The 72,089-nt window shown below is 37.4% G+C and overlaps 3 protein-coding genes across 4 annotated transcripts; 1 reads left to right on the forward strand and 2 right to left on the reverse strand.

Moving 5' to 3' along the window:
* Positions 1–16,654: 16,654 nt before the first annotated feature.
* LOC121262077 lies at positions 16,655–18,182 on the reverse strand. The gene is made up of 3 exons (XM_041164508.1): positions 17,835–18,182; positions 17,418–17,616; positions 16,655–16,776 (listed from the first exon to the last, which is right to left on the reverse strand). Exons 1-3 carry the CDS (start codon positions 18,180–18,182, stop codon positions 16,655–16,657), a joined length of 669 nt encoding a protein of 222 aa, XP_041020442.1.
* A 7,577-nt stretch (positions 18,183–25,759) lies between these two features.
* On the forward strand, positions 25,760–27,564 carry LOC121262292 (transcription factor MYB15-like). Its single transcript, XM_041164695.1, has 4 exons — positions 25,760–26,028; positions 26,657–26,786; positions 26,946–27,184; positions 27,269–27,564. Exons 1-4 carry the CDS (start codon positions 25,896–25,898, stop codon positions 27,364–27,366), a joined length of 600 nt encoding a protein of 199 aa, XP_041020629.1. The 5' UTR covers positions 25,760–25,895; the 3' UTR covers positions 27,367–27,564.
* A 30,889-nt stretch (positions 27,565–58,453) lies between these two features.
* On the reverse strand, positions 58,454–72,066 carry LOC121263441. 2 transcript variants are annotated; one of them, XM_041166330.1, is made up of 8 exons: positions 71,922–72,066; positions 69,881–70,274; positions 63,997–64,140; positions 63,268–63,335; positions 63,125–63,175; positions 62,961–63,020; positions 61,835–62,281; positions 58,454–58,792 (listed from the first exon to the last, which is right to left on the reverse strand). In XM_041166330.1, the coding sequence occupies exons 2-8, from the start codon at positions 70,008–70,010 to the stop codon at positions 58,787–58,789; spliced, it is 906 nt and encodes a 301-aa protein (XP_041022264.1). In that variant the 5' UTR covers positions 70,011–70,274; positions 71,922–72,066; the 3' UTR covers positions 58,454–58,786. The 2 variants fall into 2 exon arrangements, with proteins under 2 accessions (XP_041022264.1, XP_041022263.1); XM_041166329.1 differs by having other exon boundaries at positions 58,454–58,805.
* Between the last annotated feature and the right edge of the window lie 23 nt (positions 72,067–72,089).

Below are 72,089 nucleotides of genomic sequence, written 5' to 3' on the forward strand. Positions count from 1 at the left end.
TTCTCTTCTTCTCCTCCCACAAAGATTCTTCTAGAATCTTGGTTAGTGTGTGTGCCCCTTTCCCATGCAAACCCTTCATCTTCCTCATCATCACCTTCTTCTAGAAAAGCCCCATTTCTAGTGCATGCATGACACTTGGCAAGGTGTTGGCTGGTCTCCCCAAGGTAGGCGTGAAGCCCTTTGGCCAAAACCCTAAGGCCTCCTAGGAACTTGTGCGTGTTGCTTTTGACATCTCCCATGTGCTTCTGCCCCCTGTCCCACTTTTGTAGCTAGGTTCGTTGAACCTAAGGGATGGACTTGCATGCGTGCCATGTGGCATGTGAGTGGGTGAGTGGGGCTTGTGCTCTATGTGTGTCAATCCCTCCATTCTCCTCTCTTTCTTTGGCTTCTTCTAGAAGCCTTCATACATGGTTGCCAAGTGGCAATGTGGTGCTTACCAAGAGTATCTCTTTCCTAGGTTTCAAATGATGGGATTCCTAGGGAAAGAACAAAGCAACCCTTCTTCTTCCAAGTAGGCACCACATTACCCTAAACCCTAGTTAGGGTTTGCCTCATTCCCAAATTGCCCCTCAATGGCCAATTACCACCTAGTCCCTTTGGACCTCTATTAGGCTTGGATGCCTAGGATATTAGGCCCAAGCGATTGCTTCACTATCCTAGCACCCTTCTTACATAGTTAAATCATTGGGCCAAAAATCTAATCAAGCTAAAATTAAAATAAAATAACAAGTGAAGATTTTGGCAAAAATTGGGTCGTCATAAGAGTCATCTCATGTCTCTCCCGTAGATGGTGAAGGTCAGTCCGCAAATCGAGATGTGGGCAAGTCTCATCTGAACCGGAGTTTTGAGGACAAGGGGAGGATGTGAGAAGCCCACCAGTGCAAGGGGACAGACCACCACTGAAGTTGAGTATAAAGAAAGAGGAAGAACCACTCCTTTGGTTTGGTGAAAAATAGTTACGAGTACTACAAAGTGCAGCTAGTCCAACAAGTGGGCGAGCACGCATCTTGCAAAATGCTTTCCAAGAGGTGGAGATGAATGTCTCGTCGTGTTGTAGGCGAGCTAGAAAATTTCATACTATGAAGGCAAGGATGAGGAGCTGAAGCGGTCAGTGACTATGATGAGACAAGAGTTACTAGCCTAAGGTGAGCAACAGTTACCCACACAAGGCAAGCAGAGGTCAAGGAAAGACTAGAGTAGGTATGGGAGCTTTCCAGGACAACATTGAAGTGCTAAGACAAGTGGTAGTGTCATATACAGAAGCCCACACTCCATCCGAAGTGTTACATCTAGAGTGAGACTACAGAAGAAAGAATGACTCGGTAGGTCCTATCACTTGAACCCAAAGGTATGGCCCAACGCTACGTACGAGAACCTCCTTCGAGGAAGGATTGAGGATTGGGAATGTAGACCATGCCCTGACCATCTGTCTCTGTCAACCTGCAGTATGACAGTTGAGGCTAAATGAGTCCTATCCAAGCATACCTGGAATCAAAAGTATATCAGAAGGACGTCTGACAGTCCCGCCCTATAAAAGGGATTTGGACATGGAACAAAATCTCACTTTTGAGATCTTAAACAATTGAACACTTGTGGAGCCGAATTCTTCAAAGGAAGCAAGGAAGGATCTGTGCAGCGACATAGTGATCAGGACGCTGAGAGGTAGATTAGATTCTAAGAAAATACTGAAAAATGTAGGGTGAACATTTTATGTAAGAGGCATTTACATATTCTGTAATCTTTCCATTTTCTGATCATGAATAAATCTAGTTTTCATCATTATGTTTATTCTTATTTTACTCCCTAGTTTCTCAGACTTTGAATGTGTTTACTATTTTCATTAATTCATATCTTTGTGTGAGAAATCATATCTCTATCTGAGAAAATGATATCTCTGTGTGAGAAATCATACCTCTGTGTGAGAAACCATTATCTCTATGTGAAAAATAGATAACGTGTGTCGATCATCATGGGACGAGATAGAGAGCTCCTGAACAATTCATGCGAAATGTTGGCACAAGCTTTTAGAACTTCCATCTCCATAATGCCTAATAAATGGAATGAATGCATGCTTATTGTCATGTCAGGCTTGGAACTTCTATTTATATTAGTGTTAACATATTTTTATCAAAGGATAAGTGATAGGAACTTCATGAGTAGTATCTTTATATATCATCCATAATAATATATTAAGTGAATACTTAATTATATATTCACCCGATTAATATAAAAAAAATGTCTTACATGATGTGTATCGATCATTACCTAAAACATAAGCCGCGTTGTCAAGTACTACCATGGTCACTCAAAACTAGGCCTGCAACCAGAGCAGGTAAGCACGAGTTTGAGCTTGACCCGACCCGACCAGACCCGACCCGACCCGAATAATTTAAATTAACGAGCCAAGCCGATCCGAACAAAACCAAATTGGGTCGAACCTGTATGACCCGACCTTTAAAAACAACATTCATTTTACGTTTTCCTTTCGATGCTTCCAGAAACAAATTCATGAACCACGGGAGAGGAAGAGAAAAGTGATCTTGGGAATCTGGAATCGAAGGAGAAGATCTCAAGCTGCCCAGCACCAACTCGTCAATAAGAAGACTTACACTACAAAGCAACAAAACCCAGCATCATTAGCACCCGGAGAGCATCTTACCATGGAGTGGCTCGCCAGCATCTTGAGGATGTGGTCCAGCATCTAGGGCACCTCAGGATTGGTAGTGTGCATCTCTGCTACAATCTGAGAGGAGGAGAGCTTGGATCCAAGACCTGCTTTGGCCAGAATCTCGAAAATGCCGAGCTCAATGGCTGTTTGCAAGGCCATGGGCAACACAAGTGAATTTACGAGTTGCCCGGCATAGAGGAAGCTCTCATCTTCTTCTTTTTGGTCAGCATCAAGATTTTTTTAAGTGGGATTCCGTCAGAGACGTCACTCATTTGTAGATCTGTAAGCCTTTTGGCGGAAAATAACCCCTTTTCTTCTCTTCTCTTCTCTTCTTTGCATAGCCTTTCGGGAAAGTACTCCAAGAATCCTTCAGTTCTCGTGAAATCACTCAAAGAATCCTCCTCAAATCTATAAGTCTGAGAGCCTATTTTCCTTTTTTACGTTTTCCTTTTTGTGAATTTCTTCTTTTTGTTCAAAATAGCAATATCGGGCAAAATAGGGAATTTGGTGCTCAATATCGGGCAAGACGGCCTGGACGAGTTCGTCGAACTCGACGGTGCCATTGTTGTTGGCGTCCATGTTGGCTATAAGGACGTGGAGCTGGTCGCCGAAGGGCTTGAGGCTGAGTGAGAGACGAAGGTTGAGTGGGCGGCTACTGGCTAAGGTTTGCGAATCATACTCTCGGACGGGTTGACACAAATTTGCAAACCCGTTATTTAGTTGGGTTGGAGACCCGCTCAAGTAACACCCGATAAAAAGTCGGGTCGGTTCGGGTCAGCCTAATCAAGTCCATCGGTGCTCGGGCCACATGCACACCCCTACTCAAAACACTTTTTGAATCAAAGTGGCCTATAAGTGTGTTGTCAAGTAAGATGGTCTCTCACATAGATTAATCTAAGTCTCCCTTCTCTCTAAACTCTCACAGACTCAGATTTAACGAAAGGGGGTGGGAGCTTCAGCTCCTCCCCCCAAGCTCCCACCCCCCCCCCCATCTCTTTTTCCTCCGCTCCCTTCTCCTCTTATTTTCTGTGTAGTGTTTTTTTTATTTTGTTTTTGTATTTTTCAGGCCAAATAAGGGAGGATTGTCGTTCGGGTCTTTCCAGCCGTTGCCTTTGAACACGCGCCCCACCGGAACGATGCCCATTACCGATCTTCAAGACCACCGAATCCAGCATCCATCAGAGTGGAGCGTAGCCCACACGCACAAGAGGAAGTTCTGGATCTCGTCTGTTCGTGGCCATCAAGCGCCACCGGGGAGCCTTCTGCCAAGGCCATGCTCGGCTTCTACGAAATCCTTGACTCCGGGACTTCCAGATTGACTATCAACTTTCCTTCCAGAGTGACCAATGTACTGCACACGCCACTGCCGACGCTATGTGCACTATTCATCCGTTTCATTTTTCAGTTTTTTTGTTTTCCTATTTTTGTTGTTTCGTTTCTTCATTTTGACCCAAGTGAGGTGTTGAGCATTTGGATCGGACGCAATCTGGGGCAAGAGCTGTTCAAGAGAGGCGGGCAATCCTACGGCCAGTGATCATACGGCCAATGCTCTTGCGTAGGTGCTGCCTGCGCAGTGGAGGTTGTTTGTCCGTGCGTGAGCTGAGTGCTTGTGCCGTCGAGGCTCGAGTTGCCGATGCTTGCGGTAGGGGTGGCATCCGGGTTCACGCCAATGCTTGTGGCTCTATAGTTGGTTATGTGTTTTTATCTATAGTTTTTTTATTATTTTAGTTAGTAATATAATATGAATAGGCTATTGGATTTGGTGTCCATAGCAGTGTCCCGTACTCTTCCTCCCTGAGAGGACAGAGGGGGCCGTGAAGTTCTGTTTTTATAGAGTATTTTCTCTGTTAAGAGAGAGTTTTTAGAAATTAAGATAATATCCACTATAAAGGAATTTGTGTGTGGAGAAGTTCTAGAGCTGATGTGTAGTTTGATTTATAGTCTGTATTTTTTATGTACTGATAAATTACAATTGTAATTTTAGATCATTAAAGAAAGGAGTCTGTTTCAAAAAAGAAAAAAAAAGTTAAGATGGTCTCTCAAACTCCATTTTGAATGAAAGTGGGCGTGTTTTCTTTGGGGCAAAGTGCAATCATGATCACGGGCATAGAGATCCCAATCTGATCTGCTGCTTTATATTACTTTTGGGCAAAATCCAATGTCGGTAAAGGTCGGGGATATGCAAAGAACTTGCTTCACCCATAAAAGAGTTTCCTGGACAGCCTTTTTTATGTCTGTTTTTACCAAAGTCAAACAGAAAATCTTTCATAGCGCACACCCAAATCAAAATTGTTGCTCTGCGTGCTTGACCAAAGCTGCAATTACCCAATAAAAATCATAGGCAGAAAAAAAAAAACAAAATGTCATTAAATGAGGAACACATTTAGGACTGGCTTCGATTCAGAAATAAAATAAAATAATTTTACGAAAATTAAAAATATTATTAATAAAAGATTATTTTTTAATATTATTATTATTTTAAAATTTAACAAAAATTAAATTAAGATTTGAAAAAATTAAATTATTTATTATATTTTATGTGAGAATTTAAAAAAAATTACAATAATGAGTTGAGATTAAACATCTTCTAAATGACCTTATTTTCCTAATTTTTCTTCCATCCGTCTTTAGAGATGGTTTGGCTGTATTGAAGATTAAATAAAATAAAGTAGCAAATAATACACGAACACGTGTTTCATTTTTAAAAAATTAGAATAGCCATGGAGTTCACGAAATGAACAGGGACTATATTTTCAGGACAAGAACCCTTTTGAATTATGAATTTATTTTGGAAATTGTTATGCAAATTAAATATCAATGTTTGTAGGTATACTGAGTCCGTGACTCTTGAGTGTCGATAAAATTTGGGCAAAATTAGGTCCACGTAAAGGTCAAGGTAGAATTAATTATATATTAAGTTCAATTTATAGTACATATGTGTCAATTTTTTTAGAGAGTCAGCGTTTGAATAACGGGTTGAAATGAAATTAATTAAAATAAAAAATAAAAAATTATTATAATATTATTATTATAATATTTAAAAAAATTAAATTATTTTATATATTTTATATAAAAATTTTAAAAAATTATAATAATAAAATAAAATAAGATAAGATAGGATAAAATTTTAAATTTTTTTTTTATCACAATAGTAGAGATTCCATCAATTTCGTTGTCGAAATGACGTGGTCCATACCAGTGTGTCGTGTGATGGGACGTAACAGTTCTAAAAGAATCCCATTTTTCCACTGGAAAAAAAAGAAAAGAAAAGAAAGAACTTCTGACTTATCAAATTTAAAACCTTTTCTGCGGGGAATTCGTTTACGTCTCTATTTTCTCTTTATTTTTATACAGATTAATTATCATTCTTTTGATTATTATTACTAGTTTTATTTCACACGAGATTAAATAATTAAAATAATCTATTATTTTTCATTAATTTATCAATTCTTCTTATTCTAAATCAGAGCATTATGGTTAAAATTAAACGAACATGAATAAAAAATTTCAATTCTCTAATTAGTTGAATAGAGGATACTAAATTTTTTGTTTTTGTTGCCGTCTTCTAGAGATAGACAAGGATATCAATAGAGGATTCAACTAAAGGTTTTGTTATACATAAGTCATTATTCACTCTCATATTTTACATCTGATAGTTTTTTTATTTCATAAAATTTAAGATGTGAGATGATAAATAGTGACTAATACGAATAATTATTATTCAATCAAACCTCGCAAGTGGTTATATTCTCAAGGATTGATTTTTTTTGCAAGAAGTCTACTATTTTATAGATGAAACTAGAAAACTAATACATCATAAGTAGGTTGATTGAAACTTAATTATACAGAGGTGGATCTTTTCTACTATAAAAGGACAACAAAGAAGGGGGAATTTAGATTAAAATGAAATTGCTGTGAGCTTGCATCGTCGCTGCCCATTGCGTCAAGTTATGCACGAGTCGATTCAATGAATGATATATTTTCTTAACTTTTCACTTTTTGAAATAAGTGAGATGATGTTTGATGTCGCCCGTGATTGGAATTATAGTCCAATCTCATATAACAACAAGGTTAGATATTGTATCTATGATAGTGTTTGAATCCCTTTCTAATAGTATTTTTTATGACCTAATTTTTTTGCTTCAGTAACTGCCAATAGTCAAGGATTGAATTTAAGTTAAACCAAGATGTACTTAAATATAAATATAACTTTTACATTGTCCAACAAAAAACTGATACAGATGAGTAATGATAGGCTAGCATTATTCTTTTCATCGTAAATAAAACAATCTCGCCCACTTACAATTAGAAGATCTTAATTTAGTTCTTTCAAATAATAGTGGCTGCCAGCCCGGGATTTCATCAACCACCAATTGCCAGCGCCTTGAGACGATCATTGGTTGCCAAAAATGCAGCAACACTAAGGACATGTTTAGATAATAAAAATAATTCAAAATTTTGTAAATAATAATAAAATCACTTAAATGAAGATATTTTATTAAAATTTAGAAAATGAAAAAGAAAAATTGAATAAAATATTTTTTAAAACAAGTGTTGTACTCAAGTTTGTGAAACTGAATAGATATAGTTAAAACTTGTTTAAATATAATTTTTATTTAGAAATTTGTAAAAGTTGTATTAGTTTTTTTGTTTGAATAATCATTAAGTAATAATTAGATAAAAAATCTAAAATTTAAAATAAACACTACAACAAATTTTAGTTTTAGGGACGAACTAAATTTCGTCTCTAAAAGTAATTATTAGAGACGAAATTTAATTTTTTTTTCTCAAAACATGGATTACTTTATAAACCTGTTCGAGCGGCTAAATATCCATTCGAACTGGATCTTCTATGATGAATTAGATCGTCTCAAAAAGTCAAAAATGTTCTAACGGCAAAAAATCTTTTCGAACAGGGAATTAATGTCTATTCGAATTGTGTATAATCTATTTGAATAATAATTTTGGTGGGAAAGTAATTTATTTTGTTGGGAAAAGTTTGAAACCATTCAAATTGCAATTTTTTTATTCGAACGGGAGAGATTTGGTGGGAAAATCTTGCAGGAAGGTTGCAAAACCGTTTGAACACGTTCGAGAATATTAAAGTAATAAATACTTTTTCCATTAATTTGTTATCATTTTCAAAATATAAAAAATGTGTATATATTTGTAACACCCACTTCTCGTAGATTAGGAATGTCACGTGTTTTTTATAAAATAAACTCGACAAGAGATTTCATATTTAATAATATGAAATTAGCATTTATTCCATAAACGATTTGTCTAATAAAATGTTTTCAAAAAAACTTATATGAATAAATTGCATAAATTTATGTCATAATTATTCTATAAGTCTGAAACTAAATCAACTACTCCTTCTAATCCTGGCCTACCTGCTCATGTTCATCATCCTCACATGGGTGTTTGAAAACATGAAATAAACTAAAATGAGTCGAAGACTCATCAAGAAATCCATTACAATATAAACATAATAAACATAACGTTTTCATAAAAGTTTTCGTGCTGAAAGCTTAAAATTCATGAATGTTCATACTGATGTTTATGCAATGCATGATTGATTTATCTTAATTAACTGACTTATTTGACTGGCCAGCACACTTAACCTTGTGTGCGAGATTATGTACCGGCCCCACGTCCTGCAGCCGCGAGGGGAGCCTCTGATAGTATTCTGGCATACTATGGTGGACCACGCTTAAGTCCGTGACTTGCATATCCACCCTAAAACTGTATTGGTACAATGTATCTGAATGATCATCTGATTAACTGATATGATCTTATCTTGCACTTGACCTTAAGACAGCTTATGTGTTTTATGCATATGAGATGCATGACATAATACATACATAATTAGAATTTATGAATTTGAACATGATGCAGAATGATATGATCGTATGCTATGCCGAATGACATGTTTGCATAATTATGACATGTGAGATACATAAAGATTAGCTTTCAAGAATTGGCTTAAATAATAATTTATCCAAGCTAACATGTGATGATCCTAATTTCTGATCAAATTACTTACCTCACTGCACTTCTTCTTGAATCTCACTTTGTAGCTCGTCACCTATATGCAGTATTAACTATCATTAAATTTGTCTAAGAACAACATGTACTAATATCCTACTTAATTAATTAAATTCATAATCTAGAAGATTGTCAAATAAATCTTTTGTTTAACACTATGACCAATAAATCCTGATATTTTAAATTACTTAAATACCAATACCAATATAATAATAATCTTATTAAAATTAATAAATCTAAAATAATAATAATAATAATAATAATAATTGATATGACCCCGCGGGAATGAAATCCCTTGAACCCACAATCAATTTGAAAACTCCCCAAGAAAGCCAAAAATCAAGTCAAGGATGGAGAATCTAGACCCGATGATAACCCGTTTCAAGAATTTAGATTATATTAAAATCTAGACCCGTTGAAGAACCCGTCTCAAGAACCCAGATTACAAAGGAGGAATGCCACAAAGGTTGTGATTTACCGTTGATAAGTTCAATAGTTCAATCAAGAACAAGAGGAGAAAACTCAACTCACAAATAAAATTCAATATTGTCTAATCTCTCAAATGAGGCTACAAAAAGTTTTTAAAACCAAACTTAATCAAAACCCTAGCCAAAATAAAGCCCCTTTTACCCAAAATTACCCTTGATGAACAGTGTCGGCTACAGTACCCGTGGCTACAGTAACCCCTACAATAAATTGATGAAACCCTAGTTCCTAAAATGTAACTTTCCAAATAAGCCCTTGGCCAAAATACAAGGCCTTCCAAAAATATAGTTCATAAGAAATAAGACATGTGAGCTAAGCATCTTCAAGCCCACTTATTTTAAACTAATAAAATAAATCATTTAACCAAATTAGAAGCCTCCAATAACAATAGGCCGTTTCTCTAAGTCATGTCTTCCACAGCTTGAATAAAGTGGATCAAAGCTGGTTCTCCTTCTTCAAGCCCATCTTGAGTGTTGGGCTCTTGCTAGCTTCATCCCAAGTGGATTGCACCAATCCGTGCATTGATTCCTTGATCTTCTTGGCCCTTGATCTTGTAATTGGCCCATCTGGAATTTGCAAATGATCTTTAAGACTAGGCCCACCTTGGTTCCCATCATTCCCCTTCTCCTCAAAAGGATTTGACCTCGAATCTCCACCTGGATCAAAAGGAAAAATGTTAGTAACATTGAAAATAGCAAAAACATGATACTTACCTACTTCATATGTATTTTCATTAATTTTCTCAAGAAATTGAAAATGTTCATCCAAGCTACTCCTATCATCAACAAGCAAGGCCATTAAAGGTAATGGAGTAAGTGGATTAAAACCATAAACAACCTGAAATGGAGAATAAGAAATAGTAGTATGCAAGATTTTATATGCACACTCTAATAAGGGCAAATGATACTCCTGCAAACGTCCATGTAGCAATTCAATAAATGGCAAATGATACTCCCACAAACGTTCATGAAACACGCCTAAATTTTTTCTTACACCACTCCAATTATATGCAAACTCAATGAATGGCAAGTAATACTTCCACAAATGTTCATGCAACACGTTAATGAATGACAAATGATATTTTCACAAATGTTCATGCAATACGTCAGTGAATGGCAAATGATACTCCCACAAACGTTCATACAACATATTGAAAGTCTTCCTTACACCAAAGTTACCCAACAAACCACCATGTCTATCACACACAAGCAACTTAAGCATAAAACTAGTTGGCACACAAAATCTATTCCCTATAAACAAGTACCAATTTAATTTATAGAACTTACTAAACGATACTTTTTCACATGTTCCATACACACTAGCAAAGTCATCATCATTAGCATGCAATTCCTTATTATATTCAAGTCTCAACAATTTTGCATCTAAAATGAAGATAAAGACGTACCTTTTTGCTAAAGCATCAACCACAAAATTTTGCATACCTTGTGTGTATTTGAATACATGAGGAAAAGTCTCAACACAGTCCTCCCACTTAGCATGCATTATAGTCAACGACATACCTTGTCCCTTCAAGTGTGTAAAAAACTCATGTTCTTCAATGAAAGGTCGGTTAGGAATTGTCGCACCTGGCACAAAATCAATGTAATGCTTTATCTCCCTAATAGGTGACAATCCACAAAATACGCCGCTAGGAATCATGACCTCATATCCCTGCAACAAAGAAACAACAACACTAGGCAAAGAGTTGTTAAATTTGTTAGTATAAAAGTTTGCCTTAGCATAAAAACTCACTTTTGTCTCTCTATTTCTCTTTGCAATCTCTCTTTCTTTTTCCTTTTGTGGCACCATTCTCTTTTCTTGACTCTCAGCCACCTCTATATTTTCTTTTTCACTCTCTCTTTCTCTTGATGTTTCGGCCTCATTCTCTCTTTTCATCTCACTATATTTTTCATTTTCACTCTCTTTTTTTCTTTCACTCTCCTCCTTTTTTGAACTCTCGGCCTCACAATTGTTTTCCAACTCATTCTCTATTTTTCTTGAGGTTTCAGCCTCACCCTCATCTTTTCCCTTAGGTAGTTCGGTCTTTCCCTTTGTTACAGCTTGATCATTTTTGTCCCACTTTTGTTTCCGAGGAGTACTAGAAACAAAAGTATACCTTGATGTACCCTTTATTTTCAACTTCCTCTCCACCTTCATAGCCATGTGTACCATGTCCTCTACCTCCACATAATGTTGCAACTCAACTACATTGGCTATCTCCCTATTCAACCCACTCAAAAATTTTGTCATCGTGGCCTCCCGATCCTCCACTACGTTAGCCCGAATCATAGCCACCTTCATCTCCTTATAGTAATCCTCTACACTCCTAGACCCCTGTGTAAGATTTTGTAATTTTTGGTGGAGGTCTCTATAGTAGTGGCTAGGTACAAATCTCCGCCTCATGATAGCTTTCAACTCTCTCCAAGTTTCTACAGGCCTCTCAAGATTCCTCCTCCTATTGGTCACTAATTGATCTCACCAAATACTGGCATAATCAGTGAACTCAATTACGGCCAACTTCACCTTCTTCTCCTCGGAGTAATTATGACAATCAAACACAAACTCTATTCTTTTCTCCCACTCTAAATAAACTTCAGGGTCAGTTCTACCTTGAAATGATGATATTTTCATTTTGATGCTCCCAAGGTTCTTATCTACTCCATCTCGACCCCTCGGCTTTGCCCTAAGTCCCTTTCCACGCCTAACTCCTCTATGTCTACCCAATCCAACTTCATATGTTAAGTCTTCCTCATCCTCACCATCTCCCTCATTCTCATACTCATTTTCAACTCTACACTCACGTCGCCTCCTATCTGTCCCATATTGAAGATTTCTAATCGCTACTTCTTGACGATCCATCCTATCTCTCACTTCACCCAACACAAAGTTCAACCGCTCAAACTGCTGTTGCATGGCTTGCAACACATAGGATGAGTTATCTGCTCTCCCCTTGGTGATGCGTTACTCCGCGGAGACATTATAAGGTGCTGCACAAAAGAATGTTAGTGGCAAAAAGAAAACCTCACACACTCCCTTACGTGTTTACACTCAAATAATGGCACTCCACTCGTGTTTCACTCTTAATTGACTTTTTCCAGATAAATATAGTCTCACACTCTCTTGCCTTTTACCTCAAGAGTTTTCCCGCTCAAGTTCTTTAAGAACTAGTTGAACTAAATCAAGACAATACAACCTTATATTCTTCCAACCAGTAATATAGATCCAAGAAACAAGGAAGGAATAAAACAACACGGGACTCAAGGAATTTATATGAGGGAAAGAGTAATTATAGAACAAGATACCAACTACAAATATGTATTCAACCCCTTTGAGGATAAAACTCAATCAACAAATGTTTTTCTTTGTATTTGTTGTAACTATGTAGCAATCTTTAAATATGCTACCTCTCTTTATCTTCTTCTCATTCTTCTTCTTCTTCTTCTTCTTTTTTTTTTTTTTCGAATTTTCTTTTCTTTTCTTTTCTTTTCCTTTCCTTTCTTTTCTTTTCTTTTCTCTTCTTTTGTTTTCTTTTCCTTTCCTTTCTTTTCTTTTCTTTTCTCTTCTTTTCTTTTCCTTTCCTTTCTTTTCTTTTCTTTTCTTTTTTTCTAATTCAATCACAAACAGAAATACTCAATTGTAAAAATCAAGCAATTGAATTGAAGCACACAAGAATTGACAACGAAATAGAAGATAATCAATGGAACGAGATTCCAAGCAATTGACAAACTCAGATATGCATTAAACCCTAGAATTTTGAAACCCTAGGTGATGCAAATTTCAGCCAAACCCAAAACCCTTAGAATTTTGGCAGCCTACTTTTCGTTTCTGCAATTTTTTTTTTTTTGGCAACTCTAGAACAATGTAGCCCTAGAATTAAATTTAAGGATGCAAGAAATTAAAAGATAGAATCAGACCTGATTGGAAACCTTGCTCTGAATACCAATGATATGAACCCGCGGGAATGAAATCCCTTGAACCCATAATCAATTTGAAAACTCCCCAAGAAAGCCAAAAATCAAGTCAAGGATGGAGAATCTAGACCCGATGAGAACCCGTTTCAAGAACCTAGATTATATTAAAATCTAGACCCGTTGAAGAATCCGTCACAAGAACCCAGATTACAAAGGAGGAACGCCACAAAGGTTGTGATTTACCTTTGATAAGTTCAAGAGTTCAATCAAGAACAAGAGGAGAAAACTCAACTCACAAATAAAATTCAATATTGTCTAATCTCTCAAATGAGGCTACAAAGAGTTTTTAAACCCAAACCTAATCAAAACCCTAGCCAAAATAAAGCCCCTTTTACCCAAAATTACCCTTGATGAACAGTACCGGCTACAGTACCCGCGGCTACAGTAACCCCTACAATAAATTGATGAAACCCTAGTTCCTAAAATGTAACTTTCCAAATAAGCCCTTGGCCAAAATACAAGACCTTCCCAAAAACATAGTTCATAAGAAATAAGACATGTGAGTTAAGCATCTTCAAGCCCACTTATTTTAAATTAATAAAATAAATCATTTAACCAAATTAGAAGCCTCCAATAACAATAGGCCGTATCTCTAAGTCATGTCTTCCACAGCTTGAATAAAGTGGATCAAAGCTGGTTCTCCTTCTTCAAGCCCATCTTGAGTGTTGGGCTCTTGCTAGCTTCATCCCAAGTGGATTGCACCAATCCGTGCATTGATTCCTTGATCTTCTTGGCCCTTGATCTTGTAATTGGCCCATCTGGAATTTGCAAATGATCTTTAAGACTAGGCCCACCTTGGTTCCCATCAATAATAATAATAATAATAATAATATGAAAAATATATAAAACTTATATTATGGCCTAATCTTAGGATTGAGTTGTTACAATATTATATATTATGATTTACTATAAATCAAAATATTTATGAATTTATAAATTATTTTTATGTAATTAATTTAAAAATCTTTTAGTGATTTCTTTTATGTTAAATAATATTTTTAGTTAAATAAATATTATCATCTATACACCATATAATATAAATTAATAATTAATCTAGAAAAGACAAAAAATATTTAATTCATAATTAAATCAAATTTACAAAACACTAAATACTGCTCATACCAAAAATAGAAAAACCAATATTGGTTGCCAGCTCGGTATTTCATCCATCATCAATTGCCAGCACCTTAAGACGATCATTGGTGGCAAAAAATGCAGCAACACTAAGGATATGTTTAGATAATTAAAATATTTTAAAATTTTGTAAATAATAATAAAATGACTTAAATGAAGATATTTTATTAAATTTTACAAAATGAGAAATAAAAGTTGAATAAAATATTTTTTAAAACAAGTTTTGTACTCAAGTTTGTGAAAGTGAATAGATATAGTTAAAACTTGTTTAAATATAATTTTTGTTTGGAAATTTGTAAAAGTTGTATTAGTTTTTTTTGTTTGAGTAGTGATTAAGTAATAATTAGATGAAAAATCTAAAATTTAAAATAGATACTACAACAAGTTTTAGTTTTAGGGACGAACTAAATCTTGTCCCTAAACAGGGAATTAATGTTTGTTCGTTTTTGTGTATAATCTGTTCAAACGACGAGGAAGTAATTTATTCTGTCGGGAAAAGTTCAAAACCATTCGAACTGCAATTTGTTTATTTGAACGGGAGAGATTTGGTGGGAAAATCTTGCGGGAAGGTTGCAAGAACGTTCGAAAATATTAAAGTAATAAATACTTTTGCCATTAATTTGCTATCATTTTCAAAATATAAAAAATGTGTATATATTTGTAACACCCACTTCCTGTAGGATAGGAGTGTCATGTGTTTTTTATAAAATAAACCCGGTGAGAGATATCATATTTAATAACATGAAGTTAGCATTTATTTCATAAATGATTTGTCTAATAAAATGTCTTCAAAAAAACTTAAATGAATAAATTGCATAAATTTATGTCATAATTATTCTAGAAGTTTGAAACTAAATCAGCTGCTCCTTCTAATCCTGGCCTAACTGCTCGTGTTCATCATCCTCACCTGGGTGTTTGAAAACATGAAATAAACTAAAATGAATCGAAAACTCGTCAAAAAATCCATCACAATGTAAACATAATAAACATAACGTTTTCACAAAAGTTTTCATGCTGAAAGCTTAAAATTCATAACTATTCATACTGATGTTTATGCTATGCATGATTAATTTATTTGAATTAACTGACTGATCTGATTGGCCAACATACTTAACCTTATATGCGAGATTGTGCACCAGCCCCATGTCCCGCGGCCACGAGGGGAGCCGCTGATAGTATTCTGGCATGCTATGGTGGATCACGCTTAAGTCTGTGGCTTACACATCCACCCTAAAACTGTATTGGTACAATACATCTTAATGATCATCTGATTAACTAATCTAATCTTATCTTACACTTGAATTTAAGATAGCTTACATGTCTTATGCATATGAGATGCATGACATTATACATACATAATTATAATTTCTGAATTTTAACATGATACAGAATGATATGATCGTATCATATGTTGGATGACATGTTTGGATAATTATGACATATGAGGTACTTTTTTTTTTAAAAAAAAAAAAAAAGAGCGGAAAGTCACATGTCCAATAGTGACCTCCTCCCATATTTATTAAAAAGAGCCATCACTTATGGCGGATGAATACTGTGGTAACAAGACAAGGTCCATGGGTAACCCTAAAAAACCACAACCAAGACAACAACCAACTATAACAGGCCTATGGACACAAAAGGACAAAGAACAACCACCACAAAGAAACCAGACCTAGCATCGTAAAAAGGGAAGGCCCAAAGAATCCGAACGAATCAGGCCTCGAAGAATCCGAGGCATATTATAATTATTAGAAAAAGCCAATTCATTACATGATGCCCCTTCCTTGGCTAACCAATCCACCACCCTATTACCTTCACGAAAAACATGCTGGAAATGACAATGAATTGTGCTGGATAAATCAAAAATTTCCTCCCAGAAATCCTCTAGGTACCACACACCACATCTCCATCTAAGCCACCAAGAGATAGCCACCATAAAATCCATTTCAACTATCACATTCAATATGTTCAACTATTTACAAATTCTTAGCCCTTGAAGGAGTGCCATGAGTTCCGCTTTGTTATTAGAACCAAAACCAATATGAGATGCGTAAGCTTGGACAAGCCCACTTGAATCATCCCGAATAACCTCACCCATGCCACAAGAACCTGGATTACCAATACTACTACTATCTGTGTTCAATTTATACCACCTCAACGGCAGTTTAAACCACTTTGCAGCGTGGAACTTTCGGAACCACCGGATTTATCCTCAGGGCCTCAAGGATCATGCCATCTCTACGTGACAGACTCTTGAATTGCTTAGCCACCGAACAGAGAGATCCAAACCACACACAAATAGAATGAAGAACAAAGTTATGAGTTTCCAGAATACCTTCCATCCGAGCTAGACACCTCCTCCTCCATAAACGCCAAGTAACAATAACTGCGATGATGCCAACAATAAAGCCCACTTGCGAAGAGGAGTTAGCACACCTAAACCAACTCCTAGCTTTCTATTTTCAAGATCTACCAAGAGGGATACCAAAAAGATTGCCAAAAAAGGACCAAACTCTTTGTGAAAATTCACCCTAAAAAAAGGACATGATTTATGTCTTCAATATGACCATTATAACAATAATCACATTTGGAAGCAAGAGGAATACCAATACGACATAATCTATCATCCACACTCAAGGTCATATGCCATGCCCTCCAAAATTGAATAGACATTTTTAGTGGAAGACTATTATGCCAAATCCACGCAGATTTTGTAGAGAAAATATCTGTATTCGTAGGAGTCCAAATTAGAATATCCTTCCCATAATTCGGCCCCGATAAAGCGATTACAATCTCATCCACCTTATCTTGCCCTACTAAATTCTCCAAGAACTCCACATCCCAACTATCTGACAACCTGCAATCTTTAATTTTCAACAGGGGTGAACCCACTACAGGCATATCATTAATCAGGGGGCCACTATCCCTCCAATTATCATACCAAAAAAAGATCTCTCACTCTCTAAGCTTCCACTTAGAATTATTTAACAACAACGGAATACAATTAGCAACCATTCTCCAAAATCTAGATCCTTTATTATTATCTATGAGAGATCATGGCTTCAATTCAACATATTTTGCTTTGAAAAAATTAGCCCATAAAGAATTACCTTGAATAAGGTACCAAGCAAAACGCATATGTAAGGCTTTTTGAGTGTCTTGAAGACTTCGTACACCAAGCCCCCCTTCTTCTGCAGGTTTACAAATATGATTCCACGACACCCATTTCTTTTTCTCACGCCCATTGGCTTCCCCCCAAAAGAAAGAGCTCATCAATTTCATAATCTTGGAAATAGTAACTTGAGGGACCTGTAAAACAGCAAATAGGTGAATAGTCATACTGGATATGACATGCCTCAAAAGAACAAGTTTTCCTCCCGTATAGAGTAGTCTCATCTTCGAGCCACTGATCTTTTGTCTCACTTTATTCACCATGTCTTCTAAATGAGCCTGTTTCAATCTCCCCCGAGTTATCGGCATACCTAGATATTAGAAAGGGAAATTCCCCTCCACAAATCCAGTCTGACGTAAGAGCCGCTGCTTGTGCCTATTAGGAATTTTATCTGAACAATACAAAGCAGATTTTTGAACATTGATAGTTTGTCCTTACCACCTCTCAGAATTTGTTGCAGGACCCGCACCGACCTCTGACTTCCATTAGAAAAAATCATGACATCATCAGCATACATCAAATAGGAGACAATAGGTGCACCTTGTGCTTGAGAGAAAAGGCCAAACTGACTCTCTCGCATGCTCCTACGGATCAATTTGGAAAGGACCTCTTGTTGAATGATAAACAAATACGGAGACAGAGGATCACCTTGACGAAGACCTCGATCGCCCGAAAAGAAACCCTTAACAGTACCATTCATCATGACCGAATACCAAGGGCTAGAAATACATGAATAAATCAAATCACAAAATTGAGAGGAAAAACCAAACCTTCTTAAGAACGCAATCAACAACCCCCAATCCACCCGATCATAAGCTTTCACCATATCCACTTCCAACATGAGATTACCCCCGTGGATCCGTTTATTAATAGAATGCACCAATTCTTGGGTGAGACTAATATTCTAAAAAATGCTCCTTCCAGGAATAAAGGCTCCTTGCTCCGAAGAAATTAGGCGAGGCAATAAACCTGTTAATCGAGAGACAATAATCTTGGAGCAAATTTTATAAAACACAGAACAAAGACTGATAGGACGGAACTTATCAAAACTTGTGGGCGACTCCATCTTTGTTATAGGAACCAAATATGAGGCAGTAAAAAATTTAGGAAGGTGCTTAACCGTAAAGAATTCCAAAACTGCCTTCCACACATCAACTTTAACCACCTCCCAACTGCTTTTATAAAAACCCAAGCCAAACCCATCAGGACCCGAAGTACTGTGATTCATAATGGTTGACAAGGCCTTAAAAACTTCCTCTACCGTTGGCGGGTGAAGTAGGGTGATATTTTCCTCCTCTAGTATGACCGGATCAATGATCCCTTCCAAACTAGGTTGCTCAACAGGTGGATCCCCTTGAAGTGAAGCTTGAAAAACCTTCACCGCCCCTTGGTGTATGCTTTCCGGACTCTCATGGAGCACCCCATTCGATCTCATTTCCATCACTCTTTTCCTTCTCTTGTTAGCAAGACAAGTATGGAAAAACTTTGAGTTACGATCGCCCTTCACCTTCCATTTTAACTTAGCCATTTGTGCCAATCTCATCTCTTCTCGATGCCTCCAACCAGCCAGAGCCGAGACTGCCTCATGTAGCTTCTCTCCAAATTAACCTCCCAATTTGTTTGAAGTTGTTGTTCAATCACCTCAACCTGTTTTTTAAGGGCATCAATACGACCCAAAGTGTGGCCAGATACCCTTTTGTTCCATTCCCGAAGCATCACCTTTGTTTGTTTTAATTTCCTGCTTAAAATCTGTAATGGAGAACCTTCCACCCATAAATTTCAAGCAAACCAAACACAATCCAAGAAACCAAGATGATCCACCCACATTTGTTGGAAACGAAACGGAGCCGGCCCATATGAGAAAGGATCTTTTTTGAGCTCAATGAACATGGGGGCATGATTCGAAGTGGAGCGCGACAAATAAGAACAAATAGCATTAAGAAATAAATTAGTGAAAGAACTATCCGTTAGAGCGCGATCAAGCCATGCCCATGAGTGGACCAAACCCAACTGCCTATTACACCAAGAGAACACACTCCCTTTCGTAGCCACCTCCATATGACCCCGTTGATGAATCCAATCATTCAAATCATCCATAGCAACATGAGGCCGAGGTCTACCTCTTCTCCTTTTTGAGTCGTTCCGGATGATATTAAAATCTCCCACAAAAACACAAGGTTTAGACCTCAAATTATTAATGCTAAGATCTTCCCACAGGTAATGCCTTTCTGCCCAGGAACATTTAGTATAAATCACAGACAGCAAAAACTTCTCTGCACCATCACCTACAATAATTGAAATAAATTGTATTCCCAACCTGGCAACTTGCACCTTATAACTACTACTCTAGAATAGAAAAAATATAAATAAATAGAAAAATATAATTCATAATTAAATCGAATTTACAAAACACCATATACTATTCATACCAAAAATAGAAAAAATCTAAATAAAAGATAGAAACAACTATGATTCGAGCTCTCTGTACATATCCTCGACTGCAGCTAATTGTCTTTCTACCTGTGTCAGTCGAGTATTGATCATGACCTGAGTCACATTAATGGCATGAATCTCTGTACGTAACTCAGAGATGCTAGCATTAATCTTTATATGTAACTCATAGATGCTAGCATTAATCTCTATACGCAACTCAAACATGGCAGTATGCACTGCATTGATCATCGTTGATGTGTGTCCACCGATCTTTGCACGCAGCATGTCAGGCATCTCCTCACGAGTAGATGTGCGTGGTGCCTCTGCTTGTGTAGATGCCTCACCAACCGATACTACAGGATCTCCAGACTGTGCATCTCTCTGAATATCAACCCGGTCAGCAACATGTCCACAAAAACGAAGTCTTAAGTGTCTCGTGCTCCGTGACAGGTGATGCTGTTGATTGGTCCCATCGGCTCTCGTGAACGCTCGGAAACATCTGGCATGACTTCCAAATATAGCAAAAATTGAGTGATCAAGATTCTGAATGACAGTATATATGTCATAATGTACCCAGCCTTTGATTGATTCCTCTCTAATACATACTCCACGAGGTCGATAGGAATACCATGAGCAACTTGTATCATAAATTTCGCTCGATCCATGCCAATCTCGGTCTTGTGCTGTCAAAGGTCAATATTGTTGACGATTATCATATTTATGATCTTGAAGAAAGAAGATAAATTTGTTTGCCTGATGCTCTTCATCTTATCATACGCAGGAGCATCTGGACCAATAATCAAGTCTCTCACCTCATTATTAGCGAGGGTATCGACCTTGTCTATGTAAACTGCTACTTCGTCTTGAGTTGTCTCTGCATCACCCGAAGGATCAGATTCTCTAGGCAGCACGTTCGGATAGGCATCTCACAGTCTAAGAATGCCGAGTTATTCAATGAGTCCATCTGCTAAAAATGTAACTAGAGTTCCTCGGACAGAGATCCTATATGCCCTTCCGTCGTCTGGGCTGGCACCACCGATCTATTTATAGAACTTAGCAACGATGTCAATATAGGATACGAGCTTCCATGCTTCTTCTCTCTAATCTAGGATTGGTGCCCAATCACGATCGCTGAATACAGATTGAAGGGAATGACCCTCCCATATAAGAGTCATGAAATCAGACAGTTTTACCTGCTGCTCCAGTAAAACAGTCTACTCTCGAACTGTTTGTATGGAATGTTCGCCTAATCTGCCACGTTTACGGCTCCTATAAAACATTATTATCAACATGAAATTTAAAAAATAAAATATATATTCAACATTAGTGATAAAATGTAATATTTTTAAATATTCACAAAATTATATACTAATAGCAATTTAATAAATTAATTGATAGAACAACAAAATGCGATGAAAATAAATTAATAAGTTAATATAAATTAATTTATTTAGATGATCCAGAGTACAGGAATCCATGGCGGGAAGTGGAGAAGTTTGCACTAAGAAATGTATATGTTATATTCTAGAGTCATATGAACTACATGAAAAAGTTGATAGTCCAGCAAATGAAGAAGCATATTAAGAAAATAAATCAGATATCAATCTATTTATTGATCTAAGCCAATATGACATGGTCTTATTGGGTAGAGAAGATATTCAACCCGAAGCAATAGAAGGTAAAATGTTGGAAAAACATGAATCAACTGAAGTGTCTAGTGAGGATGAGGGCAACTGGTCTAGCAAAACTGATAGTGAATCAATTTCAAACAGATATTTGTATAAGTATCATTCTTATAAATATCTGTAACGTTTGTTCGAATAATAATTTATTACAATTTCAAACATATATACCTCCTAAATGCAAAGCAGCACGTGCACCATCCCCATCTATTACCGACTCCCTGTGTGGTTCACCTATCATCAATAGTGGGTCAACATCACCAAATCCAAAATAAGATATTTTATCAAATTAAATACCACATTTAATACTCGATTTAAGTAATATATATCTATAAAATAAAATAATTTAATTAAAATATATGTTTTAATTACTATATATATAACTGTTGTAACCCAGTGCTGAGGTCGGGGTATTACGAGGGGTGTCTGCATAAAGAAAGTAAGGAAATTGGGTAAAATTAAAATTGATATTCCCGATGATCACACCGGTCGCTCTAGGGATTCAACAACTTGGCTTGGTTCTTGTTGGTATCCTTACTCGCAAATATACACCGATGACTACATCCTTCAAAGCTAAAGTTTTCCTAGATGTGAAAGACCACATAAAAAATCATTGCTTGGTAATAAGCTGCATCCCAAGAAACTAAATGTTAATTTAAAATTATTTTGTATTTATACTAATTGTTTATAATTTTTGAAAGGATGAGTTTGAACTTAATTTTGGCCGACGAGAGGATCGACTAACAGTTGGGGAGCTGATGTCGAATGCATTTCGGGAGTGCAAAGGTCGATGTCATACACACTATTAGAAGTTTAGTACTACAATAGAAGCGCACCAAAAATCCATTTCAAGCAATGTCACCAAACGAGTGAGAGAAAGTTTGTAATATGTTTGAACATCTTGCTTATCAAGTAACTTTACTGCTATCTTTTTTTAATAGTATATGATAGTGTATTAAATATATAGACATAATATTTTTTAGCAACGGAGTACTGTGACGAAACAAATAGATCAAATTTAGCGATACATCATCATGTGGGTTCTTGATTTTTTCATCATTTATCTAAAAAAATTGTAAGTTATGCTAGTCCCTATTAAATATTAATATACTTTTTTTTTTTTTTCTGAAGTTCTAATATAGATTTTCCTTTTGCAACAAGAAGAAAGACTTGTTGTCTATGATCTGACCCAATTGTATGCTAAAGCACATAAAAATCGTGATGGTGTTTGGACCAGTCCCGAAACAGAGACAAATTATGTAAGTTTCTTTAATTCTATTGTCTAATAATATTTTTGTTACTTATACTAACTTTAATATTTTTTTTTGTAGGACAATATGATATCCTTAAAGAAACTGCTACGGATTCAACTGATAAATCATCTGTCAATGATGCTCGAATCTTTTCTCAAGTCTTTGGATCACGTTCTGGATATTTGAGGGTTTAGAATGTTGCGTGAAGCCATCTTCAACATCATTATCCTCTTCTCAAGTCAGATTGAATGACAAAAGTAATGAATTAGAGGAAGCAAGATTTGAGATAGAACAACTAAGGTCCAAAGAAAAAGAGTTGCTGATCCGATTAGATCAAACAGTAGATTTAGAGGCGAGATTAAAAGAGAACATGTAGAAGAGACTGGAGATGAATAATAAAAAATTGTTTGAATAGTGACAATTAATGATATCCCAAAACTCTATGCCACCACCGCAATCTTAAAACCTATTTTTTCAATTTTCTTTTTATTATTTTGTTCTAAACATTGACATTTGAGTAATTATGATGTTTAAATTCTATTTGCTCCATATTTATATTATTATTATGGAATTTTTATTAATTCATTTTTGTATGATGAGCATCGTTCGAACGGGAAATACACATTTCGAATGGTAAATTACAATTAATAAATCCATTCAAGCAGAAATAACCCATTCGAACGATAACTGAGAAATATAGTCTGTTTGAACTGACATAATTTTTGTACATATAATGATTGTTCAAACAAATAAAATATTTGTTTGAACAACAGTAATATGACAAAGCTCATTAGAACAGACAGAATTTCCGATCATATGATGTCTGTTTGAATAATAAAATTTATGTTCGAGCAAAAGTAATATGAAAATTTTGGTGTTTGAACAAATATAATCTGTTCGAATGGGTTGTCCATTTAAGCAGGATCAAATTATTCAATTGTTCAAATTATTCGAACGAGTTTTTGAGAAGAAAATAGTTTGTCTACAAGAAAAAAAAAAAAAAAAAAAACCTATTCGAATGCTTTCGAATGGTTCTACCCAATTTCGTCCCTAAAACTAATTTTTTGAGACGTCTCTAAAAACCTTTTGAGACAAGTTTTTCGAGATAAAATAAAGACGAAATATTTTCATTTTCAAAAATTTTTTACAATGAAATTTAATTTTTTTGAGACAAAATGATTCGTCCCAAAAAATTCAATCTCTTATAGTGATATATATATCTATTGGGTTTGAATGATATATGAGAATAAAGTTATGAGATATTTTGAAAATTTTAGAAATATCTGGTGTTTTCCAAACATGCCCTAACTATATAAAAGAAAATAGTGTTTCTTCTTTTCGCCCTCTGATTGTAGGCGCTACAGTAGTACTAGGACTCTAATGAGCCGAGTCATGGCTTCCTTGACAAGTTACTGTATATTTGCTTTATGATTTATTAGGCATTGAAGTGTTATCTTCCAAGTAAACATTGTTGGACTTCTAATGGACACTTGTCGGCACACATTGGTGTTAAGATGGTTAATTTTTGCAAGTTCTCGTAATGATGAGACCGTTTAGACCGTTTTGAGGGAATGCTTGGAGAATATATAATGGGATGAGAATTTTGTAAATTGTATTAAAATAGTTTGTGAATAGTAGTAAGATAATTTAAGTTAAGTATTTATTAGATTTTGGAAACTAAGAAAAAAAAGTGAATAAAAGATATTATAAATTTTAAAAAATTGTTATAATATTATTTTTATTTTAGGATTTGAAAAAGTTAAATTATTTTTTATTTTTATTTAAAAATTTAGAAACGTTGTAATGACTAGTTTGAAATTGTTTGTGTTTTAATAATGTTTGTGAAGGAAATGAGATTAGATAAAATGAAACGAGATGGGATGAGAGATGTTACCGGACATCTCGTAAGAGATCTCATATGAGCTTTAAATAGTAGTAGTGATATAGTTTATAAATAGTAATAAAATAATAATAAATAGTTAATGAATGGTAATGCAATAGTCAGAAAATATCTTAATTATATTGTCAAACATACCCTAACATATAATATTATTTTTATTTTGGCATTTGAAAATTTAAAATTTTTTTTTATTTGAAAATTTGAAAAAATTATAATGATTAATTTGAAAAAATCATAATGATTAGTTTGAAACTGTTTGTATTTGAATAATGTCTGGTAAGAAAATGAGATGAGATGGAAAGAAAATAAGATGATGTTTGGTAACATATGATCTCCTAAGAGATCTTAAATTAATGATCTGTAAATAGTAGCGAAGTAGTTTATGAATAGTAATAAAATAATAATAAATAGTAATAAATAATTTATAAATATAATAAAATAATTTAAAAATAATTTAAAACAATTATGTTGTCAAACATATCTTAACATATATAGAGGAGCGACATGACGATAAAAATGATCAAAATCGAAAACCAAGTGGGTACTTATTTTTTCAAAATTAAAATATATATTTATAAAACAAATCTAATTAAAATTCCCCATCTCTCTAAAATAACAAAATACAAATTTGACATATATGCATGCCGACAGCCATCAAGATCAATCGATCGAAGGACAGCTAAAAAGCTATGCAATCGAAGCCATTAATATTTTCCACCGGCCCGTACGTGCCGCAGATTATTTTTGACCATTAGACACCAAAAGGTAGTGCTTAAAACTTTTGAAAACGGAAGAAGAAACCAAGAAGAATATTGGGGTACTAACCGACATGATGAGATCAATATTTCTCAGCATTGGAATGTGACAAAATCATTTCGTCATTTGCTTTAAAATCAAAGGCAAAATTAGAGGCATCTTTTCTAATCTTCTAGGGAAAAAATGGGCGGCTGTACTTTTGAAAACATGCATGCAGCATGAAGCATGATAGAGGAATAAAAAGGCTATTTGATAACCTCTGGAAGTGCGCCATAATAAGCTCAGGAAACTCACTCAACAGGGGGAGAGAGAGAGAGAGAGAGAGAGAGAGAGAGAGAGATCAGAATAGCGATCATATAGGGTTTTCAGCTAAAGAAAAAGATCAGAAAGGGATGGCAAAGGCTCCTTGTTGTGAAAATATGGGGCTAAAGAAGGGACCATGGACTCCTGAAGAAGATCGGATTCTGATTTCTTACGTCCAACTATACGGACATGAAAATTGGCGGGCTCTTCCAAAACAAGCAGGTACTTACGTACGCAAGAACAAAAGTGCAGTAGTACTATGTATTCTGAACACAAATTTTAGAACCTGTTTTGCATCTTGTACGTGTTGGCGGGCGGCCGGAAGGCAGGGTGATAGATCATGTTCCAGTTCTAAATTACTAACATCATGACCAAGCAAGCTCATGACTCGGTCATGATATAATATTAGGGTTAGGAGCTTTTAATATTAGAGATCATGTTGGTCTCTGTCTTTTATTAGCTTCCTAATCCCCTAATATGATTGAATGATGTTGATAACCTTTGATAGGTAAAGAGATATATCTTCTTGTTAACTTGTTATATATAATTATATATCACTTGCATGTCTTAAAAAATATAACATCTTAGTGTTCCTAAGTTGTTTTTTTAGAACTTTTACGTAATAAGGATAAAGTCTTGTTGATGTTTCATTGGACATAATTTAAATCCTCTTTCCGGAATGAAATCTACAGAATTTCTTGAATTTCTGGAACAGTTTCCTACATATATTTGAGGTTTCTCATGTATGTCTTGATAATCGAAGGGAAGGAAACGTTGGAGAGAATTCTGTTAATATAATTAATAAATCATGTTCCCGAATACATAAGTCTGCTTTTTTACAATTCTTCAGGTTTACTAAGGTGTGGAAAGAGTTGCAGGCTTCGGTGGAAGAATTACTTGCGGCCAGACATAAAACGAGGAAACTTCAGCAAGCAAGAAGAAGAGGCCATCATCAAGCTTCACCAACTTCTTGGAAACAGGAAAGCATAGAATTATTTTGCGAACTCAACCTTTAATTACATGAGATTAAGCTCAAGATTGCATATATATATATATATATATCATCTCTGCTCTCTAACAAAAAATTAAGGCAATATTCACGCATCTAAATGATGAGACTGATCTTCTTTCATCTACAGGTGGTCCGCCATTGCAACAAGACTACCCGGACGAACGGACAATGAGATAAAGAACTTCTGGAACAGCCAGTTGAAGAAGAGACTTAAGCAAAACCCAGCCACACGGCCAGCCACCATTAAACAGAATGTCGGAATGCCTGTTTGTACACTAAACACGAGCACTTCTAATCATGCTTCTGCTACTTTTCCCCCCCAACAGTCTCAGAAGGTTTTGGGTAATTTACAAACCGATTCGACAAATGATTGGAGTATCCTGGCAAGAAATGTTTCTGCAACAAGGGATTATCCACTTACAGGCCGAGGACATCTATCTCTACTGTCCCATGATCCCACAAAGGAGACCATGATCAATAGCAGTTCTTCTATGAGTGATGAAATGAATTTTTGGTACAAACTCTTCGCCACGTCGGGGACTCATTAAACCTTCGTAAACTTAGGACATGATCATGTTCATGGGTAGGTTTAGAGTAATTTATAGTTCGATTGCATTGTTCGTTTTTAATTGTGTTGCGTTTGGTTGGCTGGATTTTGGGAGGAGGATTTGTATTTGTCTTTAAAAGCTATATCTTTTAATTGGATCATATATTAAAATTTCTATTTGTACCACATTTTAAACATTAGTTTAAACCACATTAAAACCATCAATTCCCACCAAAATTTTCGCCACTAAAATAAACATTCTTTGTATACGTAAAAGAACTCATCCAACTGAGAAAAACTGTCGAAAAAAGCTGAGAATTTTTGTAGTTTTGGAGCAGTCGTAATAGTAAGTTCAACCACTTCCTGCCCATGAAAAAGACATCTGAATTCCAACTCCGACTCCGACTTGTCAGAGTGGATCAGTTGGACTTGAGTTTTTTTTTTTTAAATTTTAGTTTTATATTTAGCCCATTTTTTAAAGAGTTTTTTGTACTAGGCAGCTTTCAAATTTTATTTTTTCAAGCAATTAAAAACTAAAACAAAATTATTCACTGCTTATGTACTTCTTCTATATATACTAATATATATTTAAACTATTTTTATACTATAACTTTTTTTTTTTGGGCCAAGAGCTGGTAGCCACACACATAGCGACCCCGTCTCAAATTTATTTAAAAAAACTATCACTTGTAGCGGAGGAAAACCGTGGTAATATAATTACACTTGGGGGTTTACAAAGTAAAATAAACCGTCCAAAAATATACCCAAAACCAAGTGTCAAGACAAGCCAGAAACCAAAATAAATTCTACCAAACCTAAGCCAAAAACCCAAAAAGACTACAAACAACGTGCTCGATGAAAGAGTAAAACAATGTGCTGAGCGTAAACCAAGATGCAAGACAAAGACACAACTCGACGAAACGTAAAGCCATAAACCTTGAGCAGTGCATGAAACAACGTAAGCGCAACTGACCACATTTACGTAAACGAACACAACCACTCACTTAGTCCTCAAATACGGCAAAGACAATTTATCTGTTCTAATCAATCCTTTAAGGTGCTTTGGAACATGCAAAAGAGATCTCCAAACCAAGGTCGAACCTTGAGCACCCATTTTTGCCAAATAGTCAACCGGCGCATTTCCTTCCCGATAAATATGATTAATAACAAACTCTCCACCTTCGTACAATCTCATCGCCTCCTCCCAGAAATCTTCTAAGTACCACACTCCACAATGCTTCTTCTGAATCCAAGACACAAACCAAGGAGTCAGACTCAATGTCTACCTGATACAGTCCCAAAGCACAACAATATTTCAATCCTATTAATAAAGCCTTCAACTCCACCAGATTATTCGAACCCTCCCCAAGATAGGACAAAAAAGGAAGCACCATGTCACCACGCAAATCCCGAATAATACCCCATGCACCTAACCTTCCTGGATTGCCGAGGCTACACCCATCAATATTTAATTTAAACCTTCCATGCCTAGGTCTCACCCAACTAACCAATTTAACCTTCATTGCTTTAATGCGAATAATCAGAATATTCAAATCTCTCAACCTCTCCTCATCAGCAAAGGCAATTTTTGTTAGTGTAGGAAAGCTACTTTGCACTTTCCTTAGCCACACACAAATAAACCTCTAAATCTCTTCCGTCGAGATGCATTTACCTTCCATCCTTGCCTTACACCTGCATTGCCACAACTTCCAAATAATAATAGAAGGAAGAATACCCACAATACAACCCACCTGGGACTTGGTAGACGCACGTCTAAACCAAAGCGAAACCAAGTCAAACCATCGTTTATTTGGGTCATAAGGAATGCCCAAGATAATTGAGAACCTCTTCCAAATTCCAGAAGCCAAATCACCTACAGCGAAAACGCGATAAATCCTCATACCTCCCTTGGATACAACAATTACACTTGGACGTAATAGGAATACCAACTCTCCACAACCTATTATTAACACTTAAACTGTTATGAAAAGCTTTCCACATTAAAATGGAATTTTTTTTTTTGGCAAAGCTGCATGCCACACCCACTTAGCCCAAGGCACTGCTGGCGCCGAAACCCAAATACAATTCCAGGCACTTTTGGTGGAGAAACCGCCATCTTTATTATGTAGCCAAACAAGTAAATCTTGTCCAGCTTTGTGAGCCCCCAAGAAACTACAAATTTCCTCCGTTTTTTGTATTCCAACGAGCCTATCTAAGACTTCAATGTCCCATCCATTTTCAATTTTTAATTCAGCCAACTTCAACTGTGGCACTTCCACCACAGGACAAGAATTAGCAAGAGGTCCTTCATTCAACCAATGATCCCATCAAAAAGAAATATTCCCATCCCGGACTCTCCATTTTGAATTATCTAACACCGCCGGAATACACTTCACTACCATCTTCCAAAACCGCGAACCCTTTTTGGGATCTAATAAAGAAACATATTTATCCCCAATATATTTAGCACGAAAAATTGTGACCAAAGATCATTCCCAGTCATAACCTTCCATGCAAATTTCATATGAAGTGAAGTCTGAACCTCATCAAAATCACGGAGGCCAATACCCCCCTCATCAGTTGGCTTACACATCGACTTCCAAGCAACCCATTTCTTTTTATCCTTTCCATCTTTTCGCCCCCAAAAAAATGCACTTAAAAGCCTGTTTAGATTTTTCAAAATCCCTTTTGGCAACTGAAGGATAGACATAATATGGATAGGCATACTGGCTAGCACATGCTTCAACAAAATCAACTTGCCACCAGCCGAGAGACATTTTAATTTCCACCCCCCAAGTTTATTCCTCACACGATTAAAAATAGGCTCCAAATGTACATTTTTTAACCTCCCATTAATAATAGGTGCACCAAGATAAGTAAAAGGAAAAGTACCTTCTATAAAACCCGTGATATTAAGTAGCTCCCTCTTCCTCCCTGATGAAACTTACTTAGCAAAATACATGGTCGTTTTATCCTTACTAACTTGCTGCCCAGACCAAGACTCATAAGTCTCAATCACCTTCATCAATTCTCTCATCGACTTCTTCCCTCCATTTGAAAAGATAACAATATCATCCGCATAAAGAAGATGAGAAACAAGAGGTGTACCTCTTAGGTGAGAGAAACTTTTAATATTGCCACACAAAAAATTCCTCTTTAATAATCGAGAAAACACTTCTTCTATAATGATAAACATATATGGCGATAAAGGGTCACCCTGACGCAAACCCCGACCTCCTGGAAAAAACCCCGAGACATGCCATTCATCATGATTGAATACTAGGGCAAAGCATTACAATTCCTGATCAAATTACAAACCGAAGGAGAGAAACCAAAAGCTGCCAACACATGCAAAAGAAACTCGCACTCCACCCTATCGTAAGCCTTCGCCATATCAAGTTTCAAAATAACACTACCACCCATAACCTTCTTATCAAGAGAATGTACCATTTCTTGCGTAAGGCTAATACTATAAAAAACACTTCTATCTTGGATAAACGCACACTGCTCTGAAGAGATCAAAGAGGACAATAGAGGCGCAAGTCTTGCCACCCATACCTTAGTGCAGATTTTATAAAACACAGAACATGAGCTGAAAGGCTAAAACTTATCAAATCCCATCGGCTGAGCCATTTTCGGAATAAGCACTACAAAAGAAGCCATGTAGAATCTGGGAAGAGGAACCCCCCATTCCAGTACCGCCTCCACCACCTCTGAACGTACAATATCCCAGCATGCACAATAGAATTCTGACCCAAAACCATCTGGCCCCAGACTACTCTTTATGGGAATACTGAAGACAGCTTGTTTCACCTCTTCTTCAGTAGGCAACGAACAGAGTCTCAAATTTTCCTCATCAGGAATCACATTAGTCACTAAGTCCCCCAAATCCGGCAATACAACTCGTGTAGACTAGCCCAAAAATTCCATGAAATAATGTACGGCACCATCATGGATTTCCTTCGGTGATGTTAACATGGACACATTTAGAAGTCTCATCTCCAAAATCCTTGCTTGCTTCCTCTTATTAAGAATGCCATGAAAATAACGCGAATTCTTATCCCCAAAATTTCACCATCGAACTTTAGCAGACTGAGCTAACCAAACTTCTTCCCGATGAAGCCATGTATCCAACTCCATTTTTGAAGCAAACAAGTCGAGCTCTACCTCTTCCTCATACCGGATCTATAACTATTCTTCCAGCCGCTCAATACAATTCTCCAAATCATGAATGTGCCTATTCATCCATCCAAAAACTGACTTATTCCATCCTTTGAGCGCTATTTTTACCCGTTTAAGTTTTGCCGCAAGATTCATGAGCCCACTGCCAACATGAGCTTGTTCCCAAGCCTCTCAAACACATCTAGTAAAATCAACATGCTCCACCCACATCTGCTGAAAGTGGAACAGAGATGGCCCATAAACTACCACATTTTCCATCGGAGAAATGACCATAGGAGCATGATCCAATGAATCGCGAGGCAAATATCTCATAACTGAATCCGGAAATACGTCAAAAAAATGTTGATTAACTAAAGAACGATCCAACTGAGCCCAACTACGGGAATGACTTGCACGCCCATTGCACCACGAGAAACACTTACCCAAGAACTTTAATTCTAGTAACCCACAAGAATGGATCCAAGAATTAAACTCCTCCATAGCCACCACAGGACGTGGTCGACCACCAAGTCGCTCCCTATCAGAAGCAATGATATTAAAATCCCCTGTAACTAACCATGGATCAACTGAATTACTCTCCCTAGCAAGATCTGCGCATAGCTCACGCCTTTGCTCATAAGAACATTTAGCATAGACAAAAGAAATTTTACAATTCCTAATACCATCAGTCACAAGATCCGAAATTTGTTGAGTACAAAAACTAACCATACTCATAGTAATATCCTTCATTCACAAGATACACATTTTACCATCCCAAGCACCATTCAAAAAACCATAATCGAAACCAAGCACCTTCTTAACATCCTCCAGTTGCTCATCCCGTAAAAAAGGCTCGGCTAGTGCAACCACTTTCGGTTTAAATATGTGCATAACCTTTTTCAACCTACTCCAAGAAGATCTTACCCCTCTAACATTCCAATACAAAATTGAATTACTCATAAATTCAATTAGAAGACCGGGTAATAACCCACTTACTGCTATGAAGTTTCGCATTTATACCCTCACCATTTTTCTTCACTTGCTCATGCATTTCAGAGTCAGAAAAACCATCCTTTGCTTGAACCAATTTTCCTTCCATTATCTCAGTATCAGATAAACTGGCCAACGAACCAGCCATAACATTGGCATCCCCATTCAACATTTGCGCCGAGACTTGCCCAGCACACAATCCACCTTGGGCATCTACCGAATTATTAACCACAATGGAAACAAGAGTCTCGTGAGCCAGTTCCTTATGAATCAATCGCATCACTTCATCTCCCTATACATTAATCCTTGTGGAAACAGAGGAATCCACCACGTCAAGCACTATTCCAGGTACCACCTCCGTTAAAACCAGAGGATCCTTGTCACAAACCACCTTAACTGCCACTGATTTCGAAACCAATGGCATAACACAGAACACTGCACTTCCACCACCTCAGAAGTCACTGGACCCATCTCCCCAAAAACAGAAGATACCATTTCAGACGATACCACTTCCGTATGAATGCGCAACCCTCCATCCTTTGCCATATCCCCAGAACCACTGCCATGCACATCCACTAACTGTAACGTAGTGTCTTCCTCACCTTCCATAACAACTCTATGCTGATCATCACTAACCAACACCAAAGGAGCCACTGGAACCACCTCATAGGATACCAATTATGTATGAATGTGTACCCCATCATTTGCCATATCCCCAGATCCAGTATCATGCATATCCACTGACTGTACCATAGCCTCTTTCTCACCTTCCATATCAACGCAAGTCTGATCAGCAATCACCAGCACCAATGCATCCGAACCTTTATTTTTAGTACCCATCACCTCCACATTTGTTATCGCTGGATTCAAACATGAAGGATCCACAACTTTCACTTGTTTAGGCACTTCCTTATACACAAGTCGAACAGGTTGCCTCTCCTTCTCCTTCCTTAAAATACCTTTCTTACAAGTCTTCAAATTATGCCCTTGGATTTTGCATTTGGTATAGAACGCAGGCATCGTTTCATACACCACCTCCTGCATACGACTCGGAGGACAAGATGGCGCACCAATCCAAAAAGATAAAAGAGGTGATTTAGCAACATCAAGTTCTAAATATACCCTTGCGCCGTTTGTTCTAGTAGCATACCACGTAGAATTATCACTACGAATATAATTTCCAATAGGCGCAGTGAGACTTTTTAGGATGGAAGGATCATAAAAATTTGGAGCCAAACCTGGTAAAAAAATCCAAACTGGGACTATCGAGGGTTCCTCCTCCTCAGAAAATTCGGGTGTCCAATGAAACGGTCTATAAGCCACTCCAGCCATGTCACAAACTTCTTTGGAAAAAGCCTTGTTGAAATCCTCCTCCGATGTTAATCGGACAAATACATTACACGGCTTTCTCATGGGTGAAACCACAACAATACCAGATAATCCCTATCGACTTTTAACAAAGAGTCTGATCGCATCCAAGGATGGCCTCTGTCTAAGAAACTTCAACACCAATGAAAAGCGAAAGGGTTCCGCAGACTTAACAATTTCCTCCTTCAAAAACATAAAATACACTTCTCCATCCATAGTTTTAGGCGTTCTTGATGGCAGAAGTACATCAATGATTGGTTGAGGGGCTGTAGATAGGAGATCTGCATAAGAGCAGGAGGTTGCCGCCGTCATGGAGCCACCAGTGCCCCCCGTGGCAGCCATGCAAAAAACACACGTAAAACCCTACAGAGCAAAAGGGTATTTTCGTCAGCTAGCTAGTGTTTTTATACTAGACCTGTAATACTATAGTTCTAATTACATGTTCTCATACTATATATAGTCTTACATATTATTTCTAGTGTCTTATTGCATGTTATTATAGTATAGTTTTATGTGTTAATAGTCAACATAAATTGTTTGAAAGAATCCGACAAGGGATGGGAGGATCATATCCAGCCGTCAACATCAATATTCTTTGCACACAAATTCTCAGACTCATTTGAATTTATTGGACTGTAACACTCGAGTCCATCACCAAGCCGTTCTTTAAAAATTTTGGGTTTTTATGGATGAAAAGCCCATTTGAGATTAACGAACATTTTTTTTTTTGGAATGGACTATGGGCCCAAATTTTATTTTTGAAGAATGTCGAATATATTTTTATTGGGCTTGCTAGTTAGGTTAGAATCATTTAATATTTTATTAGATCAGGTGAAATCCATTTTTGGGTCAAGAAAAAATTGGTGGGACAAGTTAGATTATATTAGAGGTTGAATCGAGAGCCCAAAACTTGAATGAAAAGCCCAATCGACGCTCAAACCCAAGCCCATGAAGCCAGGATCCAATTTCCACGTCAGGCACGTTCCATGTTTCATACGTCTCTCATGCATGGTTCCCCTCTTTTTGTTATTATCTAGGGTTTTCCAATCAACTCTATAAATAAACTTTTTCTCTCCTGCAAAAGAAATTGTCGTAGCCTAACTTGTTTTCCAGTGAAACACCTCATTCACGTAACTGCCTTTTTCTTCCACTCAAAAACCACCATGTGATAGCCCCACTGCCTAACCCGTTGGCAAACTGTGAAGCCCACGTAGCCTCGCCGCTACCTTTGCATTACCACCCCATAGCGCCATCCCTGCACCACCACCGTTGCACCCCTACTCAGCCATAGTGGAACAACTCCCACTGCCCAGCCACCCTGCCTCCTCCACAGTCAAACAAACACCGAAGATACCTTTATTTTACGCCCTGAAAACAGAGCAATTTTCCTTTCTGCTTGCCACCATTCGACGTAGCCCAGCCGAGCGACGCCGCCGTCAACCCTTATCCAGACCATTGCCTCATGTATCCTTCTCCTTGTGATTGGTCGTCGCATGCACCCTCAACAAACTTCCACCGCGTCTCTCTGCTCCGTGCCCAACGTTAATTTCGATTGAGTGCTCAGCCGCACGGAGCCTTTGGTTCTGGTTTCATGCTTAGCAAGGACAGCCACCATTCTTGCCGAAAACAACCTAGACGGGCACAGAAACCTTCGTCTGTGCCACCCTCAGTCCGTCGTGTTTCATAGTGAGTTTCATCTCTCTCCCTCACGTTTTGCTCTCTCACATCGTGTTTCTCTCTCTCTCATCATTTTCTCTCTCACTTAGTGCCCTACCGTTGCAAGCACAACCGCCGACCCCAACCAGTTCCTTGCGCCGTCGCACGTTCCCTTCCCTCACCGTGAGCCTTTACTGCGTAAACCTTATTTAACATATTATGAACATATTTTCAAATAAAAAATGTTCTACTGAAGCTTACCATATAGTTGGTCAAGCATATATTAATTGAGATGAAGTTATATTATTACCCTTTGAGTTACAAGTTGTGTTAGTGTGTTTTAAACTTTTAATATGTATTAGTGAACTCTATTTTATTTATGTTTACAGAAATCATTTAAGTAAGTTAAATTTTTCTTAAGTAAAGATTTCTTTCAAAAGTAAACGATAATGATGTAATTTTATTTTTAAACGTTGTAGATATGACCTAGTTCATTAAACAATAGTTGTTGTTTAATTTAAAATATTTTGGTATAGTTATATGATCTAGTATTAAATTGATAGTTTGATTACAATAGTAAATAAGTTAGATTTATTTATGTAATGTTTTAGTCGAAGTTATTAGATGGATATTGATGATTTTAGAAAGAGATGATGTATTTTGTGGTTATGAGAATTTTAGGTTTTGAGGAACTAAAATAGGTTATTAGGCTTAAATATCGAAATACATGTTCAATTGAAATTTACTAGAATTACGTGATTATTTTATAGGTGACGAGTAATAATTGTTCGGCATTTTTGAGGAAAATTCTAAAAAACTAAGAAGTCCAGGTAAGCGGGATTTCTATGCTAGACTTTGCATAAAAATAAAATTGACTGAGGTCAATTTTGAAAATGTGCATGTTGTGTTACGAAAAGAAATGTTAAACGATCTCAGTTATTTGTTCTGCATTGCTCATGAGACCCTGTATAAGAATAAAGTATTTTCTAGCATGATTGGTTTATACATAAGCTTATTTTTGGCATTCTATTATTGAACTCAAAAAATATGAGCCAATATGAAGATTTGATAAATTTTGCATGTGACGTAAAAATGTTCTTAATCTATTTTGGAAAATGTGAAATGATCTGAATTTCAGTACTCTGTTTTGATATGATGTGGCATTTGAAAAACCTTTGGCATGACTTTCTTATTCTAATCTAACTCTGATTCTTATTCTGATTCTGTTCTGACTCTGATTCTGATTCTGATTCTGTGGAGGAACACAGATTGTTGTGGCAGAGTGTTGTGCAGCGCAGAGGCGCGCGCATGGGCTTGTGGCACATTGGCGCTCACAAGGCCACACATTGGCGCTCACAAGGCCACACAATGCAGGTGAATGCGTAGGGCAGTACACATGGGCACACGACGTAGGGCTGTGCTCATGCCAGGTCGTGCGCTGGGCTACACACGTCCACTAACCTTGTTGGCCTACATGCTGGGTACCTCGTGCGTGTCACAGCATGGGCCAAGGCATGTGTGTAGGCTGGCCATAGTGTTGTCGTTGCCTTTCAAGGGCAATGTCGAGGGTTGTCCCGAGGGCACTTTTCTAAGGGTTCTGACAATCCCCCTCTCTTCAAGTATATCCTTGCCCTCAAGGATAATTTCTGGAAATCTCACCCTCATATCATCATAATCCTCCCAAGTGGCCTCTTCTCTCGGCACTCCACTCCATTGGATCAAAACTTGCCGCACCTTGTTCCTCTTCCTTCCCCTTGTGATAACCCTATAATCAAGAGCTTCGTTCGGTTGCAAGAGCATACGCCCTTCTTCATCAAACTTTGGTAACTCTTCCACAATGAGTCTCGGGTCACCAACTCTCTTCTTAAGCACGGTTACATGAAACACCAGGTGTAGTTTAGATGTTGGAGGAAGTTCCAACCTATATGCTACTTCTCCCAACCTCTCAATCACTTTAAAAGGCCCATAATACTTCTTGGACAACTTCAAATTAAGCTTCTTTCTCAATGACATTTGGCTAAAGGGTTGTAGCTTTAGGTACACATAGTCCCCAACTTCAAAGGCAACCACATGCCTTCCCTCTTCATAATATTTTTTCATTCTATCTTGAGCTCTTTTGAAGTCTTTCTTCACCTTCCCTAGGATCTCATCTCTAGTAAGCAACTATTGCTCTACCTCATCATTCTTGGCCATGTTTCTCTCATAGTTCACCAAGATTGGTGGCGGTCTTCCATAAAAAACTTCAAAATGAATTCTCTGGATTGATGCATGAAAAGTAGTATTATACCAATACTCCGCCCAAGTCAAATAGTCACCCCACCTTCTTTGATCTTCATGGCAAAAACATCTCAAATATTGCTCAAGTGTTCTATTGACAACTTCAGTTTGCCCATCGGTTTGGGGGTGATAGGATGAACTTGCCTTCAATTTACTCCCTTGGAGCTCAAACAATTCTTTCCAAGAGGTGCTCATAAACACCCTATCTCTATCTGTCACAATACTTTTCGGGAACCCATGAAGTTTCACAACATTATCCACAAATGCTTTGGCCACACTCTTGGCCGTGTAAGGATGAGTAAATGGGATGAAATGGCTTTACTTTCTAAGGTGATCTACCACAACAATATCACCTCATAGCCACTACTAATAGGAAGTCCCTCCACGAAGTCCATGCTCAAATCCTCCCAAATCAAATTCGGAATTGGAAGTGGTTGTAGAAGCCCGGATGGACGCAATGTCTCATACTTGGATTTTTGACAAACATCACACTCGGTAACAAGCTTCTTCACGGCCTTCATGATACCTTCCTAATAGAAAAAATGTTTTATTCTAATATAAGATCTCAACCACCTCGAGTGACCTCCCTCTTTGCTATTATGGAAGTGATCAAGAATTTCCTTCCTCAAATTTGGCACATTGGGAACATAGACATATTCTTTATAATAAATAAGGTCATCTCTAACCTTGAAACCGATAACTCCATCCCCTTGAGCTTCTAAAAGCTCAACAATCTCAATAGCTCTTGCATCTAGCTTGGTAGCTTCCCGGATCTTGTCCCATATCATTCACTCGGCCCCACTCAAGGCCAACAAATTAGAGCCTTCATCATCATGTACTTCCCACAACAGAGAGCTCCCCTCACGTCTACTCAAGGCATCCGCTATCTTGTTCTCTTTTCCCGGTTGATAAACAATGTCATATTCAAAGTTAAGAAGTTTCATAAGAAACTTTTGTTGTTCCGGAGTCACATTTTTTGTTGTAAAAGGTGCTTTAAAGCTTGTTGGTTGGTCATAATAACAAACTTACGACCCAATAAATAAGGCCGCCAAACTTTAACTGTGTGCACAACCGCCAACATCTCTCTAGCGTAGGTGCTCCATGCTTTCTTCATTGGCCCGAATGCCTTGGAAATAAAGGCCAAGGGTCTCTTTTCTTGCACCAAAACAGCACCTATCCCATCCCCACTTGCATCCTTGTACACCTCAAACGGCTTCTCAAAATTAGGCAAAGCTAGCACAGGAGTAATAGTCATTGCCCTCTTCAAATTCTCAAAGGTCTTTCTAGCCTCTTGAATCCACTCAAAGTTGTCTTTCTTGAGCAAGGAAGTAAATGACTTAGCAATAAGCCCATGGTGCTTGACAAACCTTCTATAATAACGGGTCAAGCCCAAAAAACCTCTCAAGGCCGAAACATCATTGGGTAATGGCCAATCCACCATAGCCTCTATCTTTATTTAATCAACCTTCACTCCCTCACCCGAAATAATAAAGTGCCCAAGATACTCAAGTTCCTTTACCATAAAGGCACATTTAGAAGTCTTTACGAAAAAGTGATACTCTTCTAAGATCTTCATCACAATCTTCAAATGTTGTTTGTGTTCTTCAACGGACTTGGAGTAGACCAAGATATCATCAAAAAATACTAACACAAACTTTCTCAAAAGTGGCTTGAAGATTGTACTCATGGCGGCTTGAAATGTGAAAGGAGCATTGCACAACCCAAACGACATGACTAGGTACTCAAAGTGACCAGAATGAGTCCTAAAGGCTGTTTTATGAACATCATCTCATCCACGATAGGAATAGAGAATCTATCTTTGATTGTAGCTTCATTCAATGCCCAATAATCCATGCCAAACCCCCACGTGTCATCCTTATTTCTCACCAACAACACCAGTGGTGAAAGGACTAGTACTAGGCCTTATCAATCCACCTCTCAACATCTCATCTACTTGTCTTTTGATCTCTACCTTTTGAAAATGATCATACCTGTATGGAGGAACATTTACTAGTGTGCTCTCATCAACTAAAGCAATGCGATGGTCGAAGGGCCTAGTATGTGGTAAGGTAGTGGGCACCTCTAGGACCCCTCAATGGTCCTTTAAGACCTCTTGAATCTCAATGGGCAGCAAGGATAAGTCATCCTTCTTGCTCCCATCTTCAATCTTTTCAACTTCAAAAACCGTCTCTTGTTTGGCTAGAATAATGGCAAAGCAATGAGCTCCACCCTTGCATAGTCTTTCGAACCGTCATAATCATGCACAACTTTCCCGACACCCCGAAGTCAAGCATTGCCCAACACAACATCAAGTCCCACAAGAGATAGGACATGCAAATCAGTAACTATTCTTACCCCCTTGGATGTTCATCTTGACCTCTTTTACAAGTCCCTCGCATCTAAGCTTGTTCCAGTTGGCAACCTTAACTTCAAATGGCTCAATTGCACTCAGTTTCAATCCAACCTTGATGACAATGTTGGAATTGATAAAGTTATGAGTTGAGCCACTAATAACCAATGAAGTAACTTCAAATTTTCCAATCCATGCCATAACCCTCATAGAAGTGGGCTTTTGTACTCCCGACATGGCGTTAAGTGACTATTCGGCATCCTCATCCTCATCACTAGCTTCGGCTTCTTCATGTTCGGACTCATGGCTTGAGGATTCATCATGGTCATCCTCCTCTATCATAACAAAAGCTTTACCCGACTTGCATGTGTGCTCTTTACTCCATTTGTCCCCACATTTGAAGCACAAACCTTTCTTGATTCTTTCTTGAACCTCTTCTCTAGAAAGTTTCTTAACCTCATAAGGCTTAGGCTTAGAAACCTCCACATCAACTTTACTCTTCCAAGGACCTTTGGTTTGCAATGGTTTTGAAACTTTGCTCCCCACATCCTTGGAATATCTTCTTTCCATGTTGTTGCTTTCCTCTAGAATTTCGGCCATCCTCATGACCTCTTGGATTCTTGATGGTTGTTTCAACTTGATCTCCTTGGCTAACCAAGGCTTTAAACCATCTATGAAAGTACCCACAAGTGCTTCTTCAGACCATCCTCTCACTAATGTTTGGAGTTGCCTAAACTCCTCAATGTAATGGTAAACCTTGCCTTCTTGCTTCAACTTAGCAAGTTGCCCATGATGATTAATGGTGGGCGACTGGCCAAATTGTAACAAGAACTCTTTCTCAAATGCGTTCCATCCCAAACGCTTCTCATCTTTCTCATATTGATCTCTAATGCACCTCCACCAATTGCTAGCCTTTCCCTCCAAATAGAAACATGTCGTAGATACCCTTTCATGTCTAGTTACTTCATAAGAACGGAAAGAATGATCAACTTTATCTAGCCACTCATATGGATCTCCCCCATCAAACTTGGAAAAATCCACCTTTGGCCTTCTTGGTCCCCTGCCATAAGCCTGGTTTTCTCTTCTATCTTCATGGTAATCATCATCATAACGTCTTCCATGATAGCCTCGATCTCTTCCATAGTGATTATGTCGTCTCTCAAATCGGTTGTCATGGCCCAAGGCCTCTCTTCTTCATAATCATACTTGGCCTCTTGGCCATCTTTTTATCTTGGAATTTCATATCTCACACCTTGATGTCTCTCTCTTATACTCAGACTTCAATGGCAATTATCATCTTGGATCCATCTTTCCACCGCAATGTGGTCATTCTCAATACGACCGCCTCTTCTCATTTCAACTCTTGGTGGCTCTTGCATAGAATTGGTTACACTTGTCTCTACACCATCAACAAAAGCATCGTGCCTTTGTCCATTAGTCTCTCTCTGTGGTCATTGGCCTTTAATAAGTCTCCTTTCAATTCTTTCTTTGCTCTCATGTGTTTCCCTCATGGTATCCATGGCTCGCCTATTCTCTTCACTATCTCGGGTAGTGGCATTCAAGGCCATTCTTAGTTTGGCCAATGTAGTGTTAACCTCACTAAGAATGTCCATAACTTTGGAATTATGCCCCTCGAGCACCTCAATGCGTTCCAGGTTGGAACTCTTGTTGCCCTCGACTTCTAGATTGCTTCCGGACATGATGCTTGCAAACTAACAACTTGAACAACTTGCAAACTGAAATTTTCTGTTTGGTGAAGCTTGGACAGCAACTTGGACTCTCTTGGACGGTAGAATGGGCCTCAAAAGTCTAACCTTGAGTTATCCACCTTTGTGGGTGGGCAACCCCTCTTGCACAAGCTAAAAGGTCCAACCACGGGACCTCCACCTTCAAGGTGGCCAACCCCTTCAAATAACACTATTTCGACCTCCTCCTCAATCCCCAAACTTGTCCGACCTCCTCCTCAACCCCCAAACTTGAATTTCAAGTTCACAATTCAAAATAAACAATGGGATCAAACGAGGGATCCCTCCTAATCCAATCACAAAGTTTTAAGTTATCGCGTTGTTTACCTCTTGGAGAAGTGAGAACTTTTCAAGAACACCAAGCAAGACTCCTCTTAATGAAAGCACCAATTAATGTTAGGGACCTCGGTCAAGTTCCTAAACAATATGTGGTCTACGCCTTGGTTCTCCTTGGGTTGACCGAATGCCTATTCTTCTCTTGCTTGGATATTGCGAAATAATGGCAATGATGACAATTTTGGTGAAGTGAGGTTAAGTGTTTAGACTTGTTTTGGTGTATGGGAATGATGGAATTGATGAAAAGTGAAAGAGCTCCAATGCATGCAAGGGGGCACAGCTATAGTGGAGGCACTAGGGTTGGCGCCAATTTGGTGTATAGAATTAGGGTTTGGTAGGTGGTATGGCTAGGGCTAGACGGAATCTTTGGAGATTGGTTTAATTGGATAAGTGAGATTTAAGGAATGTTCCTTAAATCTAGGATTTCAATATGGGAAGTGTATGGCCGACTAGGTAAAAGGATAAGGATTGGAATTAGGGTTCCTAAAGTTTAGAAATTCTAATATGGAAAATTGGACTCTCGGCTAGGGCAAAATATTTATGGAAAGATTTGTGGTAGCCAAATGTGGAAGTGTATTTCAGTTAGGGAAAATTAGATGGAAGGAAGGAATTTATGGTAAGTATGACCAACACAAAGTGGTCGGGATTATGGTGTATGGACGGATCAAATGAACAATGGAATTGATGAATACAATGAACAATCAATGAATAACAATGAACACTCAAGAATTTGAATGAACAAAAGATAGGTATTCAATTATGATTCACGAATTGCACATAATTGAAAGAAAATCTCATACATTGATAACTTGAATCACACATATTCAACGAATTGCAAGGTAGTGATCCTCTATTTGAGATTCACGGATTTCACCCAAAAAGTCTAAGTGCAAAGACACCGAATTATGATCTCCTAAAGAAATAATCTCCCTCTTGGGTGGTTGCCAAAAGATTATCAAAGAAAAGACTAAGGGTCCTATTTATAAAAGTTATAAAGTGGAAACCCCCAAAAGGTCTATTGGAAAATAATAGAATAAAAATAAGAAATAATTAAAAAGTATTAAGATAGTTGGCATGGGCCAAGTTGGCCTGTGGCATGCATGAGTCCATAGGTGGGCTAGGATGGTGCATGGTCTTCGGTCAAGTTGGTCTGATCCATAACTAGTGGGCACGGCATGACTTGCTGATGGGTATGGTACGGTGCCACGCAAGGGCCTGCTGGTGGGCATGGCATGCTGCCATGCAAGGCCTGTTGATGGTCTTGGCAGTAGGCCATGCATGTGTGCTACATGTCCTAGATCGGTGGCCTAGGCGTTGGCTCTGCATGGCCCAGGCTAGTGGCCTGGGCGTTGAGGCTTCAAGGCATGGGCTGGAGCCATGCGCTGGATGGCATGCCTGGTGGGCATGCCACTAGCCTTGCCTACAAGGCATGGGCTGGAGCTATGCGCTGGATGGCATACTATTAGGGCATGTCACTAACCTCACTGGCGTGCGGCAAAGTGCTGTGTGGCACAGAGGCGCGCGCATGGGCATACGCATGGGTGTGCGCATGCTAGGTCATGCGCTAGCTGCGCACAGCCACTAATCTCATTGGTCTGTATGCTGGGTGCTCCGTGCGTATCAACGCGTGGGCCAAGGCATGCATGCATGCTGGGCGCCCTATGTGTGTCATGGCACGGGCCAAGGCATGCGTGTAGGCTGGCCATGATGTTGTCCTTGCCTCTCAAGGGTAGTGTTGAGGCTTGTCCTGATGACACTTTTTCAGGGGTTCTAACAATATTGTTGTTCGTCTTCTTGATAGATGTTAGTAGTTGGGAAATCAAGACATGCCTGAGGTATCACAATAAATGTATGTGCCCTTCAAAAATGAGCTGAATGTCCAAATTAAGGTTCCAATCACTTATTTGATCTATATATAATGGCAGCAACATGGCTAAATAAAGATATTTTCTTTTCTAAAATGAAAACTGAACAAATTGTAAGTAACAGTGCATATAATTCACCAAACAATCCATATAGCATCAAACTTATAAAACCATATATAATAATAATAATAATAATAATAATTATTATTATTATTATTATTATTATTATTATAATAATAATATAATGACAACCTAATCTCGACTACGAGTAACTTTGCTATTTATGACTACTATGATTACATGAGAAATGTTTTCATAATTTTTTTGCTATTTATGAAACCCATGCGAAGCGAAATTAATTTTCCTTAATTTCTTTTCTTAGCCTCTAATATATGAGAAGCATTTCACGAGCTGGATATCATTAAATTTAATTAAATAAGCACTATTGTCTAGATTTTATGTAATCTATTAAATTATGTGAAGGAAACATGATCGCTCAAAATAAAGGAAAACGCTGGCTAGTTTGCTCTCTGAGTTTGACTGCTAGTGCATTTTAATTTTTTAAAATGTTTGAAAAAGTTAGAACTACTGAAGTTGTGTGGTTTTTTACATGTTTAAAAAATATTTTTAAAAAAAATGAAAACGAACTAGCTAGCTAGTTGATCTATCAAATGAAGTTTAATCCTATGAACTATGAAACAAAACATCTCTTGCAAGGAGAAAACCCCCTACTCAAGGTAAGATGTTTGTTTGTTCGCTTTAATATAGACCGATAATATTGGAGGTCATAACATTCAACGCGATAATTTTAGAATTCATTAATTGTATTAAAATGTATGATCTATTCACTTCTTTTACTTTTCCCTCCCAATCCGATGGATTGGATTGTACTCTAATTAGTATTATAATTTAGGAGATCTATCTTATATATTGAGATGAAGAATACTAACCTCGATTGTTAGAATTCTTATCTAAATAGCATTAGGAATCTTATTCACATTATATGTCCTAAATTATCATCTAGATTTAGAGTCAGTTTGGATTGAGATATAAATGATCTCACTACTATTTACAAATTTCAACTCACAAATCTTACTATTATTCATAAATTATTTCAACTCATTTCTGAATCCAAACAGGGTCCGAAATCCAATTATAAAAGAACTTTTAATTTGACCAAGATTAGATAATATAAAATTATTTGGAGTCCCTATTCATTAGAAATCTGATAGGAACTAAAGTGGGTCCATACTTAAAGATCATTTGCAAGTTCCAGATAGGCCAATTACAAGATCAAGAGCTAAGAAAATCAAGGAGGTAATACAAGAATTGATGCAATCCACTTGGGACTAGTTTAACAAGAGCCCAACATTCAAGATAGGCTTGAATGATGAAGATCCAGTTTTGATTCATTTGATAAGTTATGGAAGAGAGCAACAACATGACTTAAAGGCTTTGGGCACTTGAAGGCTTTCAACTTGTTTAATTCATTTAAGGGACTTATTTTATTAGCTTACAATAATTGGGTTTATTATGGGAAGGACTTAAGGGGGGCTATGCAAGGGCATATCGGAAAGTTATTATTTTATTGAACTAGGTTTAGGGTTTTAGTGTAGCGAGTATTGTAGCCGCACTGTAGATGCGGCACTATTCACACAAGGGGCATTTTATTGAACTAGGGTTAGGGTTTTACTATAGCGAGTACTGTAGCAGCACTGTAGATGTGGCACTATTCACTCAGGGGCATTTTTGGAAGATGGAGATTTATTTTGGCTAGGATTTGATTAGGTTTTGCTTTAAATACTCTCTGTAGCCTCATTTTAATCAGTTTATGAAATTTGATGAATTTATTCATTGTGAGTTGAGTTGATCTCCTCTTATTCTTAAATGAACTTTTGAACTTATTAAAGACAAATTACAACCTTTGTGGCATTCCTCCTTCTAATCTGGGTTCTTGAGACGGATTCTTCAACGATTCTAGATTATAATATAATCTAGATTCTTAAAACGAGTTCTCATCAAGTTTAGATTCTACATCCATTGACTTGATTTTGGCTTTTTTAGGTGAGTTTTCAAATTGATTATGGGTTCAAGGGATTCCATTCCTGCGGGTTCATATCATTTGGTATTCAGAGCAATGTTTTCAATCTGGTCTGATTCTATCTTTTAATTCTTGCATTTTTAAATTTAATTCTAAGACTTTATTGTTCTAGTGTTCCAAAAAAAAAAAAAAAGTAGGCTGTCGAAATTCGTAGGGTTTTTGGTTTGACTAAAATTTGCATCACTTAGGGTTTCAAAATTCTAGGATTTTTTGCATCTCTAAGTTTGTCAATTACTTGGAGTATCGTTTCATTGATTCTCTTCTACTTCATTGTCAATGCTTGTGTGTTAGAATTCAATTGCTTGATTTTCACAATTGAATATTGTTGTTTGTGATTGAATTGGAGAAAAGAAAAGAAAAGAAAAGAAAGGAAAAGAAAAGAAAAGAAAATAAAGGAAAGGAAAAGAAAAGAAAAGAAAATTCAAAAAAAAAAAAAAAAGAGGAGGAAGAAGAAAAGAAAAAGTAGCATATTTAAAGCTTGCTACATAGTTACAACACAGAAAAAGAAAGACATTTGTTGATTGAGCTTTATTATCAAATGGGCTAATACATCTTTCTAGTTGGTATCTTATTTTATAATTACTCTTTCACTCGTATAAATTCCTTAAATCTCGTGTCATTTTATTCCTTCATTGTTTCTTGTTCTTGTTTCTTAGATCTATATTACTAGTTGGAATAAAACAAGGGTGTACTGTCTTGATTTAGTTTAATGAGTTCTTAAAGAACTTGAGCGGAAAAACTCTTGAGGTAAAAGGCAAGAGAGTGTAAGACTATTATCGGGAAAAAGTCAATTATAAGTGAAATACGAGTGGAGTGCCATTATTTGAGTGTAAACACGTAAGAGAGTGTGTAATGCTTTTACCACTAACTTTTTTTAAAAAAAAAAAAAAAAGAGTTAGGGCCACTTGTCTATGAGTGACTCGTTCCCAATTTTATTCAAGAAAACCCTCACTTATGGCGGAGGAAAACCTTGATTACAAGATCAGCCAACCCAAACTATATTCTAGTAAAACAAACACATAAAACCAAACCAAAAAAGAAACAATCCAGGGAACCTTAAACTCTAATGTTGGGAAGACCCAGTTTATCCATACGAAGGATACCCCTGACACGACGGGGAAGTAACCCACCCTCCTCACATCTACATGTCAAACCTGCTTCACCTTGCCATGCCAAAAAATCTGCAACTTGATTTGATTCCCTATATTGATGCCAAATAAAGAATTGGACACCCTGAAGCTCTTTCAACATCGCCTCCCAAAACAACCAAAGATACCAAACTGTACGATTTTTTGAGAGAATCCAGTCAACAATTATTTTTGAATCACACTCAATCACCAGATTAAAAAATCCCAACTCTTTACATAAAATAAGTCCCACATGTAAAGCACGAAGTTCGGCCTCATTATTCGTCCCCTGCCCAAAAAAAATGAAAAAGCGCCTTTTACATTGCTGATAGCATCTCAAATCACACCTCCCCACAAGAGCCTAGATTACCTCTACAACTCCCATCCATGTTCAACTTCATATTTCCACTAACTGATTTTTTCCACACAACTAGACATGGCATGCAACATCGAGTCTGAATGGCTGGGATATCAAAATTGACAAGAAACCGCTCATCACTGGGCAAGACGGGCCCTTTCTTCATTTGTTCCATAGCCAAATTCTTGCGCCAAAATTTTATTGAAATCCACAGACCCTCCACCGAGCAATCAATCCCTTCCATACATCTTCTGCACCTGTGTTGCCATAAACACCAAGTAATGATCGTGGGCAACATACCAGTCAAAATGCCCCTTGACAAAGACTTCTTGGCCAACGGAAATCAATGGAGAATACGTCCCCACTAGGTTGCTGCATACATGACAGGTAAACCTATTGCCCTGGCCATTCTCTCCCATATCTGCTTTGCAACATCACCAGAGCACATAACGTGTTCCAGCGTTTCCATGTTCCCAATATTACAGCAATCACATCTCGATGCCAAGTGCACCCCACAGTTCTGCACTCTGGAATTCACCGACAGACAGCGGAAGCCAGCCTTCCACATGCACAGTGACATTTTTTCGGTAGCAATTTATACCAAATCCACTCTATTCCTGGGATTTTCTCTTGTTTTAAATGGATAACCTCCCATGTGTTTGCTGAATAAACATTTCCATCCGACGTTGGCTTCCAAATGATACAATCAACCCCTTCCCTTTTTGCCGTAATAGAGCTAATAATCTCCCCCATAACTTCGTTACCCACCAACTCCTCCAACAACTCCAAATCCCAACCAGAATTAACCCAGCACTCCTTAATCTGAAGCAGAGGATTTGCAATAGTAGTCACCCATAAACATAAAGGACCAGACTCCAACCATTGATCATACCAAAATGACTTCTTACCCTTTCTAATATGCCAACGAATATTATCGCTAACATCCCGCAAAACTCTCATAACCGATTTCCAAAACCGTGAGCATGCAGGTGTGTTCTGTGCAAGCATCAGATGACCCCTTTTCACATATTTGGCCTTGAAAAACTTGGTCCATATATTATCCAACGACAACAACCTCCATGCAAATTTCATATGGAGAGAACGTTGCACATCTACAAACTTTATGAGTCCCAATCCCCCTTCCACAGTCGGCGCACATATCTTAGACCAAGGATACCACTTCCTCTTAGCTTTGCCATTACTCTCGCCCCAAAAAAAAGTCGATACAATTGAGTCTATTTTTTTCAAAGACACCAACGGAACACTTAACACAGCCAACAAATGAGTGGCCATGCAAGAAAGCACATGCTTCAACAATATTAATCGACCTCCATGGGACATCAGCTTAACTTTCCAGCCCGATACTTTATCCCAAATTTTATTCACCAATGGCTCTATGGATCTAGCCGTTAACCGCCCAGTCACTAATGGAACCCCAAGATAGGTAGCCGGAAAAGACCCTTCCACAAATCCTGAAATTCTCAACAACTCCCGCCTTCAAGCAAAGTTAATCTGTCTGGAAAAATAAATAGCCATTTTTTCCATGCTAATTAATTGTCTCGACCAGCTTTCATACTTCTTTAAGGTCCTCAACAATCTTTGAAACGACCTCGCATCCCCATTTGTAAAAACTAACAAATCATTTGCATAAAGTAAATGCAATACCAAGGGGCACCTCTCGGATGAATTTTTTCTTTTTTAATTCTTCCATAATGATAAAAAGATAAAGCGACAACGGATCACCTTGCCGCAAACCTTTAGAAGGCTTGAAATAGCCCTTGTAAGTTCCATTGAGCATTATAGAGAACTAAGGAGATTGGACACACTCTGCAATCAACTTACAAATATTTTCATTAAAACCAAAGCTACTCAAGACCTGCAAAAGAAAATCCCAGTGAACTCTGTCATATGCTTTGGCATATCAACTTTCAACAACATATTACCACCACCCTGTGTCTTTTTATTCAATGACTGAACCATCTTCTGAGCAAGCGTAATATTTTCAAAAATACTCCTCCCAGGAATGAAAGCTCCTTGCTCCTGTGAAATCAGTTTCGAAAGTAAACTAGTCAACCGGTTAACCAAAATCTTCGAAAAATTTTTATAAGCCACAGAACAAAGGCTTATAGGCCTAAACTTGTCAAAGCTCTTTGGGTCCGGCACTTTCGGTATGAGCACAGTATAAGAAGATGAGTAAAACCTCAGTAACAGTGCACCATTAAAAAAATCTCACGCTGCTTCAACCACGTCCTCCTTTACAATCTCCCAACAAAAGATGTAAAAACCAGATCCGAAACCATCTGGACCAGGCGGGTCCAGATGGTTGAAAATGGAGAACACTACTACTTTAACTTCATATTCCGTCAGGCTCGCACATTGCATTGTATTTTCATCAGCCGAAATCACAAGTTCAACTAGTTCCGAAAGTTCCGCGGGCTGAACATTTGGCCTTGAAGACAAAAAATTCTGGAAAAATTCGGTGGCCCCGTCATGTATAGCTTTTGGCGTTGTCAACACAATTCCATCCATCAACTGCATACACAACACAGTAGACTGCTTTCTACGTTGGTTCACAGACGCATGGAAGAAATTGGAATTTTGGTCCCCCCTCTTGTAGCCATTTTCGTTTAGCGTTCTGAGCCAATTTAATTTCTTCCCTTGCTTCCCATTCAAGCAACTCCTGTTTAGCAAGCAAAAAAGCTTCTTCAACCACCGGATCATTGCTGTCCTAAAGCTGGTATTCAAGGCACCTTCTCTTTGAGAGCCTTAATCGATAGCTCCACCCGACCAAAAATATTACGGTTCCAGTGCTTCAAAACACCCTTCACTTTCTTCAGTTTTGCAGCTAATCTATACAAACTACTACCACTAACAACTGGTTCAATCCACGCATCCTCCACACATTTCAAAAAGGAGTTATGTGAACACCACATATTTTGGAAACAAAATGGGGAAGGACCATACACTAATCTTTGCGTGCATAAATGGACCACCATGGGACATTGATCTGATGATTTCCTCATCAGGTATTCCATATAAACCATGCCAAATAAATTAGAAAAAGCAATATTCATCACTACTCTGTCTAATCTAGCCCACCTTCGAGACCGACCCTCTTGGCCATTACACCAAGACATACTTCTTCCTTGAACTCTTATTTCAACAAGTCCACAGTTTTTCAAGCTTTCATTAAACTCAGCCATTGCCGACAGTGGACGTGGGTTCCCTCCTATACATTCCGAATCCGAGTGTATAACATTAAAATCTCCTACCACCAACCATGGAGAATCAATGGTGCAAATGCTCTGAAGCTCACTCCATAAACTACGTCGCTCTAGCTGAGAACATTTGGCATAAACCAAGGTCACCAAAACTCGATTAGCCCCTACACAAAACCAACCCAAAAGGGATTGATTAGTCATGTGGAGCATCTCAAACTCATAGTCATCCTTCCAAAAAAGCCACACTTTACCTCCTGAAGATTCATTGCAGCAATACTTCGAAAACTCCAAGAAACTAGCCAGTTGTTGTTGCATCTTAGATTCCTCATGAAAAGGTTCCAAAATCGCCACTACCATTGCCCGATGCTTTTTAACTAAACATTTAAGTCTCTTCCTAGACCGACCCAATCCACAAACATTCCATACTAAAATTGTGTCTATCATAAATTAAGCTTAGAGGCTCGGGTAGCCACCTACTGCGAATGCCTCACATCATGTATCAATTGTTCTTTCCATTTAATTTTATGACCGTGAGGCTCCTAGTCTGAATCATATGCCTTTTCCATCCTCACCTTCTGCCCCTTACCTCCCACCTCACCATCCGAGGTATACTCCAATCCCCCCATACAAACAAGATGATTATTAGAAAACCCACCACAGCTTTCTAGTTCCAAGACCTCCGACACTACATCACACTACCCATTTACCTCATCTCCACCTCCAAGATTTTCTAGCATTAAGAGCTCAGATTCAAACAGCGATGGGAACTTATCCAAACTAGCAGGATTGCGTTCAAAGCTCTCAAGATTATTTTCACTGGGTCCAGGAGCTTCCACCGATATACCCTTTAACAACACACTTTCACTCACAGACTTGCATGGATCCACTTCGCATTCAATCTCCTCACATACCTCATCCTCCTCTAAATCATCCCAACTGCCTGTGCTTCAGGCACAATCACCGTATTACTTTCTAACCCGTCCTTTGCTGTTGTACCCGAGATTGAGCCAGCACCTAAATCCATCCCATCCACCGCCCTTGCCTGGGCAGACATTGATACATCCCGAATATTCGCCCTTTCATTCAAATCTGTCTCCACTTGCTTTTTTTTTATCCTGCCAAACTCGTTTGATTGGAGGCTTCCTATTTACCTTCTCCCTTTCTGGTTTCCTTATACCAGCCCTACAGACTACCGAAGTGTGCCCCTGATAGAAACATTTAGAATAATAATAACCATGTCACTCGTATTTAACGTTCTGCCAGATTCTCTTTGAAGCCAATAAAACAATGGGAACGCCCTGCACTGGTTCCACCGATAGATCCACCTCAACACACATCCTAGCCCCAGATGCTCTTGTTTTATGAAGCGTGGCATTATCCGTTCCCAGATAGCAACCGAACCTCGTTGCCAATATTTGTAAACAATTTGGACGATACAGATGAAGAGGCAACCCTGGAAAAAAATCCATTGAGGCGAAAGTGGAGATTCATGTGCCAGATCAAACTCTTTGGTCTAATGGAATAAACAAAAAGAGGAATCACCCATAGGACGTCCTTCACGAGCCCAGTCATGCAAGAAATCACGTTCACTTCTCATCTGAACAAGCACATGCAACGCATCCATAAAACTGACAGTGGGGGCCTCTATCAGACCCCAAGATTTTGCAATATGGGCACATACAGTCTCAATGGACGGCCTAGAATGAGAAAACTTGAGAACTAATGCAAACTTGAAATCATCCAAAGCTTTTGACATCTCCACTTCTGAAAAAACAAAGCCTTGTTCACCATCTATATCCACCGGATATCTCATCGGAAGCCTGAACATGGACTGGGTTGAAGAGGAAATTGCTTGAGCAAAGGACTTAGCCCCTTGCGCCACAACAGCCCCCACCATTGAGGACTCAAACGAAGGAGGGGCAACCTCCATGGTAGAACCCTAGTGCAGCAACAGTTACCACTCAAAATTTGGAAACTCCATGAAAAAGGGAATAACCAAAACCTTAATATTCAAAAATCGCCAGAGCTACCTATCAACAAAAAAGCCCTCCTTTACCACTAACCTTCTTTTTGTGCAGCACATTATAATGTCTCATAAGAGTGACTCATCACCAAAGGGGATGACAGATAGCTCATCATTTGTGTTGCAAGCCATGCGACAACAGTTTGAACAGTTGAACTTGGTGTTGGGTGAAGTGAGGGATAGGATGGATCATCAAGAAGCAATAATTAGAAATCTACAGGGCAAGAGAGATAGGAGGTGACGTGAGTCTAGAGTTGAAAATAGGTATGAGAATAAAGAGTATGGTGATTCTCTTGTTGTCAGGCGTGCACTCAATACACAAATTAAGATGGATGATACGGAGTAGCAGAGCGAGAACATTTTTCATACTAGATGCCACATCAACAACAAGGTATGTAGTATGATCATTGATGTGAGGAGTTGTATAAATTTGCCTAGTACTACTTTAGTTGAGAAATTGAATTTACCTACCTTGAAATACCCTAGACCATACAAGTTGCAGTGGTTGAGTAATTGTGGTGAGGTTAGAGTAAATAAGCAAGTGCTAGTTTCTTTTTCAATTGGGAATACCAGGATATGGTGCTTTGTGATGTAGTGCCTATGCATGCTGGCCATATTTTGTTGGGGAAGCCGTGACAGTATGACAGGAAGGTGATCCATGATGGGTTAAGGAACATGTACAGTTTTGAAAAGGATGGAAAAATAATCAAACTTGCTCCTTTAACTCCAACACTGGTCCATGGGGTCCAACTAAAACAGAAAAGTGAGGTTGCTCAAAAAAGAAATAATGAAAATGAGAGTGATCAAAAAATAAAGTGTGAAAACTAGAGTGATCAAAACAAAAAGAGTGAAAGTGAGAGTGATCAAAAAAGAAAAAGTGCAAAAGTGATTGAGCTAAAAAACAAGAGTGGAAGTGAGATTGAGCTAAAAAGCAAGAGTGATGATGAGATTGAGAAAAAAAGAAATAGTGAGGTCAAAAATGAGAGAGAGAGAGAGAAAAATGAGAGAGAATAAAGATGAGGATGAAGCTGATACCTCAAGGAAAAGAAAGAATGGGTTGAAAAACTATTGTGAGGTCGAGAGTTCAAAAAAAGATGAAGAAAAAGAGAGTGATAGAAAAAAAAAAAAAAAGAGTAAAAAAAATAGAGAGTGAAAGGAAAAAAAAGAGTTCAAAATAAAAAGAGAGTGGAAAGAAAGGAGAGAGTGAAGAAAATGGGAGAAAAACAAAAAGAAAATTGAGTTTTTATGCTAAGGCGAGTCTTAATACTAACGAACTTGACGTATCTTTGTCTAGTATTGTTGTCTCTTTGCTGTAGGGATATGAGGTCGCGTTTCCTAGCGGTGTGTTTAGTGCTTTAGGTGTGTTTCATGAATGTTTGTGGGGGTATCATTTGCTATACATTGACTTGTTGCATGAACGTTTGCAGGAGTATCATTTGTGTTTCATTGAGTTTGTATATAATTGGAGTGGTCATTTTGGTATAAAGAAGATTTTAGATATGTTTCATGAGCATTTGTAGGAGTATTGTTTGCCATTCATTGAGTTTACATATAATTGAAGTGTTCATGCTACTACTCAATTTTCACCTTTTGAAGTTGTTTATAAACTTAATCCATTTACTCTTTTTGATTTAATGCCTTTACCAGTTGATGATAGGAGTATCTTGGATAGACTATTCCAAATTCTTGAACAAATTAATGATAATGCATATCAAATGGATCTTGTAGGTAAGTATCTTTCTACTATTTTCAATGTTACTAAACTTTTTCCCTTTGATTCAGGTGGAGATTCGAGATCGAATCCTTTTGAGGAGAGGGAGAATGATGGGCACCAACATAAGCCTAGTCTTAAAGATCCTTTGCAAGTTCCAGATGGGCCAATTATAAGGTCAAGAGCCAATAAGATCAATGAGACAATGCAAGGATTGATGCAATCCACTTTGGACGAGTTTTGCAAGAGCCCAACACTCAAGATGAGCTTGAATGATGAAGATCCAGTTTTGATTCATTTAATAAGCTATGGAAGAGGGCAACAACATGACTTAAAGGCTTTGGGGCTTTGGATACTTGAAGGCTTTCAACTTGTTCAATTCATTTAAAGGACTTATTTTATTAGTTTAAAATAATTAGGTTTATTACGGGAAGGAGTTAAGGGGGGCCTGTATAAGGGCATGTTAGGAAAGTTATTATTCTATTGAACTAGGGTTAGGGTATTACTGTAGCAAGTATTGTAGCCGTAGTACTGTAGATATAGCACTATTCACACAAGAGGCATTTTATTGAATTAGGGTTAGGGTTTTACTGTAGCGAATACTGTAGCCACACTGTAGATGTGACATTATTCACTTAGGGGCATTTTTGGAAGATTGAGATTTATTTTGGCTAGGGTTTGATTAGGTTTTGCTTTAAATACTCTTTGTAGCCTCATTTTAATCAATTTATGAAATTTGATGAATTTATTCATTGTTAGTTGAGTTTATCTCCTCTTGTTCTTGAATGAACTTTTGAACTTATCAAAGGCAAATCACAACCTTTGTGGCGTTCCTCCTTGTGATCTGGGTTCTTGAGATGGGTTCTTCAATGGGTCTAGATTTTAATATAATCTAGGTTCTTGAAATAAGTTCTTATCGGGTCTAGATTCTCCCTCCATTGACTTGATTTTGACTTTTTTGGGTGAGTTTTTAAATTGATTGTGGATTCAAAGAATTCTATTCCTACGGGTTCATATCAAAATCCCAGTATCATTAAAACTCATGCAAATTAATCTTAATAGCAAAACTCTCCTAGAAAAGTTAAAAGATAAAGTGAACATTAAGTCAATGCTATTTGGAAGGAGGGTTTTTCACTACAGTACCAACGATCGATCATCCAAGGATCTAAAGGGAATAGTTGTTTAAATTGTTGTAAGAAAAAAAAAAAAAAAAAAACGATTGGATTCACACTGATTAATTGAGTCTATCCAATTTAGTCACTAAAAGACAATACCGACTTCAATGCATGCTTTTGATAGCTCACAAAATAATTTAATGATCAGTTGATCGTTCAAACAAATTTTAACCAATACAGATTGATTCTAGCCAACTCAAAATTGAACTTGTTTTTTAAAATGTGTTTTAGAAATGAGGTTTTTGATCTCCATACAATGAAATATATATATATATATATAGAGAGAGAGAGAGAGAGAGAGAGAGTAGAACTAAATATATATGAACTTTTTATTTCTTAAGTTCAGTAAGAAGGGTAGAAAGATTAAAAGATAGTGTGAACATTGGTTGGTGCTGATTGGAGGAAGGCAGGCATTTTGGTTGTTTGAATCATTATTTGAAGCAACGTCTCGATTTACACTGATTTCGCCAATTCAATTTAGTCACCGAATAACTAGATTAATTTTAGTTTTAAGTTTTTATCTCACAAAATCATTTTAATTGATTTATTAAGACAGATTTTAACCAATTTTGAATAATTCTAGCCAACTCGAAATTGGATTTATTGTTTGAATTTTTGGAATGTGTTTGAGAAATGATTTCATTGCATGAAATTAAATATGGTAGAACTAACATATATTAACTTTTTACTCCTTAAGTCTGGCAAGAAGGGTACGTAAAAAAATTAAAAGATAGTATGAGTTTCTTTATTAGTTGAGAGAGAAAAAAATTAAAGAAAAATGAGTCTTTTATATTAGTTTGACACTAAATACATAACTGCATTCTCGTTGAAACTAGTTAGATTCATATTATACTCGTATTGATATTAGGAGATGAAATCATGCATATATATAAATAAAATATATTTTGCTACTCATCGTCTCCACATGACACTACGTACACACCAAAATTATTTTTATTTTATTTTGATCTTTTTCTTAATTTTTTTGGTTTTATTCTTCTTAAATTAATTGAGTTATTCTACTGATCATCCATATACTATACATGTGCTAAGGAAAAAAAAAATAAAAATAAAAAATTATGTGTGGCGTGTGGTGTAAGAATGATTAGTAGAATTTTTCAATTTCATGAATATATGACTTAAAAATAATTTTGCTCATCAGTCACTATTCACTATTAACGCTCCACACCCTATAAAAAATACATATACACTTTATGAAAATACCTTCACACTCTATGAAAAAATTATAAATGTATGGTGTGAATGTGAATAATAATGACTCATACATAACATTCCTCGTGACTTAAAACTACTTCTCCATATGAAAGTTACTGCGGATCATAATTTATCATAAAGTGACAGACTCGAGAATGCCTAAGCTACCACCATGACTTTCTGGACTTTATTTCTATTTTTTAAACATGATCACTTTATCTATTTTAGCTACTTACTCTAGCGCCTGCGAACTCCGTCTAAACACCATACATCATATAAGTAATGTTATATATAAGTCTTACACTCTGTACACTACTTAAAAAATATATAATTTTACTTTTTTATCCTCATATTTCATATTTTATATTTTATGATATATGAAGGTAAAATAGTAAGATCACATGTTTTTAAATGTGTAAGAGTGTGAGACTTATGTTTAAAATTTTTCTACATCATATACTCTATCCTTTCTCTACTCTATTTGAATATTATTTGTTTTAACAATTACACTATTTAAACTTTGTTTTATTATATTGAGAAGTGCTAGATCTATAAAATTAAGGAGTTTATTTATAAAGGATCTCACAAAAATAAACTGATCATAAGTACTTCATATGTATTGATCTAATACATATCTACTTTATAATAAAAAGAGCTCTACAATTTAGTATACCATATCAAGTCAAATCTGTTTGTATTTAATTTTGTGAAATTTCTTTATAGATAAAGTATTTCTCTTAGTTTTAATCTTCATAATTTCATAAATCCAATAGTATTATATGTTTTAGGCAAAACATGTGATTTTAGGTAAATTTTGTCTTTGACTTTGGCTAGACTATTACCAATGCTCTTAAATTAAAAAATAGCTAGCTACTGTAGCAAAGTCAAAAGTCCAATGTGGATGCTCTTAAATTGTTCATCTTTGGAAGATTATAGGTTGGTTAAAGAAAGCCATTCTTTAATCCCAAAGAGATCAACTGGACCATTAATCAAGCCTCCAAACGGCAATTTTGAGAAGTTCTTCCGTATGTATGTATGTATGTTTATGGATGACAAATAAGATTTGGAAGGGGTATTCAGTTTGGATCATTAATAAAAGAATTGGCATTAATGGGACCAAGAACCATTATAGCTTCATTTGGATTGAGAAGTGATTTCAATTCATTTCATCATTATATCTTTTTCAAATTTCTATAAAATATAATAAACAATTCAACTTTTTCAAATTCTAAAATAATAATAATATTCTAATAATATTTTATTCAACTTATCTAAAACCATATTATTTCATACCATGTCATGTTATCTCTCAATCCAAACGGAGCCTATATTGGCGTGTCAAGAAGCACCTGCCAGGAAAACACTCTCTCTCCCACTCCATCTCCCTTCTCTCTCTGATAAAAGACAGATGCCAATGAAAGCCCTCCATGCGCCAATCATTAGCGAAAGAGAGAAAACTGAGAGTTTAACCATCAAAAGTTACAGCATATCAAACTCTAATAGCTTAAAAAAGAAAAACATCAAATTCTGATAGCCAGGGATATAAACTAAGGAAAATGAACAATAAACCGAGTACTACAAATGCCCCTATATACATAAATGTATTTATCTATACGTAGAATATTTATGAGAAAATACAAGGAAAAGAACGCCCAACTCTTCAAGCAATTTGTAATTTGTAACAGCAGGGACAGATATTCCTTCCCCCAAAATTCCAGAAATTCATGATGGCTTGAGTCCCCTCAAGGCTGCAGCGAAAATCTAAAAAAACCATGAACAAAATATCATTGAAAGAAATCCATAAAGCAATTCAAGATTGGGGAAACATGAGGTGTATAAGGTAGGTTTAATAGTTCCAAAAGGAAAACTTATGAACAGAATGGAAAATTTTATCAAGTGCAGCATTTATCCATATTTGCCAATGATGTAACCATAGTCATGAACGTGTAAAGCTCACTCAAGGCTGGCAATATTTTGCTTGCCAGCTCCAAATAGTTCAACATCACCCTAGATATAGCACCACGAGAGAAAATATAAATGATCAAAGCTTCCTTGTCACCAAGCCATGCAAAATAAGGTATCTAATATCTCACAACTGACCCTGCACATACAACAACATTCTATTATGGCTTATTTCTTTCTCTCTACTGTTGTCCACAATAAAAAAACTTTCCCCATGCAGCCGTTTAAACAAAAAATAAGCCTTCAAGAAAACCTTCAAACCCTAAGACTTCCAAGGAAAACAGCATTGTCGTCCTCTCCTCTTATAGCATCCCAAAAAATGTAGGACAGTAAGTGATTCTTTTCCTATTTCTAAGAAAGAAAGTGAGAAAAAGTCACAGCATTTTCTAGCAAAGATGCCTTTGTATGAAGCACTTTTAAGGTATACTGTTTCCACAAAGGACTTCCCAATCAAAATGGAAACAATTGCAGCCTGCCTACTTATGCTTTCTGTTCTGTTGCACATCATACCAGTTTTGTTGTTTAAAGCATATTATGGCATTAATTTTCAATAAAGCGTTATACTATTAAGAACTATTCATTCAATTGTGCAGAATAATCTCAAACAAAAAAAGTATAGAACAAGTGCGCATGATGCACTTTGTGAGCTAAATAAGTCCCTCAGTGCATGCTTCTTTTAACCAACAATAGACATTATGCAATAACGCGGTTTATTACCAAAAGATAATCCAAGATGTGCATTAGCTTTTGCAAATTTGAATTGGCCTAGAAGGAAAAGTATGGGCCTAAAACTCATAAAGTATTAGATGTCCTGTATGTCAGTTAGATATGGGTACCAAATTACTTATAAAAAAAAAATATATATATATATATATGGGTACCCAATTCCAGACATAATTTCATTCTGATAAATATGGTTTTTATTAGTTTTTGCAAATGGGAATTCACACAAGAAGAAAGCATGGGCCTGAAATCAAAAGTATTAGATGTTCCATATGTCAGTTAGATATGGATTCCAGATTCCAGACATAATTTCCATCTGACTGAGTACAATATGATTTTTATTAGTTGATGAAACACAGATCAGTAAAATATTGAATATCTGTTCAGGGATCTGAAACTAGGATCCAGAATGTATAGTCAGACTCATACACAAGAGCCAAATTGAAATGGACACAAACCAGGCAATATGAATAACTTGTTTGAACCATATTTGTTTCTGCCGGGGTCTCGGATGTTAAGGACTTTTGCCCAATTAGTCTAGTGAATGGGGTGTATAAGATTATGGCCAACGTTCTTGCCAATCGTCTGAGCGAAGTCTTGGGGAAGATTATATCAAAGTCTCATAATCCTTTCATCAGAGGTAGAAAAATCCCAGATTCAGTGCTCATTGGAAATGAATGCTTGGATAGCCGTATAAAATCTGGAGTCTGGAATTTTATGCAAACTAGACATGGAGAAGACATATGATCATGTCAATTGGGGATTTCTGCATTATGTGCTCGAGAGGCATGGATTCGGGGAACGGTGGATTTCTTGGATTACGCATCGTGTTTCCATTGTTGTGTTCTCTGTATTGGTGAATAGCACTCCCATGGGCTTTTTTAGTGGCTCAAGTGGGTTGAGGCAGGGTGAACCATTGTCTCCTCTACTATTTGTAATCTTCATGGAAGCTTTGAGGCTGTGTCAGGCATAAAGGTGAATCTCTCTAAGTCCGGAATGGTGCCAGTGGGGAATGTTATCAATCTAAGAAGTTAGGCTAGGTCATTGGGATGTAGGATGTCTTCCCTACCCATTAGGTACATTGCCTTCCCATTAGGAGCATCCTTCAAGGCTACACCCATATGGAATGAAGTGATAGAGAAAATTTAATGCAGGTTGGCAAGTTGGAAGAGGTTGTATTTGTCAAAAGGTGGGTGGATCACCTTAATCAAGAATAGCCTCTCAAATTTGCCTATGTATTCTCTCATTGTTTCCTATACCGGTTGGGTGGCGAATCGCATAGAGAAACTCCAATGTGACTTCCTTTCGAGTAGACTTGGTGAAGAATTTAAATTTCATCTAGTCAATTGGAATAAGGTATGCTTCCCTATCTCATGTGGTGGGGTGTGGAACCGAAATCTAATGATGTTCAGCCAGGCAGTCCTTGGTTAATGGCTATGGCGTTATCATCAAGAGGGGGGTGGCATTGTCGAACATGGTGATAGATTCCAAATATGGTGGTAAATGGGGAGATGACCTCTTGTTGCTTCATTGTGAGGTTGCCAAGGCCCTATGGGATGACCTCTTTGGCAAAGTTGGATTAGCATAGTTTATGCTTGGAGGGTGGTGGATCTTTTTTCCAGCTGGAGATGTCTTCATGGTATACATTGCAGCAATATGGAAGATGGTCCTAATATGCCTTTTGTGGTGCATCTGGAGGGAAAGAAATGATCAGAACTTCAAGGATACGGAACGATCGATATAGGAAATCAGAATTGGCACATTGTTTTTCTGGGCAATAGATTTAGATCTTAGGCTTACTGTTCATGATTTCCTTGTATTCACTGCTTCTTCCCAGCAAGGTGTTATCTCTTGTATACACCCAGCTCACTTGGCTATGCCTACTGATATCAATAAATTTTTACTTACCCAAAAAAAAAGTACATCTATGGGCAACCATCAATAACCATTTTCATGCACAACCATCATCTTTCTTTCTTTTTTTCTTCACTTGGGACTGAGGGCACTAGTCTGACTCATAAAGACTTTTGTTGGGTTCTTTCTTTTATAGAAACGTGAAAAATGAAATCAAAGTAACTGACAACTAAAAAGAAGAAACTGCATACCTTAGAAGGTGCCCCAGGATGCCGTTCCAAACTAGCGGGAGGTTGATTACAGCTACTACTTCCCTCATACTTATTGTCAGTACTTTTATCTTCGTTATTTGACGGCAAAGATCTTTTGTTATCACTAATGTTAGTGTATATCATTGAATCCACTCTCATAGATTTGCTCTTTATTGGACCGGCCTTTGCTGCGTTAGGTTTACTATTCTGGGTCACAATAGGGAGATTTTCATCCTTTTTAGTGAACTGAGTGGCTGCTGCTCGTGCACCAGCTATTGCGGCACCAAGGCTTGATGATTCTTCCACATCAGATGCTTTAGATCCAGGGAACTGCGTAGAGACAGAACCTGGCTTCAAGGAAAATGGATCTCGTAGATTTGGAAGTGGAAATTTCACAGGCAGTGGGCCTTCAACTGAAACAAGACCTCTAATAGCAGCCTCGTATATCTGCGACAGGAAAAAGAAGTTAGTAAAGAGTACATCCTACCAAAGATACACACACACAGACACACACACACACACATATATATCTAATATAGATACATAGAGAGAGAGAGAGAGAGAGAGAGAGAGAGAGAGAGCTCAATTAGATCGGTTCTCAAAATCTCTCACGGCAATCAAACCATATAGCAGTACTGAAAACACTATTTGATTGTGATATGGTCTGTGTCTGCTTGAAACCACTTGCAGTCATAAACAAGAATCTTTTCCACAAAATATACAGCCCTGAAATATCCCTCAAGAACATTAATAATATGGGAGATTGGATCAAGGATCCACCTCCATGTTCTGGATGGTGAAATTGACACACTACAAGCCCGCCTCCTCCCCCTCCCCCTTCTAAAACAAAACTGCAGATTGAGGAAACAACATAACAAACTTAACACCAAAATGTCTGCCCCCTCTCCCATTTTCTCTGGAGTTTTAAGAACAGAACCAAAAATAACTGAAAACACCAAAATGATTATTAAAAACAGAAGAAAGGATTTTGAGTTATAGCTCTCAGAAAACTAAGAACAGAACACCCAACTGGACACATTTTTTGTCCATCTCTGCTTTTGTTGTTGAAATAGGAAAACCTTTTTTGAGAATAATTTCAATGAGGCCCAGAGTTTCTGCATTATACCTTTTTTTCCAGATTATAAACACGTTGGTACCCTCGCATCTCAAAAGGAATTAACAGTTTCTGCATTCATGGTATAAAGAAAAGAAATGATAAGGATATCAGGATATATTTGTGATCACGAAATACCATGAAGTCATAAATCTGAAGCATATTAGTGTACACACCTGTGGCTGTTCACAGAGCCAACAAAAGTCAGTCAGTCCTTCCAGCCTCACCTGCATGGGAAAACATATACAGATTTCGGTCAAGAAAAAGTCTACGGAAACGTGTAAATAAGTCATCAATACAAAAAAAAAGGCTTACTCACCCCTTCAGGTACCATGTTCCAGTGTGCCAGTTCTTCACCTCTAACACAGCCAACTACTTCAACACACCCTACATCGAAGATGAAACCCACTTATACTTGTATAAATTTATATCCCCATAAGAAGATTAATAAAATCAAATATTTCAAGAAATTCAAGATGTTCCCCACAGAAATATTTCCGTCACCCAGAATAAGTTAGAGAAATATCTTATAGATGATGCAGTTCTGAAAATTACTTTCCTACTTGAACCGGGCCACTTGCGTTACTTCATCCGATTTTTCTATATTGACAGTCTGGGTGCATGGTAGGGGAGAGAGGGAGATGTGTTAATGCTTTGTCAGCATCCTATATCATAGAAGGAGAGACCCAAAAGAAGAACCTTCAGATTGAACTGCCCATTCCATAGCACAAACTTGAACCTTAATCTAGTCTCACTGCATCATTCCCCTCTTTCTGACAAACTATCTCATTTTCTCAGATTTTTCCATGATGGATTTATGACTTATAGGTTCCCAAACTCAAATAATGAGTATAATCAGGTGCAAGCCTTAGAAAGCACCCACCTAAATGAACATACATGACTTAGGAGGACATAATCAGGCCAGAGCGATATTGCTTTATTTACTTTAAAACATTTCTGGGGAAAATGTAGCAAATAAACAAACAAACAAAAAGACAGCCAGATAAAGATAGAAACGATTATCATGAAGAGTACCAAATCTGACTACCTAGTAGTCTTGAAACAGGATAATATTCTGGAAACTTGAGATCAGTAATTCCATTCACTGCATAAATTTCCCTGTAGAAGTCCTCCATTGCTTTGATCGTGGCCTCATCTGGCACCTTACTTGCAGCATGAATCCAAAGGCGGCCTTCAAAAGAAAATATTCTGAACAATTAGAAACATCCTCATTGAAAGGTACTGTTATTTACTGTTACTAATTTCAATGTTATTGTTGTTCCTGTTGTTTTTACTATTGTCTCCCACAAATCATTTTCGCTTGAGGGATCATTTGGCACAAAGCCCCCCAAATGTGATCTCGACAAGAAGAATTATCAGCCACATCTCATCTTATTGAGTCCTATTTCCCCCTTAAATTCTGTAGGCTTGTGTTTTGCACACATTAGTATTTCCCCCTTAAATTCTGTAGGCTTGTGTTTTGCACACATTAGTATTTCCCCCTTAAATTCTGTAGGCTTGTGTTTTTGACACATTTATTTATTACACATATTCCTAAATCAACTTTCATTCTTTCTGAAAATCCAATGAGTAGTTAAGACCCAAATTGAACCCACTTAAGTCTAATCATGTCGTATTCTTGTATCTGATTGCAGGATCAACTTCAACCCATATATTCTATTAACAAGCTCACTATCCTCATGCTGCTTCCTGTTCTCCTGCTCAATTACTTGCAATGTTTGTGAAAGCATCAGGCGCACTTAACTGCAAACATAGCCTAGAGCCTAGGCACACAGCTCAAGTGTGCTGATTGAAATATGCCCAAACTTAAAAAATTATGTATAATGACAAAATATTCATAAAATAAAACAAAATAAAAAGGCAAGATGGTACAAGATGGTAATATATTTAACCTATAAATTCAATTTGTTAGAAAATTATACAATATGGCAATCGAGTGATCAACAAATTACATAAAGAATTGTAGGTATTGACTTCTAAGCTGAATTAAGCAATACAAGTAAGTACATAATCATCTTCATCATTTTCTTGATAGGTGATTTAAACATTTTCTTGAATAGGGCAAAGGCTTAACCCAAGTACAAAAAACATAAGTGAAACATTTAATTTGGAGCAAAACAAATATACAAGGAAATCATGAAGACTCAGCCCATAAAAATCTAGAGCAAAGTCCAAAGAAAAAAAAGTATTTGCATATGTCCAAAGAAAAAGTATTAGCTGATGTCCAAAGAACCAAAGTATTGAAGAAGAAGAAGAAGAAGGAGGAGGAGGAGGCAGAGGTGGAGAAGGAGAAGGTTGAAGTTCTTCTGTCATTCGCTCATGGTTCTCAAAATCTGTCATTTCTTTCCCTCCAAACACACCACACTAAGGATATAGGAGCCATCTTCCTCACTGCTGCAATATAGGGGGTACCATATGACCCACATCAGTTTGCAAAGAGTTAAAGACTTATATAAAAAATTTGTAAAGAAGTCTGCTACTCTTCTAAGCATAACCCAAAACCACTCAACTATCCACCCAACTTTACTAAAGAAGTCATTCCATCAGACTTTGGCAACCTCACTATAGAGAAGTATTCAAGGTGTGGATCTTCCCTATGGAATTTTTCCAAGTGAAAAAACTGCTCTTAGAGGTGCTTGGGCCCATCAATTACTTCCAAGGAAAAGAGTTACTAGCCAGATGTATAAGAACTCGATAGAATGAACAAACAGTAAACTTCCCTTTCTTAGAAAGGGTTCAGATGATTACTTATAAAAAAAAAAAGGTCCAGATGATCTTATCTACACCTACAAGACATAATCTGGTAAGTACAAGAGACTAAAAAATTCTGTGAATGGTTCAAGATCCCAGTCACGAGCCATTTTGAAAAAACATAAAGTTGATATTCCACACATGGGGATCCACTAGAAGATTCCAATAATTAAGGCACTGAAGTTTGTTGCACACTAGTGATACTATACCGTCACTGGAAAAGCTTCCTTGAATGCCCTGTCTCCATACCCATAAGTCATGCCAAAATTTAATCCTAGAGCCATCTCTCACCTAGAATCTAGAATGACTAGAAAAAGCCCCCATACCCTTCTGATGTTTATTCATAAACCCATTCCATACAGCCCATGTACTGTCTTTCCTTTTTTAACTAAATTTTCCATTTTTAGAAAGTATGATTTTGATATGGGTGTCAAAATATTTAGGGTGAATTCTTTGTCAGTTTTAGTAAATTACAAAAACTAGTTTGTGCTAGAAAAATAGAGGAAAGTTAGTTTAAAGGAGTTCAGACAGCCTAAAGAAAGTATCAAGCAAATAGGAGTTCTTTGTTGTATACAACCAGTAGATTTGAGCCCCAGGTGCGAGTTTTCAGAAGTTAGGATTTATAAAATATCAATTTTTGTGCAACCTTTTCCTTAAGATTCTCAATCTTTAAAAAATAAGGTTGAGAAGAGAAGCTTAGAGGAACTGCCAATAAAAATTATAACTACGAATATCTACATAACTTTGACAGAAGCTCCTCCATGAGTTCTTTAAAAGAATTAAAGATTAGCCTTACAAAAACCCTAAACACTCTCTGCCAAATCAGCCAGTCCTGTAGCAACCTAATTTCTCCTAGCTTTCACCCAAAAATGAAGACAAAATTCACGGAAGGTGCCGCCAACCCCTCTATTCTCAAATCCTAGGCCAGACAATTTGGGAAAAATGATTGGAATAACTTTCAGAGCTGCTGCATCATTGAGGTAAGAAAATCCATTGACTTTCCAGGAATTTTTCCACCAAAACTCCCTACAAAACAGATCTGAATGCTTTTCAATAGTTATTTCTAGGTTTAAAATCCTTGTTGTGAATCCTAAACTACACGACAGTTGGAATCACACCATCTAAAATCACATCTCAAAATTTCATCATCTCAAAATCACAACGTAAAGATAGCCAATAAACATAATGAAGAAAAAATGCACTTTTTATGTTAGAGAGACGTGAGATACAGAATATGTAAACCCTAAACATACTAACAAACATTTACCCCATCCCGTGCCGAATGAATGTATCTTCGTTCCTACTTGGATTCTCAGTATAGTCATAGGAGCTAACCTACTTGAACAATATTACTAATAGCCGCGTTGGTGCCGATTCCTTAGTGGTGATGCTCTTGAGCTCCTTACTTCCTTGAAGGTTTCGAATAGAAGAGAGTGAAACACTTTACGATCTCAAAAGTGAGGAGTCGAATCTTGCCCAATGCCTATTATACAGCAGTGTCAATCATAGTCCTAACGTTCTTTTAACTCCTGATATGCTTGAATGAGAGACCTTCGATCCCAATCGTCCATTTGCCCTCTAAACTTGAAGAATCATAGAGACCGAATGACTAATGGGACAAGGCACACACGTTTCTGCAGCTTGCCTTGGGTCCAATCCCGTAGTTCTTCCCCTAGTACAGGTCCCCACTGGCGCTAGACCATACCTCTGAGATCAAACGAGATGGCCTACACGTCTATAGTTTGTCTTCGCCCAGGCTTACTCCAGATATGACGTCTCTGATAGAGCATGGGCCTTAGGTATGACACATGTTGCCCTTTAAGCACCTTCGTGTTTTCTTGGAGAGCTCCCATCTCTTTCTCAAGCTTGTCCTTGCCCATTGCTTACCTTTGTACGGTCAGCACATCCTTTGCTTGTCTGGTGTCGGGTGAACCTTCCTTCGTCTATCTGTGTTGTCCCACATCTGCTAGGCTCTCTACAACATGCGAATCGCCTTACTTCTTGATCGGTTACACATTGCCCATCTAGCTGTCTTCTTGTCTCCAATATTTTGCCCACAGGAAGGGATCTCTTCCCTCGGTTCGGCATGGTCCTCACAAGTGCTTGTGCATTGCGTCTAGCACTTTCACCAACATTGCATTAGAGGCAGTGGAGGAGACAATGAAACAATGAAGCTAACATAGGCTATTAGGATATTCTATTGAATACGCTTAATTGTATTCCTTTATTGTTTCAACACTTGATAAAATGATAAGTAATGGTGGAAGTCTATTGCCTATTACCCAGTTTTATGAAAAGTGTGAAGCAACATTCCTAACTTTATCCAAAGTCAATCTCAAGCTAGATGTGTGGACTTAGCTGTGCCACCTCATGAATGGCCTAACGAGGACGGTAGCATTTAAGTGGAAAGATTGTAACACCTCAAATTGAGTATAAGATGTGTGGCCAGTATGATCTCACATTGCTTTGAAAGAGAAGTCATTGTGGTTTATAGAATTCCAAGGAACTCTATTTAATCTTGACTATACCTTTTGATGTATAAGCCTATAAGACTTGGGTTTTTCCTCACGTTGCTACACCATAACACATCAAGTATACTTTCCCATCAAAACTTTTTTTAGATAAGTAAGAAGATATTTTAATGATATAGAGATAGGCATAGCCCAAGTACACAAGAGGTATACATGTGATTACACCTATTTAGGAACTAGAAACGGTTACAAGGAAATCATGGAAACTAAGACCATTTAAATCTATAGCAATGGCCCACATAAATAAAGCCTTCTAGAAAAAGCTCTTAAACTCTTCCAAGGAGCGCTCACGATCCTCAAAATTCCTATCATTTCTTTCACTCCAAATGCACCAAAATATACAAATGGGAGTCATCTTCCACACAGCTACAATCTGTGATGTCCCCATGATTCCTCTCCAACTTGCTAGTAGTTCAACCACCCTCCCCAACATAATCCATGCTAATCCCACTTTGCTGAAAAAGTAATTCCATGTAGCCCTTGCAAACTCACAATGTAGAAGTAAATGATCCATTGTTTCACCACTATTTTTGCACATACAGCACCAGTCAATGATGATAAGCCCATGTTTTCTTAGATTATCAATAGTCATAATCTTCCCTAAGGCGGTTGTCCAAACAAAAGAAAGCAGCCTTAGGAGGTGCTTTACTCTGCCAAATGTTCTTCCAAGGAAAATGATGTCTAGCTTGGGCAGTAAGAGTCTCATAGAAAGAGCGTACAGAAAATTTTCCTTTGCTGGAAGGTCTCCACTCCAACTTATCCACCACTATAACAACAGGACCAATGCTATATAGCAAGTTAAAGAACTTCACCATGACACCTACTTCCCAATCATGTTCCTCCCTAATGAAGCTAAAATTCCATCGTTGCGAACCATTAGTAATTTCCTGCAAGTCAGCCACCAAAGCATCGTGTTCCCATGCAATTCTAAAAATAGAGGGATAGACATCCTTAAGAGCCATATCTCCAACCCAAACATCATGCCAAAAACTGATTATATTGCCATCCCCCATACACAACCTAGTGTTGTTAGAGAAAGACCACCAACCTTTCTAGATATGCTTCCATAACCCCACTCTGTATGCTCCCTAAACCCGTTAGAGCACCAACCCCCCTTACTCCCATACTTAGTATCAATCACTACCTTGCATAATGCTTCCCTCTCATAATTATATCGCCACAACCATTTCCAAAGAAGAGCCTCATTAAAAGCCCTCACATTGCGAAACCCCAATCCACCACCTCTCAAAGAAGAGCACACCTTATCCCAACCAACTAAGAGAAATGATATTTATAGTCATGAAATTTACAAACGTCGTACAATCATTTTGAAAAAAAAAATGAGTAAATAGGAACTCACATGAGTAAAACTAATTTTTTAAATAGTGGGTCGGCACTTGCATATTGCACGACTGTATTTAACATTGCTCTCCAACTAATTCCCATCAAAATACATAAAATAAATCAATAAAGTTCTAGAACAAAAGGCAAAAAAAAAAAAAGAAAAAAAAAAAACAAATGCGGTGCGTTAGCCGAAACACACCAAGCTTGAAAAGCCACTAGTACCCAAAGAAACAAACCACAAAAGACCAACTTTTTCAATGAAATCATAGAGTTCAAGGATCGTACCTCTGATTGGAGCAGGCCATGACCTGCCCTCAACGCGCTTTATCCCATGAACAAGCAGTGAAGCCCAAGGCTGGTGCATAGTCAGACATGGGTTTGTATAGTTACCGGAGGAGTTTCTCCCCCTCATCATGTTTCCACAGTGCCAAAAATTTTCTCCCTTCAGTTCGTTTCTCAAGAATTAGGAAGAAATCAAGGAGCAGAAGACTGAGGTGTCCTGATGGAAAATATTTTCATCGGAAGTTGTTAAATGGGACTCGAGGTATTGGAATCATGATGCCGTTGGAAGTGTTCTTAAACAAGGAATAGGGTTTTGTTTTAAATTTTACCGAGAAGCATCCGAATTTGGCTTTGAAAGCGGTTGAAGTGGAATACCAAGACGGCTAATACCTATTACCTATAGATAAACCTCCCCATCTGCCTCATTCTCTCATACACCACAGGAAACTGGTGACGTGGTTTTTATTTTTTTTAATTAAATGATGTGTTTAGTTTTACCCTTAAATACCCATAATACCCAAATCAGAGTAGATTTGGTTTCCCCCTCCCCCTCTGCCAGCCTTCATCGCCACTGTTTGGGATCTTCGACAAGAAAGCTACAACCGATTGATGAGAACCCATCCATCAGACGAGAGCTGGATGATGTCCATTATGGGATTCAGGCCACTGACTCCATGGAGATTGGTCTTGAAGTGCTTAGAGACCGTACACGCTAAATGGTCCTGCTGTTTAGAGTTTTATTCCTTGGAATGTGCTATGGTTTTTAAATTTACGAAATAGTTATCAGGTATGGCATAGTAGCATTGCACTATCCATAAATAAGTTGACATATTTGAGACGCATTAGTTTTAGGCTACGTTTGGAAGCTAAACTCAACTCATCATTATAACTTTTTTAAATTTCAACATAAAATATAATAAACAATTCAATTTTTTCAAATTTCAAAATAATAATAATATTAAAAAATAATATTCTAACAATATTTTATCATCTCAACTCAACTCAACTCAACTCAACTCAACATCCAAACGTAGCCTGGCTAATATTATCTGATAATAGAGACAATGAAAAAATCATTTCCTTCTTGATTGCTTATTCTCAGGTGAAAAGATGAGTTTGTAAAGTGGTATCTGGAAACTCTTGATGTAAGTAATCTTATGAAAGTTGGCCTCCAAAGGATTTACCTGTAAAAGGATACGTAGAAACTCCATGTCTATTGGCATGTAAATTAACATGCCTGAAGATGTATGGGAAACAACAAAAATTGCTCTTATTCTTACTCTCCCCTCCCCAATTTCCACCCTTCTCTTCCTCTTTGCTTCAGGTTCCACGAGAAAATGTCATAAGCAGAAAGTTGATTTCCTCCTACGGGAGAAGCAAAATCCTCACGTTGCATTGGTCTTGACCCTGTTCTTAGAGAAATACAAGAACCCAAATGCACACACCAAAGTCTCAAGTTTTACGAGCAAATTGAGTAGAAAAGTCTCCCACATGAACTTGAATATTTTGCAGCTATGTATTCCACATTTTCCCTTTCATTCCTTAGACAAATTTTCTTCAAGAAACCGAAACCTTAGCAATTATATTCCATAAAATCATTTGTAATTCCTAGTCTCCCACAAGAAGCCAAATGCACCCACTATGGCTCCAAGCTTTTCCAATGCTGTAGATATGCCGTGGCAAGTAGACCGTAATCTGGCTAAGAAAATCTTAGCTGGCATGACAAATGTGGTTGCGTCAGGCCTGATATTAGCAAAGAAGAAATTTATGATTTCGAATGGGGGAAGATGAAACCATCACGGGAGAGAGATGATTTCTGATGATTTCTCAAATCACAACTGGGGACTCATGGGGAGAGGAGTTCTCAAAAGGGGAAGATGAAATCATCAAGGGATTTTTTCTTAAGGATTCATGGGGAGGGGAGAGGGATAGGGAATTTTGGATTTAACCATCGAACCGGAATGTAAGTTGACCGGATTTGCCACATCAACATTCGTGTGGCATGTGATAAGAAAGCTGGATGAAGAGTAGAGTTTTCCATTACCTATTCCTTCTTTAATATTACAAATACACGTCTCCCTCACTTAAGAAATCCAATTCATATCGCAAGCATCCACATTAGGCACAGCTCAATATAGGCAGAAGTTTAGAAAAATTTTTAATTGTCTATAATACATCAGTGAGTCCCTACTCCTCAGATGTAATGTGAAAT

This window comes from Juglans microcarpa x Juglans regia, chromosome 4S (genome assembly GCF_004785595.1).
Source record: "Juglans microcarpa x Juglans regia isolate MS1-56 chromosome 4S, Jm3101_v1.0, whole genome shotgun sequence".
Lineage (NCBI taxonomy): Eukaryota > Viridiplantae > Streptophyta > Magnoliopsida > Fagales > Juglandaceae > Juglans > Juglans microcarpa x Juglans regia.

Coding starts and splice junctions, on each gene's coding strand:
- LOC121262292 (XM_041164695.1), top strand. CDS start 25,896: ATGGCAAAGGCTCCTTGTTGTGAAAATATGGGGCTAAAGAAGGGACCA. Junction 26,787..26,945: donor CACCAACTTCTTGGAAACAG/GAAAGCATAGAA, acceptor TTTCATCTACAG/GTGGTCCGCCATTGCAACAA. Junction 27,185..27,268: donor TTTACAAACCGATTCGACAA/ATGATTGGAGTA, acceptor CTCTACTGTCCC/ATGATCCCACAAAGGAGACC.
- LOC121263441 (XM_041166329.1), bottom strand. CDS start 70,010: ATGATGAGGGGGAGAAACTCCTCCGGTAACTATACAAACCCATGTCTG. Junction 63,021..63,124: donor GGCTCTGTGAACAGCCACAG/GTGTGTACACTA, acceptor CCATGAATGCAG/AAACTGTTAATTCCTTTTGA. Junction 62,282..62,960: donor TTTATAATCTGGAAAAAAAG/GTATAATGCAGA, acceptor TTCCTGTCGCAG/ATATACGAGGCTGCTATTAG.
- LOC121262077 (XM_041164508.1), bottom strand. CDS start 18,182: ATGATGAATGGTACTGTTAAGGGTTTCTTTTCGGGCGATCGAGGTCTT. Junction 17,617..17,834: donor GCACAAGCAGCGGCTCTTAC/GTCAGACTGGAT, acceptor GCTGTTTTACAG/GTCCCTCAAGTTACTATTTC. Junction 16,777..17,417: donor TGCTTGGTACCTTATTCAAG/GTAATTCTTTAT, acceptor CCCTCTTGGTAG/ATCTTGAAAATAGAAAGCTA.